This window comes from Mytilus trossulus, chromosome 7 (assembly GCF_036588685.1).
Source record: "Mytilus trossulus isolate FHL-02 chromosome 7, PNRI_Mtr1.1.1.hap1, whole genome shotgun sequence".
In the NCBI taxonomy this organism is placed as follows: domain Eukaryota; kingdom Metazoa; phylum Mollusca; class Bivalvia; order Mytilida; family Mytilidae; genus Mytilus; species Mytilus trossulus.
In genome coordinates, this window is record NC_086379.1 from 54,911,950 (window position 1) to 54,972,897 (window position 60,948).

General features: G+C 31.5%; 3 protein-coding genes across 3 annotated transcripts; 2 read left to right on the plus strand and 1 right to left on the minus strand.

Annotated features, from left to right (window-relative positions):
* Positions 1-11,896: 11,896 nt before the first annotated feature.
* Positions 11,897-21,065, plus strand: LOC134726530 (uncharacterized). Its single transcript, XM_063590936.1, has 7 exons — positions 11,897-14,459; positions 15,377-15,513; positions 15,897-16,056; positions 17,177-17,272; positions 17,753-17,884; positions 19,844-19,948; positions 20,623-21,065. Exons 1-7 carry the CDS (start codon positions 11,897-11,899, stop codon positions 20,808-20,810), a joined length of 3,381 nt encoding a protein of 1,126 aa, XP_063447006.1. The 3' UTR covers positions 20,811-21,065.
* Positions 21,066-30,394: 9,329 nt separating this feature from the next.
* On the minus strand, positions 30,395-35,119 carry LOC134727141 (ragulator complex protein LAMTOR2-like). The gene is made up of 4 exons (XM_063591524.1): positions 34,986-35,119; positions 32,704-32,866; positions 31,173-31,262; positions 30,395-30,602 (listed from the first exon to the last, which is right to left on the minus strand). Exons 1-4 carry the CDS (start codon positions 35,051-35,053, stop codon positions 30,546-30,548), a joined length of 378 nt encoding a protein of 125 aa, XP_063447594.1. The 5' UTR covers positions 35,054-35,119; the 3' UTR covers positions 30,395-30,545.
* A 125-nt stretch (positions 35,120-35,244) lies between these two features.
* LOC134725327 (protein ecdysoneless homolog) lies at positions 35,245-59,345 on the plus strand. Its single transcript, XM_063589047.1, has 14 exons — positions 35,245-35,450; positions 36,518-36,635; positions 37,007-37,094; positions 37,449-37,627; positions 38,216-38,357; positions 38,943-38,993; positions 39,615-39,743; positions 40,788-40,922; positions 47,803-47,888; positions 48,221-48,330; positions 55,584-55,761; positions 57,487-57,548; positions 57,888-58,126; positions 58,515-59,345. The coding sequence occupies exons 1-14, from the start codon at positions 35,249-35,251 to the stop codon at positions 58,890-58,892; spliced, it is 2,097 nt and encodes a 698-aa protein (XP_063445117.1). The 5' UTR covers positions 35,245-35,248; the 3' UTR covers positions 58,893-59,345.
* Positions 59,346-60,948: the final 1,603 nt, after the last annotated feature.

The window sequence follows — 60,948 nt, forward strand, 5'->3', positions numbered from 1 at the left end:
GTGGTATACAGCAATACTAGAGATTAATTTTGCCTTGCACATGGATTCCATCCCAGTTTTATATTAAAATGCAACTTTTTGAATTATTCATGATAAATATTTTGCTATATATTTTTTTTTTCATATAACAATATATTTTATTAACATATATTTTTTGCATTAAAGATTCAGGCTATTATTAAATATTTTTCATTCGACAACTTTATTATGTCATTCTACTAGGGCATTATGGTTTATATTTAATGTGAAGTTTAATTACTGACAATGATATATGCCATCAAGATAATCACTTAATTTTTTTATAGAGTATTTAAAAACTAGACTATTATTACCTATATATGACCTCTGACCTCCATACATGTATTTTTGTTAAGATTTCATTATTTCATATTTTTTCACTGAATGTCAAACTTTGTGTACACTTTCAGAATTCAATTGAAACTCACAACTTACATTACAAATGTTTCTCTTTGTCAGTAAAGCACTCACATTTCAAATCTACAAATAATATTACTTTAAAAGTAAAATTAATATACTGCACTATTTGAGCACTAGTAATGATGGGTTATTTCATTAATAATATTTTTCTACTTGACATTGCATTTTAATAATAAACTATAGATCAGATGTGTTCATGCATGACCATCAATAGTTTTTGATTCTCACATTCCAATATTTTTGTATTCCATATTTGTTTTTTTTGTTATTTTCATCATTTTAAGATCCTTGCCACAATGTGCATTCCAGTATTTTGTACAATTATACACCTTATATATAGAACAGATTTTGCCATTTACTCTAGAACTCATGGTCAAAGATTTTGAAATCTGCTTTCATTTATTAATCACAAATGCTAAAAAATGGAGAAAAAACAAACAATAGTTTTATAGTATTAGCGATGGTGATACTGTAGAAGATACAATTATTTTTGAGAGAGTAAATTAATTATTTTAATGACGAGAATCATAAGAGAACAAAGTGATAATATTTACACAAATTAAAGATTTGCTGGTCATTTTAAGATTATAGTACATTTTTTGCAACGAATATCAATGATATTAGAATACTGTAAATTCAGAAATTATTGCTAGCTTTTATTATTCTGATATTTTAAAGAATTACCCAAAATGTGAAATGATTATTGTGATTTCGAGGAAACCTGCAAAATGGTATATGTATCAGATATATGAATAAATGTTCTTATTAAATGCAGAAATAATAGAAACCTTTTAATAATTTCTGAATTTTTAGTAATCATTTGTGCAGAGAATTTATGGGTAAATGTAAGATATTGTCAATAACTAAGCTAAATAACACATTCCAATAAGTTTTTTTTATCAGTTTTCTGTACTTTGTGCTATAAGTCAATCAAAGTTGAGTTTCTAGTTAGATTTGTATATAAAATATTTATTGTAATTTTGAAAGAATTTGTTGTATCCAATATGGTTGTGATATAAGGGCTGGAGTTGTGTGGTTGTTTTAATTTATCACTCTATGGGACTTGTTCGTCCACATTATTTGGATGATGTTTGGTGGTTGTTTCATTGGCAATCATACCACATCACCTTATTGTATGTTGTAGAAATATTGCTGCAAAATGTTTGGTAAATGAAGAGTGCATTTCATTTGAATTTTTCACAATTTTCAATATTTTACTATGGTATGAAATTGTAACAGGAGAAAATTTGGTATGGTAAAAATAGAGTATGATAAAGGTTGTATTTTTGTTTTTGACAAATTTCAAACTCAATCTGATTAAATTAGAGATCACGTGGCTCATGATAATCTGAAAACGTTCTGTTCAGCTTTCTATTTATAACCTTTTTGACCAATTTTGTTGTAATGTTACACATCTTCAAAATTATGTAGACAGGAATTTCATTGGCTGTTGTAATACTTACCAGAACAGACAATATACAGGAGTTATGTCAGATCCTTTTAAGGAAAGCATAAACACACAATCTGTATTTTGATTAGATTGTTTCAAACCCTGAAGTAAAGTTACGGTTAACGATACTCAGCATTAGAAATGTGATTCTTCTTTGCATAAAAAAACACATTTAAAGATATAATTGTTGTTAACATTACTGCCATATTTATTGAGTATGTGAACAAGACATCTTGTTGCAGTGATTGATACATATGTAATGACTATGTGTTGTGAAAGGTTGTTGTTCATCAATTATTGGAAATTTATATTTCAAATGACATTTGAATGCTTGAGAAACTAAAATGTACACTCAAATATTTACCTTCCAAATTCATTTAAAAAAAATAGTTAGAAAAAGAGATATATATTTCGTTTATAAGGGAAATATATTGCAAGTAGGTAGTTACTATTTTTTTTAGAAACATTATACTTTTAATGAAGTGTATCTTATTTTCAAAAATAATGAAATAGAAATTTTGAAAGAATAAAATGCATGCATTTATATATTTGATATAAATACAAATCATGAAAGATTGATGAATCTCAGTTTAATTTCAACAAATGGAATACATAATTGAAATAATAGTTTGATACATGATAATGAAAACTTAATTCATTCACATTTTGTTGCATTTATTTCAAAATTACATTTAAATCTTTTCTACATATTAGATTAAATGTGAATAGTATCTTTTTATCTGCACTGACTCAGTCAGCTGTTAATCCCAAAAATATTAATCCCAAAAAATATATTTAAATATTGTTCTGCATCACACTTTAAATAGATATCAATTATGATATGATATTATATTATTACAATTATGAATAATGTAAATAGTATGCATTTGATATGTACTATTCTATTATCTGTCTATCACAACTCTGGCCTTGTGTTGTTTGATTGGAACAATACTGTTATGCTTTTAACAAGCTAGTACAGTTTTACAATTAAAGTTGTGCCATTCAATTTGTTTTTAACCATTTTTTGGCCAAATTGAACTGAAGGTGAGACATGGATACATAATTGATTGTCAACCCCTGTGACAATAGCATTGGAAAGCTATAGAGATTTATATTTCAAAATCCAGAAGAATCAAGATGTTTTGAAACTGTATATAAATATACATAAATCTCGGAAGCTTTATAAAAAAGAAGATGTGATATGATTGCCAATGAGACAAGAGACAAAATTATACAGAAATTAACAACTATAGGTCACAAGACGATCTTCAACAATTAGCAAAGCCTATACCACATAGTCAGCTATAAAAGGCCATTAAATGACAAAGTGAAACAATTCAAATGAAAAAACTGCCTAATTTATGTACAAAAAAAAAAAAGGAAAAACAAATATGAAATACATAAAAAAAACGACAACCACTGAATTACAGGCTCCTGACTTGGGACAGGCACATACATACATTATTTTGGGACTTTTTTACTACAGTTTGGTAGCTGCTTGAATCTGATATACAGATCATAGGGTTTGAAAAATAAAGGATAACAGTCTTTTATCAATATCAGTTCTGGATTCGTCAGTGGCAACTCTTCAAATAAAGTACTGTTCTATTCTTAGAACAAGACATATTTTCTATAATATAAGAAAGATATCTAACTGTGCAACTAAGGTTGCAACTGTCCACCTTTTTTGGAAGGGAAGATTGAAAATGCATAGTTGATTCTGGCTGTTCTGTTAAGTTTTACTTGTTTTTGTAATTGTGACTTTAAAAAAATATTTTACTTAAGATCCCTATGATTGCCAGCATACATGATGAAGATTATTCCAGATACCTTTTTTGGGCCCTTTATAGCTTGCTGCTCGATGTGAGCCAAGGCTCCGTGTTAAAAATCGTACTTTGACTTATTATGGTTTACCTTTGAAATTATGACTTGAATTGAGAGTTGTCTCATTGGCATTCGTACCACATCTTTTTATATGACCGCAAATTTTAAAAAAAATTTCGTCGTATATTGCTATCACTTTGGCGTCGTCATCTGCGTCGTCGTCGTCGTCGTCCGAATACTTTTAGTTTTCGCACTCTAACTTTAGTAAAAGTGAATATAAATCTATAAAATTTTATCACAAGGTTTATGACCACAAAGGAAGGTTGGTATTGATTTTGGGAGTTTTGGTCCCAACATTTTAGGAATTAGGGGCCAAAAAGGGCCCAAATAAGCATTTTCTTGGTTTTTTCGCACTATAACTTTAGTTTAAGTTAATAGAAATCTATGAAATTTTGACACAAGGTTTATGACCACAAAAGAAAGGTTGGGATTGATTTTGGGAGTTTTGGTTTCAACAATGTAGGAATTAGGGGCCAAAAAAGGGCCCAAATAAGCATTATTCTTGGTTTTCGCACAATAACTTTAGTTTAAGTAAATAGAAAATAATGAAATTAAAACACAATGTTTATGACCACAAAAGGAAGGTTGGTATTGATTTTGGGAGTTTAGGTCCCAACAGTTTAGGAATTAGGGGCCAAAAAGGGACCCAAATAAACATTTTCTTGGTTTTCGCACCATAACTTTAGTATAAGTAAATAGAAATCTATGAAATTTAAACACAAGGGTTATGACCATAAAAGGAAGGTTGGTAATGATTTTGGGAGTTTTGGTCCCAACAGTTTATGAATAAGGGGCCCAAAAGGTCCAAAATTAAACTTTGTTTGATTTCATCAAAATTGAATAATTGGGGTTCTTTGATATGCCGAATCTAACTGTGTATGTAGATTTTTAACTTTTGGTCCCGTTTTCAAATTGGTCTACATTTAGGTCCAAAGGGTCCAAAATTAAACTTCGTTTGATTTTGACAAAAAATTAATCGGTTGGGTTCTTTGATATGCTGAATCTAAAAATGAACTTAGATTCTTGATTATCGGCCCAGTTTTCAAGTTGGTCCAAATCAGGGTCCAAAATTAAACTTTGTTTGATTTCATCAAAAATTGAATAAATGGGGTTCTTTGATATGCCAATTCTAACTGTGTATGTAGATTCCTCATTTTTGGTCTTGTTTTCAAATTGGTCTACATTAAAGTCCAAAGGGTCCAAAATTAAACTTAGTTTGATTTTAACAAAAATTGAAATCTTGGGGTTCTTTGATATACTGAATCCAAACATATACTTAGATTTTTGATTATGGGCCCAGTTTTCAAGTTGGTCCAAATCAGGATCTAAAATTATTATATTAAGTTTTGTGCAATAGCAAGTCTTTTCAATTGCACAGTATTGTGCAATGGCAAGAAATATCTTATTGCAAAATATTGTGAAATAGCAATTTTGTTTTTAATTAGAGTTATCTTTCTTTGTCCAGAATAGTAAGCAAGAAATATCTAATTGTAAGAATTTTTTTTATTTGGAGTTATCTTTCTTTGTCCAGAATCAACTTAAATCTTTGTTATATATACATTTTTTTTCTGTGACGTATTAAATTTATATTAAGATCCAGTTTGTTACAACTTGTGATCAATTTTATTTGGCAGTCGCCAATGGCAGTCAGCAGGGTTAAAGAACATCAGTTGTTTCGACCTGTTAGTCAAATGCGTTTTGTTTAAATATACTTTTTCACTTTGTTGGTCTTTTGGAAAATGTTGTTTGTGCTGTTTTTAGACCCTTCTACAACGAAATTTGTTTGACATGCACACGTATAAAAATTGCGGTTTTTATCCAACGCAATCATAGGTTTGAACGTAGTTTTCAATTTAGACTCGTTTACAATATACAATGTATATTCACTTTTTACTACCAACTGATAAATTAAAATAATCTTTACCATTCAGTGATAACAAGCAGTTTTTTTACATCTTAATATTTTATGATGTATTTAAATGAGTAGTAATTGTTGCAAACTCCATTAGAAATTTTAATTGAGATTAGTTTTGGAATAAGGGAAAGGGGGATGTGATTAAAAAAAATGGGTTCAATTTTCTCATTTGAAATTTCATAAATAAAAAGAAAATTTCTTCAAACATTTTTTTGAGAGGAATAATATTCAACAGCATAGTGAATTGCTCTAAGAGAAAACAAAAATTTTAATTTCATTAGAACACATTCATTCTGTGTCAGAAACCTATGCTGTGTCAACTATTTAATCACAATCCAAATTTAGAGCTGAATCCAGCTTGAATGTTATGTCCATACTTGCCCCAACCGTTCAGGGTTCAACCTCTGCGGTCGTATAAAGCTACGCCCTGCGGAGCATTTGGTTATATCTATATGCACAAAGTAATTCATCTTCGCTAGCCAGGAGGGGACTGGATCTTAACCCTTGGCTATGGAAGATGATTTGTGATAGACACATGCTCTAGGCTTTGGAATCTCAGCATCACTTTTGTTATCAACAGAATATTAAAGATGCTTAAACGAATGTACAATAAAACCAGTACATGTTATAGATACACACATCTCCATGACAGTATACTATAGTAATAGTTCACACAAAAAAGATTAATTGAAAGGTGTACATGTCTAGCTGGCAGGTGTCATCTGACCTTGACCTCCACTGTAATATTGGTGACTGTACACAAGATTGAGTTTCATACAAACAAAAACAGAAACTTTGACAGGATTACATGATAATAAAAGTTGTAAAGAAGTTCAATGCAGAACTATAATATATTATCAATCAATCTTTGAAGACTTGGTGATGTTATGACGTATTGTATAATCATTACCAGGTAAGCAAGCAAGACATACCAGCGAACCAATCTTAAAAAAAATGCAATTTTCATACTTGTTGCGGAAGTAAAAGGTTCTCGTTTTCCTCTACTGTAGTATTGTAATCGAAATCTTTGTATTAAAATTCACGGTACCCTGTAAGCAACCTACTATAAATATTCTATTTATGGTAAAAATTACCCTGATATAATACATGTTAACTGATCTTCCTATATCTATTAACTGATCAAACATGTTTAAACATTAAAACCTTTGGTAATCTTATCAGAAAAGTAAGACACAAAGCAGCTGTCCAACTTTATAGAATAGGATGCCAACAGCTTTGATGAGTTTTTCCGTTAACTTTTAAAAACATCGTCTCTAAAACTATGGAACCTCAAACGATTATCAATAGAGAAAATTTTACGGGAACAGAACTGTCCAGATTGTTGATATAAAATATGTACACTGTTCATTTTAAAACATCAAAACGATCAGACGATTTGCTTACGGCATGTTTAAAATGAAATTTTAACATTTATTCTTTCATTTGAAAAAAATCCTTGTGTGTGTTCTTTGGATGACGAATTTTCACCAATTTGTTTGTCCGTGTTTGCCTTCTAGCTTGCAATTGATAAAACATAAAAAAAATCGACATGACAAGATCTTAAACCAAGTTAACGTTACATGGCACAATTTTTGAATCGGCTTCATATTGATGTTACATTGTATTACCCCTTAATGACTATTTCAACACTTTTTGGGGGTTTTGTCTAACATTGCATTAACAAAACCCCCAAAAAGTGTTGAAATAGTCCATTCCTTAATTGAGTGTTTAAAAAAAACGAAATGTGGCCAGTATGATTACCAATGAGACAATTTCCTTTTCACCAAAGTTCAAATGAAGTGAATGTAAGCAAGTAAAAAATCTTCTTTAAACAATGACAAAACCCCGTATCGTATTGCCGGTATTGACGATTTTAACCACTTATTTTTCGTTTTTTGCCAATTTTCTTGAAAACTCTTTCACTTGACGTCGGCGTTTATTGTCTGTCCATCTTCTAAAACTTTAAAAAAAAATGTATCCTCATCTGAAACTACGGAGCCAAATGTTCTAATAAAATTAAAAATGGAAAAGTAAAAAAAAAACCGTCCAATTAAAGATCAGAAAATAGCACAAGGCCACCAATGGGTCTACAACACAGCGCAAAAATCCCACACCCGGAGGCGTGCTTCAGCTGGCCCCTAAACAAAATTGTGTATTTCAGTGAAAATGTATGTCACACTCCAAAACATATAAATGAACTAAACTTAAAAAACATACAACTTTGACTAACAAAGGTCAGAGCCGCTCCTGACTTAAAAACAGAATAGGTTAAACATGTTTTGTGGGATCTTAAAGCAATCTAATACAAATATTTAACTCTGATGCTCCACATATGGAATATAACGAAATCAAAGTTTTATATTGTAATTAGATTGTTTTCAACCCTCCACAATATCTGTAGCCAATTGATATACTAATAGAATAAACAAGCATGCTGCACTCTAAAATACGCGCAGTGAAATTCAGTTTTAAAGAAGTCCGATGTTAGATGACATTAACAAAAGATACGTGTGTTTATTTCAGATGCAAAGACCCTATAAGTGAATCAATATCAATGACATGCATGAGAGTGCATCTTTAATAAATTGACAACAGTATCACAACTATACCCCTTCTTCAGTAAAACGTCTGTTTAAAAGGTCCGTTTGGTTTTGATTGAAATGACGACATTTTGGTGCTTTGTATAGATTATTACCTTAAAACAATTCCAGAGTTTAACATGAGTATTCCGGCTTGGGGTATCTAGGCGGAGATATGAAGGGACAGTTAATCCGCCACAAACGGCCTTACAATGCCATGGCAAAAAAACAAACACAAAAAGTCAACTTGACAACAGTTTACAAAACACAACATAGCTTGAATACTACATACTGAGCAACACGAACCGGACCCACTAAAACCGGGGTTGATCTCATGTGTGCCGTTCGTGAACTCCAGACTGGAAGCTTATTCTGATTTACACCCAGTTTTGACTATTAACTTCAAACCTATGATGTCACAGTATATATGTAAGACTCAAATCTATGGTTGGTTCCAAATCTATGGCAGATTCCTAATCTATGGCAAATTTGACGTCATGCCATCCCAAATCTATGGCAGATTTTTTACAATCCTAATCTATGGCAAGTTTTGTAATTTCCTAATCTTTGGCGGATTTTTATTGTGTCAAAGTCTATGGAAAATGAATTGCAAATGGAAAATAATGCAGTACACATACGACCATTAACTTGCATTATTTAAACAAGTGAACATGTACGACAACGGAAGCATGTCTATTAACATTTGTGAAATAAACAGTCAATACTGGTCAACAAAATCATGGCGGCAAAAAAAACCCGTAAATGATGAATTTCTAACATAAATACAAACTTCAAGATTGAAATTATGTGCTCCGTAAAAATAAACATTTTCTAATCTATGCATTTATTTAACCAAATAGTAATTAACGTTAAGTCCCTTAACAAACAAGAAGGTTGATTTTTAATTAAAAAAAAAGGGGGATAAATAAAAATGAACAGTTTGAATGTTAATAAAATATGTTATTCATTGTTATGGCATCTTTTTTATTTTATGACGGTCTAAATAAAATTGATATCCGTTAATTTCATGTTTCACTTTTTAAGCTTTGCCAACTGTAGACAGTAAAATGTTTACTATAATAACTCCTTTTCTGAAATATACGTTACTGAAAAAAGCGTTGTCCTTGTTCATCGCTAACTTCGACCGGTACAGCACATTGTGTCCCTTTTCCGGATAATGGGTCACATTTTTATGTAAACCATCGTCAAATTGTTGTCATCTAGAATGGTGTTCAAATCTATGGGTTCTGCCATCGTTTGCGGCGGCGACGATGTAATATGGCGTTATTGAATTGTGACGTTATATGTTAGATCTGCCATAGATTTGGAGAAAACAAAAATCTGCCATAGATTTGGCGTTTGTAACGTCACATTTGCCATGGATTAGGAATCTGCCATAGATTTGGAACCCGCCATAGATTTGAGTCCTACATATATAACATCATTTGGTCCCATATAAGAGTTATTACCCTTAAAAGAAGATTTTTCGCTTTTTGTTGCTGCAGATACCGTATACATGATAGACCAAATAAGCAGTAAAAAATTGTCAATTGAACCGTAAAAGGAGTTACAGTTGGAGAATGTTTTGGTTCAGTTTTGTGCTTATCATATATTTTTGTATGTCATTTCAAAGCTCTAAAGAGCTTATGTTGTATTGTTATATGTATACCCGACTTTAAATAACTTGATCTGTTATGCATGCTTTCAATCATACTTTACATATATGATTATCTATTTTTCTTTTTCGGCTGCTTGTTTGTTATCTATATCAACCCGGCACACCGGCTTGCATTAAAATGCATTAGTATTAAAAAATAAATAAAAAATCATAGATTCTTTATCTACACATTCTTTAAGAGCTTAAATTGTTCTCATTAATATTTTTTTTAAATATATATACATATATATATATCATCGTTTGTATTGTTTTATGAAAATTATTGATGTTGTATTGTTTATATATTAAAATGCCGTTTTGGGGCCCATAATAAAAAAAAATATCTTCTAATTTTATCTTCATACTGAAAATTCGACATTTTTAGAAAATGACCCATATATATTATATGTCTTTGCTTAAACCAGAGGATGATAATTGAAATCAATAAAGCTAAACGGCAAATAATTTTAAAATGATGACAAAAAATCTTATTCATGTACATTAGGGGGCCTCTTGTTTCGAAAAAAATAGACAAAAAAGAGTTATCTCTCTTGAAATAGACCTCTTCATTGTGAAAATCTGACAGAAACCGCGGGTTAGCATTTTTCTTTTTTTCGATCACTGGTTTTATTGATGAGACACTTGTCTCCATATCTGATACAAAGATTGTATGTCCTTAATATGAAATTCTTTTACTGAGATAAAAAAAAATGTAAATAATTTTAGATGTTTTCAAAACTGACGGATTTTGAGATTTTTTCTTTTTGAGTTTTTCATCGCTGCAGAAGATGGAAAAAAACATAATCTTTTTTAAAACTATCCATTCAGTTTCACTGATTTAATGTTGTAAAAACATCTGTTGTCAATGCCAATCATTATAAAACTATACTATGCAATTAGTAACTAAAAAAAAAGGGGGGGGGCATCTCAAAGACTCAACTTACTTTGTTTTAACACCTTCAGCAAAACAATGATCACCAATAAAGATGCTAGTAGGCTTGTCTTAAATTAGAATACATGTTGGGTATAAGTACAGCCTTGATAAACACTTCTAAAAGGAATTTTTTTAGAAAAAATAGGAAGCAATATCATACTATCATGCCATCAAACATGAATAGCCGAAAGGAATCTGTGACGTACCCATCCTAATTTCACAAGTGGGAAATACAGATACAGACAGATACAGATACTGGTTTCTAATTAATTAGGCAGTGTCTGCACTAGTCCAAATAATTATGACTCTTGAATTGCTTACATTGTCACTGTTATGTGTCATAGCAAAAATAATATAATAGCCTTTCAAGACTTTATAATTATTTTGACTATGTCTGTACAATGTCTTCTGTGGGGACAAAAGCCAAGATGGGTATATGTGCTCCTGCTCCCTGGTTTATAATTGCAATGTCATCAGATTGGGAATAAAACATGAAATAAACAGAAATACTCGGAGATGAATCAATAAAAAAATAAAAATAAAAAGGTTTTCCTGTATGCCAGGCTGTAAATATTTTCACTTTTATGGGGAAACCAACATTAATTACCATGGCCTAACGTCGATAAAGAAGGTTGTTTTGGGTGTTTCAGCAGCAGTTGATTACTAATAATTGTGAAAAGACCAAGGAAGTGCCTAGAATCAATTTTCCCAACAACAAAAAATGGTAAAAAAAAAAAGAAAAGATTTTGCCTGCAATACTAGGGATATATACAGACAGATAGTGTAATTTGTGTTGTTTAGCTCAGTGGGTAATGAAAAGTTCAACGTTTTCCATTTATTAAAAGACACTGAAATTGCATGTTTCTTACAGTATAGATATATGTATTTTGAGAAGCATATTTTACTCAAAAGAATATCCTCTGAAGAGCATGTATACATTGAGAACATATGGAAAAGCTTGAAATGTGCACAAGTGATGTAGTTTAGGAAGTGGTATTCTGAATTTTTCAACATTTATTCTTTCAGATCATTAAACATGAAGACAAAATTAAAAAGTGTTGAGCAAGAAGAAATTTCAGATGAAAAAATTGTCATTAAGAAGCCAAAGCTGTCTTCTCTTGGAAGAAGAAAGAAGCGTGGAGATAAATTAGGTACAGTTGAATTGAGTAATGAAGATGGCTTCACTACAGATGAAGAGAATGGCGAGGAAGAAGGCCAGTATGAGGGATGTAAACACTTTGAAGTTGAATCAAAACATATGAAAGGAATTCAATTTCAAACCAAAAGAATGCAGGTACACATAGAAGACAGAGTAAAAACACCAGTTTCAAGTAAAAAGAGAAAGACCCTTAAAAAGAGAACAATGAAAATCAAAGTAGAGGTCAAAGTAAAAAATAAGCGTAATTCAGTAAAAGTAAGATTAGAAGATACCGCAAAATTGGCAAAAAAGAAAAAGATATTAAAACTGAAAAAAGAAAAGAAACAGTTGCTAGAAACAAAAGGCAGTATTGCAGAGAACTCAAAACTGCAAAGCTCAAAGTTAGAAGATAAAGTGCAAAATGATGCGTCTAATGTTGCATTCAAAACAGATAATGTATCAAACAATAAGGAGCAAGGAAAACTGGAGGAAAAAGAAATTGAAAATGTGAGAAAAAGAGGGAGGCCTTGCAAGATCAAAGTTGAAAAAGTAGAACAAAATGAAAACTTATCAAACCGAGAAACAGAAACTAAAGGAAAGGAAAGGAAAAGAAAAAGTCAAGAAGCAAATCCTCTAATAGACACAAGAAAAAAGAAAGAAAAAACTAATGTGGAAGATGATAAAATTGATCATCATCTCTCAAGCTCAGAAGAAAAGACAGAAAAATGTAATGTTGAAGTTGACAAGAAGGGTATAAATAAATTCCTCGAAGGAAATAAGAAGAAAGCAGAAGGAAGAATAAAAAAAGTTTCATCAGATGAAGTTATTCAAACAGAAAATACATCTGATGATGTAAAGCAACCAGAATCGTGTGAAACAGAAATTGTAAATATGAGAAAAAGGGGGAGGCCAAGCAAGATCAAAGTTGAAAAAGTAGAACAAAATGAAAATGTATCGAGTTCAGGAACAGAAACAAAAGTTAGAGAAAGGAAAGAAAAAGGAAAGAAAACAAACCAAGAAGCTGACCCTATCATGGACCCCCTTCAAAAGGTGGAAAACAAAAATACTGATGATGATCAGATTGATCCCTCTCTTTCAATTTTAGTAGGAAAGACGGTGCAATTAGGTGTTGATGTTGAAGAAAAGGAATCAAATAAAAGCTTTCAAGAAAACAAAAAGATGGCTGAAGAAAGAAAGAAAAAAGTTGCATCAGATGAAGTTATTCAAACAGAAAATATATCTGATGATGTGAAGCAACCAGAATCACATGAAACAGAAATCGTAAATATGAGAAAAAGGGGGAGGCCAAGCAAGATCAAAGTTGAAAAAGTAGAACAGAATGAAACTGTATCAAGTTCAGGAACAGAGAGTAAAGTTAAAGAAAGGAAAAGAAAAGGAGAGAAAACAAACCAAGAAGCTGATCCTATTATAGAAACCAGAAAAGAGGAAGAAAACATAAATGTTGATGATGAAATCAATCTCCCTATCTCAATGTCAGTAGAAAAGACAGAAAAATTAAATGTTGAAGTTGACAAAAAGGAAGCAAATAAAAGCAAAGATGCAGCTGATGATTTCATTAAAACAGAAAATATATCAAATGATGTACAGCAACTAAAATCCCTTGCTAAAGAAATTGTAAATGCAAGAAAAAGGGGGAGGCCAAGCAAGATCAAAGTTGAAAAAGTGGAAGAAAATGAAAATGCAGTATGTTTAGGAACAGAAACTAAAGTTAAAGAAATGAAAGGAAAAGGAGATAAAACAAACCAAGAAGCTGATTCTATCATAGACCTTCCCAAAAATGATGAAAACAAAAATATTAATGATGCTGAAAAGATCTCAATTTCAAATGGAAAGACAGAAAAAATAGATGGTGATGTCCAAGGAAAGGGATCAAATAAAAGCTTTGAAGAAAAGAAGGAAAAAGCTGAAGAAAGAAAGAAAAAAGTTGTAACTGGTGATGTTATTAATACAGCAAATATTTCAGACATTGAGAAGCAAGGAAAATTGGAGGAAATGGAAATTTTAAATGTGAGAAAAAGGGGGAGGCCAATCAAGATCAAAGTTGAAAAAGTAGAAGAAAATGTATCAAGTCTAGGAACAGAAACAAAGGTTAAAGAAAGGAAAAGAAAAGGAGAAAAAACAAACAAAGAAACAGATACTGACACCAGAAAAAAGGAGAAAAACACAAATGTTGATGATAAAATTGATCTCCATCACTCAATGTCAGAAGGAAAGGCAGAAACATTAGATGTAGATGTTGTAGAAAAGGAATCAATTGAAAGCTTTGAAGGAAAAAAGAACACTGATTATACAGATAATAGAGAAAATGACGAAAGTGCAAACTTAAAAGAAAAGGAGAAGAAAACTGAAGAATTCTGTGAGCATGCTGAGGTGGTATTTGATAAGAGAAAAGTAAACCCAAATCAAGAAAAGTTTGTTGGAGCTCATGTATCTATTGCAGGTAAGTAATTGTTTATAAATGCATACATGCATTTACAACTTTACATCATATTTCACTTTTATCTATGTAATCTATCAAAAATATGTGAACAGCAAACCTGATATTTTTAATTATTTCAAAATATATCTGCCAAATGTATTTTTGACATCTTTGACTTGAATTATGTTTTCATACAGATGATTTTTTTTCTCAATCATTGAAATTATACATGTATCATAATATAAAGTGATTCTCATGTCCATTTGTATTCACTGCATATGTTGATAATTCTTAAAATCTGGTTCTAAGTGACAATAACCATACACTGCTTTATGAATTTATTTGAAGGTTAACTCAAAGACTGGAAAGTAAATTCAATATCAAATAAAAAACATACAATGAAGATATTTTTTTATGTTTTTTGTTTGTGTTTTACAATTTTTTCTTGCTGATGCATACCCATAGCCAGGGGGGGGGGGGTTGGATGACCCCCCTCCCCCTTGAAAACAAATAAGCACTGTTAAAGTCAATGTTCTGTTCGAATTGTGACTGTTAAAGTCGAGTTTGTGAGTCCAACGAACCCCCCCATGGAAGTTCCTGGCTACGGGCCTGTGATTCACATAATTAATATATAGCTTTCACTAACAAAAGTTCCATTTGGAGCTTCTGTACTTAGTGACGTCTTATATCAGTTTACCATTAGGCATTACTCTATACTTATAAATTCAATACATCAAACTTGATTTTGGTAGATTTCATTGTCAATAGAAATTTTGTCTTTGCTTAGAAAAAAAGAAGTACCATTATGTGTGCTTGAAACATATCTGTTATCACACATTTATCGCACTTTATAATTTATGTATTGGTGAGATTTGTAGCAACCAAACATTTTATACATGTATAAATATGTTTCATTAATCAGTTATACTTGACTGTAGGTGGAATACACAAGTCTGTATTGGAAGCAGTAGCCATGAAGTCCTTTGCATTTGGTTTGTTTTTGAAGTCACAAAGACAGTGGGCTTGTAAACCATTAGAAGAGGAAGCAGCTGAAAAATTCAGGAAAACCTGTCAGGTTGGATATTTTAACTAATGAGAAAAAAAAATGTTTGTATTCTCCTTAAAATAATAAAATACCTATTACTGAGAAGGTCAAAAGTTGTTTAGTCCTGGTAACCTGTTCATATGACTTGGAACAGACAAGGTGTTCATGTGTTGTTAATTCACAACAACATGCTGAATATTCAGTTTAACAGAAACACGCCAAAATGGGAAAACAGAGTTGCATGGAAAGAAAAAAACAACCTTATAACAAAATGACTTAAAAAGTTTCAGCAAGTTGAAAATGTTGACAAAAAGATTCCAATCATGTCAATCCAGACTGTTATATTAAATTTGTATGACATTTTTTTGCATTTATATTTTTATGTCTAATTTGTTTGATTTCTATTATAACAGGAGTATGGGTTCCTTCCTCAGTACATAGTACCTCATGGTTCATACCTGATGAACCTAGGCTCACCCGATGAGAACACATTACATAAAAGTAGAGACTTACTGATAGATGACTTACAGAGATGTCAAAAGTTAGGATTAACTATATTTAATTTCCATCCAGGTAAAAATAGCAAATGGACAATTTATAAAATAAGAAAATGACCTATTATAGAACTTTTAAGTTGTCATACACATTGATTTCTCATTGAAGTATATATAAAGAAAAGAGCTCAAAACAATTAGTTTAGAATTATGAACTATTTTCCTTTTGTTGAAATATTGTTGACAATACTTTTGAATTTCCTTTTTAGCTCACCTGACCCGCAGGGCCAAGTGAGCTTTTCCCATCACTTTGCGTCCGTCGTCGTTGTCGTTGTCCTTCGTTCGTCGTCGTTAACTTTTACAAAAATCTTCTCCTCTGAAACTACTGGGCCAAATTAAACTAAAGTTGGCCTCAATCATCATTTGGGTATCTAGTTTAAAAAATGTGTGGCGTGACCTGGCCAACCAACCAAGATGGTCGCCATGGCTAAAAATAGAACATGGGGTAAAATGCAGTTTTTGGCTTATAACTCAAAAACCAAAGCATTTAGAGCAATCTGACATGGGTAAAATTGTAAATCAGGTCAAGATCTATCTGCCCTAAAATTTTCAGATGAAAAGGACAACCTGTTGTTGGGTTGCTGCCCCTGAATTGTTAATTTTAAGGAAATTTTGCTGTTTTTGGTTATTATCTTGAAATTATTATAGATAGAGATAAACTGTAAACAGGAATAATGTTCAGCAAAGTAAGATCTACAAATAAGTCAACTAGACCGAAATGGTCAGTTGACCCCTTTAGGAGTTATTGCCCTTTATAGTCAATTTTTAACAATTTTCATAAAATTTGTAAATTTTTACTAACATTTTCCACTAAAACTACTGGGCCAAGTTCATTATAGATAGAGATAATTGTAAGCAGCAAGAATGTTTAGTTAAGTAAAATGTAAAAACACATCACTATCACCAAAACACAATTTTGTCATGAATCCATCTGCTTCCTTTGTTTAATTTTCACATACATGACATAGACCAGAAGGTGAGCGACACAGGCTCTTTAGAGCCTCTAGTTTGTTTGACCATACGTCAACAGAATCTAATTGATGAAGTTAGCCTTTGAATTATGATGTTGCTTAACATTTTTCATGAAATATGAATATTAATTGTTTACATTTATAAAATATCTGTCTTGTTTGTTCCAGGTTCAACATGTGGAAAAATAAGTGTAGAAAAATGTCTGGATAATATTGCTGCAAGCATAGATATTGCCCATTCTAAAACCAGTGGTGTTATTACAGGTGAGATTATTTAGATTAGAAAAGTTTTCCTTCACCATTTGTTCACATAGGATAAAGTCAGGTAGGTTTATCTAAATAAATAATTATAGATTATGGATTGTTTTTCAAATGAGAAGGTGTTTTTCTCTAATTTTTGTGCTAGTATTACATTTCTTGATCGGTTTGAGAAAATTATTTCTCCCCACTAGTGAAATATATGTCAATTATATCTCACTTTACCAGAAGATTGTTTTAAGTTATTTAACTTATTATAATTATTGCACACTAAGGCTCATTATACCCAAGTTATTTGTCTGATGATGGCTGGATGGGAACTTTTGATATCATTCTAACATTTTGAAGGTTTCCTTCACCCATGTTTCTGAGGCATATAGAATTAAGTTTACCTATATGGCGAGTACATCATATAATCATCGAAAGAAATAATACATGTAGTTGTTAAAGCTAGTTTTAAAAAAATGATTAAATTGTTTATTACAGTTCTGGAGAACATGAGCTGTCAAGGCCATACAATCGGAGGAAAGTTTGAGGAATTGAGAGGAATTATAGACAGGGTGAAGGACAAATCAAGGATGGGTGTCTGTCTTGACACATGTCATGCTTTTGCTGCTGGTAAGACATTTTAATCAACTGTTTATAGTTATACACTCCTTTTACATTGATAATTATGCTGGGACAGCAACAAATATTATGTTATTTTATTATGAGTTACTAAACCTTATTTATTTTTAACTAGGAGCATTATGCTTTTGGTCAGTGCAGCTGTTCATGCATTCTACTGTCTGTTTGTCCTGCTTCAGGTTAAAGTATTAGACCAAGGTTCAGGTTAAAGTTTATGGTCAAGGTAGTTTTTGATGAAGTCCAATCAACTTGAAACTAAGTACACATTTTCCATATAATATGATCTTTCTGATTTTAATGCCAAATTGGATTTTTGACTCCAATTTCATGGAATGCTGACCAGTAGTCCATGTGAGGCATCCATATACTATGGACACTCTCTTGTTCAGTAATAAACTCAGGCACATATGTGTGCAACATGAACAACATGATATAGTATCAGGGGTCGAATTTAAGCTTTTTAGTGTACTGGCCAGCCGGACCAGTGGACTTAAAATCTACTGGTCCGACTCAAAATTCACTGGTCCTGCAAAAATGACATTCATTTGATAACCACTTACAGATATGATAGATTTTTAACCGGATTTTTGTGACAAAAATGTCGGTTATTAAATTGGGGATGCTCGGCGGGCGGCAGGGCGTGCGGTCGGGCGGCAATCAAATGTTGTCCATGCATCAACTCAAGAACCGTTCAACCAAAGCTTTTAAAATTTTAATATGTTGTTACTGACAACTAAATGAAGGTCAAGTTCAATAATGACGATTTTTACTTTTACCGTTCAGGAGTTATGGTTCTTGAAAGATTGAAAAATGGCGTTTCCAGTTGTGTCCGTGCATTTACGCATGAACTGTTCTACCAAAGCTTCCCAAATTTTAATATGTTGTTACTGGTGACAAAATGGATGTCAAGTTCAATAAGGACGATTTTGACTTTTACCGTTCAGGAGTTATGGTTCTTGAAAGATTGAAAAATGGTGTTTCCAGTCGTGTCCGTGCATTTTCTCATGAACCATTCAACCAAAGCTGTTCAAATTTTAATATGTTGTTACTGATGACAAAATAGAGGTCAAGTTCAATAATGACGATTTTGTCTTTTACCGTTCAGGAGTTATGGTTCTTGAAAGATCGTAAAATGGTGTTTCCATTCACGTTGTTGCATTTACTCACAAACCATTCAATCTAAGCTTTTCAAATTTTAATATGTTGATACTGATGACAAAATAGAAGTCAAATTTGATATTGACAATTTTCACTTTCACCAATCATCAGTAATGGTTCTTGTGATATTGCCAGGACACAAATAAATACTAATAAATCCGGTTTGCTGTCGTTGTGACAGCCTCTTGTTAATTTTATTTTCCTCAGCTGCTTTCCTCTTAACTCCATCCAAAAATTGTCACATTTTGTGTTGGTGTGTAGTACGCTCATCTGAGATATTAATTAAATACTTTTAAGATAGTACCCCCAGTTACCCCTTAAAATAATTTCTCAGTTTTTTTCTTTGGTAAACAAACCGAGATAGAGATGCAATCAGTGATTTAAACGAAAAATTACGACTGGTCCCCAGGACCTGACCAGCTGACAAAATCTAATGGTCCTACACAAATTCTACTAGTCTCGAACCACCAGACCAGGGCCAATTTCGACCTCTGTATAGTATACAAAATAATTGATTGTGAAAGGCTGCCATTCATGATATATATTCTCAAAGGTCAACGCAATGACATCAAAGGTAAAGACTTTAAGTGGTCAACATACTGTATTCAACAATAGGTTTAAGTGTTTACATATACAAAATAAGTCCAGAATACAGAAAGGCTTGTACAGCTAGATTTGAAATAACTAAATAGCATTATACTGTTAATTGGTCTCTGACAGCTCTTTCCATTTTTTTTACCAAACAACACCTTTACTCACTTTCATGTTTAATAGTTTAACTTTTTTTTTCAGGATTTGATCTCTCTACAGAAGAAGGGTTCAATCAGATGTTATCAGATTTTGAATCAATAGTTGGATTCCAGTATTTGAAAGCTTTGCATATAAATGATTCAAAAGGTAAAATAAATGTATTTAAAGTAAAATTAAAAATCATCTTTTTAGAATACCTAGTCTAGAATGGCAGTGTAATGTTATCTCATCTTTGTAGTTTCCATCATTCAATCAGTCAACTTTATATTGATGATTTTTGGAAATCATTTATGGGTATTATGCTTTCTGGTCCGCCTGTCCATTCATTCTTCTGTCTGTCCCACTTCAGGTAAAAGTTTTTGATGAAGTTGAAGTCCAATCAACTTGACACTTAGAACACATGTTCCTTATGATATGATTTTTCTGATTTTAATGCCAAATTAGAGTTTTTAACCCATTTTCACAGTCAACTGAACAAAGAAAATGATAATGCGGGTTGGGCATCTGTGAGGGACACATTCTTGTTAATTTTCTATTTTCCATAAACAACTGTGGCTGCTGTTAAGACTAAGCTTCATTGTACATTATTGGTTGTGGGGTATGGAAAGTGTTGTCTAAAACCCTTTATATTTCTTTGAAAAACATTTAATTAATTTTCTGAATTCACAAAATTCTTATAGTGATGAAAAAAATCAAGAAACATTTGTTAACTCTGTTATGAGGTAAAAAACATCCTTTCCTATTATAATTATAAAATTATCTTAACCATCAATTCTCTGGAAAAATGTACATGAGGAGTTATTTTATATATATATTTTCAGGTAAACTTGGCTGCCATCTTGATCGTCATGAAAATATTGGGAAAGGTCACATTGGAAAGGCTGGATTTGATCGAATTATGAACTGTCCAAAGTTTAACCACATTCCAATGATCTTAGAAACTCCATGTGCTGACAATGATTCATATGCCAAGGAAGTGGAAATGTTGTATACCATGTGCAATACCTGATAAATTGAAGCCAACATTGAAATCCAATCCTTAAAATGTGCCGTATGTTTTCTTTACAGTATTAGACAATGCCAGATTTATATCAGTGCTACACTTAAGTGTTAAAATGCATGTTTATTGTATATGTGTTCAATGTTATATTCTGAAATATCAGATTTAGCAAAAGTAAATTTAATTTTTACACAATTAAGTAATTCAATTATTGGATGACTGAGTATGAAATCATGCATGAGATTATTCATTTTTAACTTTTGATGATGTCCTTTGTATATATATACGTTTTTTTATGAAATGAGTCGTAATGTTTTGATTAAGTGAGTGGAAATGTTTTGATAAAGTGAGATAAAATGTTTTGATGAAGTGAGATAAAATGTTTTGATGAAGTGAGCTGTATTGTTTTGATGAAGTGAGTCTTAATTTCTTGATGAAATTAGTTGTAATGTTTGCATAAAGTGAAACAATATGTTTTGATGAAATGATTGGTAATGTTTTGATGAAATGATTGGTAATGTTTTGATGAAATGATTGGTAATGTTTTGATGAAATGATTGGTAATGTTTTGATGAAATGAGTGGTAATGTGTTGATGAAGTGAGTCGGAATGTTTTGATGAATTGAGTCATATTGTTTTGATGAAATGAGTGGTAATGTGAAATGAGTCAATATGTTTTGATAAAGTGAGTGGTAATGTGAAATGAGTTAATATGTTTTGATGAAATGAGTCAATATGTTTTGATGAAGTGAGTCAATTTGTTTGGATGCAGAGTTGTAATGTTTTGATGAAGTGAGTCGTAATGTTTTTGACTAAAATGATTTGTAATGTTTTGATGAAGAAATCTCATGTTTTGATGTAGTGAAATATAATGTTTTGATGAAGAAACTTGTAATGTTTTGATAAAGTGAGTCTTATTTTCATTTTTAACTCACCTGACCTAAAAGGTCAAGTGAGCTTTTCTCATCACTTGGCGTCCGTCGTCTGTAAACTTTTACAAAAATCTTCTCCTCTGAAACTACTGGGCCAAATTTAACCAAACTTGGCCACATTTTGGCTTATATCTTTGAAACCAAAACATTAAGGGCAAATCTAACATGGGGGTGAAATTGTTGATCAGGTCAAGATCTATCTGCCCTTAAATTTTCAGACAAATTGGACAACCTGTTGTTGGGTGCTGCCCCTGAATTGGTTATTTTAAGGAAATTTTGTAGTTTTTATACGACCGCAAATTTTGAAAAAATTTTCGTCGTATATTGCTATCACGTTGGCGTCGTCGTCTGCATTGTCGTCGTCGTCGTTGTCGTTGTCGTCGTCCGAATACTTTTAGTTTTCGCACTCTAACTTTAGTAAAAGTGAATATAAATCTATAAAATTTTATCACAAGGTTTATGACCACAAAAGGAAGGTTGGTATTGATTTTGGGAGTTTTGGTCCCAACATTTTAGGAATTAGGGGCTAAAAAGGACCGAAATAAGCATTTTCTTGGTTTTCGCACTATAACTTTAGTTTAAGTGAATAGAAATCTATGAAATTTTGACAGAAGGTTTATGACCACAAAAGAAAGGTTGGGATTGATTTTGGGAGTTTTGGTTTTTAAATAGTGTAGGAATTAGGGGCCAAAAAAGGGCCCAAATAAGCATTATTCTTGGTTTTCGCACAATAACTTTAGTTTAAGTAAATAGAAAATAATGAAATTTAAACACAATGTTTATGACCACAAAAGGAAGGTTGGTATTGATTTTGGGAGTTTAGGTCCCAACAGTTTAGGAATTAAGGGCCAAAAAGGGACCCAAATAAGCATTTTTCTTGGTTTCCGCACCATAACTTGAGTATAAGTAAATGGAAATCTATGAAATTTAAACACAAGGTTTATGACCATAAAAGGAAGGTTGGTAATGATTTTGGGAGTTTTGGTCCCAACAGTTTAGGAATAAGGGGCCCAAAGGGTCCAAAATTAAACTTTGTTTGATTTCATCAAAATTGAATAATTGGGGTTCTTTGATATGCCGAATCTAACTGTGTATGTAGATTTTTAACTTTTGGTCCCGTTTTCAAATTGGTCTACATTAAGGTCCAAAGGGTCCAAAATTAAACTTCGTTTGATTTTGACAAAAAAATTAATCGGTTGGGTTCTTTGATATGCTGAATCTAAAAATGTACTTAGATTCTTGATTATCGGCCCAGTTTTCAAGTTGGTCCAAATCGGGGTCCAAAATTAAACTTAGTTTGATTTCATCAAAAATTGAATAAATGGGGTTCTTTGATATGCCAAATCTAACTGTGTATGTAGATTCCTCATTTTTGGTCTTGTTTGCAAATTGGTCTACATTAAAGTCCAAAGGGTCCAAAATTAAACTTAGTTTGATTTTAACAAAAATTGAAATCTTGGGGTTCTTTGATATGCTGAATCCAAACATGTACTTAGATTTTTGATTCTGGGCCCAGTTTTCAAGTTGGTCCAAATCAGGATCTAAAATTATTATATTAAGTTTTGTGCAATAGCAAGTCTTTTCAATTGCACAGTATTGCGCAATGGCAAGAAATATCTTATTGCAAAATATTGTGAAATAGCAATTTTGTTTTTAATTAGAGTTATCTTTCTTTGTCCAGAATAGTAAGCAAGAAATATCTAATTGTAATATTTTTTTTTATTTGGAGTTATCTTTCTTTGTCCAGAATCAACTTAAATCTTTGTTATATATACAATTTATACAATGTATATTCACTTTTTACAACCAACTGATAAATTAAAATAATCTTTACCATTCAGTGATAACAAGCAGTTTTTTTACATCTTAATATTTTATGATGTATTTAAATTAGTAGTAATTGTTGCAAACCCCATTAGAAATTTTAATTGAGATTAGTTTTGGAATAAGGGAAAGGGGGATGTGATTTAAAAAATTGGGTTCAATTTTCTCATTTGAAATTTCATAAATAAAAAGAAAATTTCTTCAAACATTTTTTTGAGAGGAATAATATTCAACAGCATAGTGAATTGCTCTAAGAGAAAACAAAAATTTTAATTTCATTAGAACACATTCATTCTGTGTCAGAAACCTATGCTGTGTCAACTATTTAATCACAATCCAAATTTAGAGCTGAATCCAGCTTGAATGTTGTGTCCATACTTGCCCCAACCGTTCAGGGTTCAACCTCTGCGGTCGTATAAAGCTACGCCCTGCGGAGCATCTGGTTGTTTATTATCTTGAATACTATATATCGAGATAAATTGTAAACAGCAATAATGTTCAGCAAGGTAAGACCTACAAGTAAGTCACCATGACCAAAATTGTCAGTCAACCCCTTAAGGAGTTATTGCCCTTTATAGTCAATTTTTAACAACTTTTCGTCATTTTTATACGACCGCAAATTTTGAAAAAATTTTCGTCGTATATTGCTATCACGTTGGCGTCGTCGTCGTCGTCCGAATACTTTTAGTTTTTCGCACTCTAACTTTAGTAAAAGTGAATAGAAATCTATGAAATTTTAACACAAGGTTTATGACCATAAAAGGAAGGCTGGTATTGATTTTGGGAGTTTTGGTCCCAACATTTTAGGAATTAGGGGCCAAAAAGGGCCCAAATAAGCATTTTCTTGGTTTTCGCACTATAACTTTAATTTAAGTTAATAGAAATCTATGAAATTTTGACACAAAGTTTATGACCACAAAAGAAAGGTTGGGATTGATTTTGGGAGTTTTGGTTTCAACAGTTTAGGAATTAGGGGCCAAAAAAGGGCCAAAATAAGCATTATTCTTGGTTTTCGCACAATAACTTTAGGTAAAGTAAATAGAAATCAATGAAATTTAAACACAATGTTTATGACCACAAAAGGAAGGTTGGTATTGATTTTGGGAGTTTCGGTCCCAACAGTTTAGGAATTAGGGGCCAAAAAGGGACCCAAATAAGCATTTTTCTTGGTTTTCGCACCATAGCGTTAGTATATGTAAATAGAAATCTATGAAATTTAAACACAAGGCTTTTGACTATGAAAGGAAGGTTGGTATTAATTTTGGGAGTTTTGGTCCCAACAGTTAAGGAAAAAGGGGCCCAAAGGGTCCAAAATTAAACTTTGTTTGATTTCATCAAAATTGAATAATTGGGGTTCTTTAATATGCTGAATCTAACTGTGTAAGTAGATTCTTAATTTTTGGTCTCGTTTTCAAATTGGTCTACATTAAGGTCCAAAGGGTCCAAAATTAAACTTAGTTTGATTTTAACAAAAATTGAAACCTTGGGGGTTCTTTGATATGCTGAATCTAAAAATGTACTTAGATTTTTGATTATTGGCCCAGTTTTCAAGTTGGCCCAAATCGAGGTCCAAAATTAAACATTGTTTGATTTCATCAAAAATTGAATAATTGGGGTTCTTTGATATGCCAAATCTAACTGTGTATGTAGATTCTTAATTTTTGGTCCAGTTTTAAAATTGGTCTAAATTAAAGTGCAAAGGGTCCAAAATTAAACTAAGTTTGATTTTAACAAAAATTAAATTTTTGGGCCTCTTTGATATGCTGAATCTAAACATGTACTTAAATTTTTGATTATGGGCCCAGTTTTCAAGTTGGTCCAAATCAGGATCTAAAATTATTATATTAAGTATTGTGCAATACCAAGTCTTTTCAATTGCACAGTATTGTGCAATGGCAAGAAATATCTAATTTCACAATATTGTGAAATAGCATTTTTTTTTTTAATTAAGAGTTATCTTTCTTTGTCCAGTATAGTAAGCAAGAAATATTTGCAAGAATTTTTTTTAATTGGAGTTATCTTTCTTTGTCCAGAATCAACTTAAATCTTTGTTATATACAATATACAATGTATATTCACTTTTTACTACCAACTGATAAATTTAAATAATCTTTACCATTCAGTGATAACAAGCAGTTTTTTTACATCTTAATATTTTATGATGTATTTAAATGAGTAGTAATTGTTGCAAACTCCATTAGAATATTTTAATTGAAATTAGTTTTGGAATATGGGAAAGGGGGATGTGATTAAAAAATTGGGTTCAATTTTTCTCATTTGAAATTTCATAAATAAAAAGAAAATTTCTTCAAACATTTTTTTGAGAGGATTAATATTCAACAGCATAGTGAATTGCTCTTAGAGAAAACAAAAATTTTAAGTTCATTTGAATACATTCATTCTGTGTCAGAAACCTATGCTGTGTCAACTATTTAATCACAATCCAAATTTAGAGCGGAATCCAGCTTGAATGTTGTGTCCATACTTGCCCCAACCGTTCAGGGTTCAACCTCTGCGGTCGTATAAAGCTACGACTGCGGAGCATCTGGTTTTAGCTTGTACAAAAATCTTCTTCTCTGAAACTACATGGCCAAATTTAACTAAACTTGGCCACAATTATCATTGTGGTATATAGTTTAAAAAATGTGTCAGATGACCCAGCATACCAAACAAAATGGCCAACATGGCTAAAATTAGAACATAGTGGTAAAATGCAATTTTTGATTAATATCTTTAAAACTAAGACATTTAGGGCAAATCTTTCAAGATTTAAATGTCCATCAGATTAAAATATATCCCCTCACAAATTTTCAGATGAATCCGACAACTCGTTGTTGGGTTGCTGTCCTAAAATTAGTAATTTTAAGGAAATTTTGCAGTGTTTGGTTATTATCTTGAATACTATTATAAATAGAGATAAACTGTAGAGCAATAATGTTCAGCAAAGTAAGATCTACAAATAAGTCAACATGATCAAAATTTTTAGAGGACCCCTTCAGGAGTTATTGCCCTTTATAGTCAATTTTGAACGACTTTTCGTCATTTTTGTAACTTGTACAAAAATCTTCTTTTCTAAAACTATGAGCCAAATTTAATTAAACTTGGCCACACTCATTACTAGGGTATCTATTTAAAAAAAGTGTCTAATGACCCCACCTACCAACCAAGATGACCGACATCAGTAAATACAGTAACAGGTGAGCGACACAGGCTCTTGAGAGCCTCTAGTTTTTCTCTTTTGGTTCTCATACAATTTGAGACTTCCAAGTCTGAACACTGTTATCTTTCAACATTGACTACTAATATTTGGTATGAAGATGAATAGCTCTAGACTATGAATCACATATCACGACCATCATGAAACCTTGACTTGAAACCTCTGAGTGAAAAAAGTTGATTTGTTTGGACATTTTCATGTTATCATCATAACTTTTCAATCCTTTGATAGACAGTTATGATATGGGTGTACAACCTCAAGTGACTGTGTCCTGAACCATGGAAGATGACTTGTGACCTTGAACAGTGATATCAATGTAAACTAAATGATTTTAGGAAAAATATCACGACCACCAATTTCTTCTATATTGCCTTGATCTGACCTTTCTAGTCTAAGCTTTGTCCCTGGGAACATGCCCAACCCCTTTCATATCATTAATTGTTAAATATCATGATAACTATTCAGATCACCAAACTGTGACACATTGAAAACTGTTATATTCTTAATTGTCATGGCAAGATTAACCTTTTAAAGGTTGTAAATTTAAAATAAGAACAAATAAAATCATCTGACATGAACGTATATTGTTCAACTATTTATTGCCTATAAATTTATCAAAATGATTACTCTTCAGAGTGCCTTATTTTTCCTTTTCTTTCATGGAGATGCAGCATTGATTCATTGCAGTGTGACAACAAGAAAACTGTCAAAGAAGTAAGCTTTGATAAATGATACTTAAAATTTAGAATGGAAACAGGGAATGTGTCAAAGAGACAGCAAACCAACCACAGAGCACATAACAGCCCAAGGCCACCAATGGATCTTCAAAAAAACAGAGAAAATCCTGCATCCAGAGATGGGCTTCAATTTGCTCCTTGAAAAACAAGAGGCTCTCAAGAGCCTGAATCGCTCACATTAATTCTTTTGGTTTAATCTCTCATCAATGATTATTTTGGCTTTTCAATCTATTTAAATGTTCTTTGGATCGTCCTACTTTCTTCAAAAGCCAAAAAAATAATAATTTTCTCCTATGTTCAATTTTAGCCATAGGAGCTATGTTTCTTGACATACAAGGAAATAAAATATAAAATTTATACTAGATACTCTGAAACTCATTTAGCCTATGTTTGGCTGAAATTGATACAGCAGTTTCAAAGGACAATAACTCCTTAAGGGGTCAATTGACAATTTTGGTCAAATTGACTTATTTGTAGATCTTACTTTGCTGAACAATATTGCTGTTTACAGTTTATCTCTATCTATAATAATATTCAAGATAATAAACAATTAAAACAGCAAAATTTCCTTAAAATTATCAATTCAGGGTTAGCAACCCACAACAGGTTGTCTGATTTATCTAACAATTTCAGGGCAGATAGATCTTGACCTGATAAACAATTTTTCCCCAAGTCAGACTTGCTCTAAATGCTTTGGTTTTTGAGTTATAAGCCAAAAACTGCATTTGACCCCTATGTTCTATTTTTAGCAATGGCGACCATGTTTGTTGATAGACCAAAACTTCGGATACAATTTACAAACTAGATACCCGAAGGAACATTCAGTTAAAGTTTAGAAGTATTTGGCCCAGTAGTTTCAGAGGAGAAGATTTTTGTAAAAGATAAGTAAGATTTACGAAAAATGGTTAAAAATTGACTATAATGGGCAATAACTCCTAAAGGGGTCAACTGACCATTTCCGTCATTTTGACTTATTTGTAAATCTTACTTTGCTGAACATTATTGCTGTTTACAGTTTATCTCTATCTATAACAATATTCAAGATAATAACCAAAAACAGCAAAATTTCCTTAAAATTACCAATTCCAGGGCAGCAACCCAACAACAGGTTGTCTGATTCATCTGAAAATTTCAGGGCAGATAGATCTTGACCTGATAAACAATATTACCCACGTCAGATTTGCTCTAAATGCTTTGGATTTTGAGTTATAAGCCAAAAACTGCATTTGACCCCTATGTTCTATTTTTAGCAATGGCGACCATGTTTGTTGATAGATCAAAACTTCGGATACAATTTACAAACAAAATACCCTAAGGAACATTCAGTTAAAGTTTGGAAGTATTTGGCCCAGTAGTTTCAGAGGAGAAGATTTTTGTAAAAGATTACTTAGATTTACGAAAAATGGTTAAAATTTGACTATAAAGGGCAATAACTCCTAAAGGGGTCAACTGACCATTTCCGACATGTTAACTTATTAATAAATCTTACTTTGCTGAACATTATTGCTGTTTACAGTTTATCTCTATCTATAATAATATTCAAGATAATAACCAAAAACAGCAAAATTTCCTTAAAATTACCAATTCAGGGGCAGCAACCCAACAACGGGTTGTCTGATTAATCTGAAAATTTCGGGGCAGATAGATCTTAACCTGCTTATCAATTTTACCTCTGTCAGATTTGCTCTAAATGCTTTGGTTTTTGAGTTATAACCCAAAAACTGCATTTGACCCCTATGTTCTATTTTTAGCAATGGCGACCATGTTTGTTGATAGACCAAAACTTCGGATACAATTTACAAACTAGATACCCGAAGGAACATTCAGTTAAAGTTTAGAAGTATTTGGCCCAGTAGTTTCAGAGGAGAAGATTTTTGTAAAAGATAAGTAAGATTTACGAAAAAATGGTTAAAAATTGACTATAATGGGCAATAACTCCTAAAGGGGTCAACTGACCATTTCCGTCATTTTGACTTATTTGTAAATCTTACTTTGCTGAACATTATTGCTGTTTACAGTTTATCCCTTCGGGCCAGGTGAGCTAAAAAGGTATACTAGTTCTGCAAAAATGAATGTCACACTCAAATTAGTCTAATACAGTACAACTTTAGCCATTGTTGTATCTCTCTCCATAATGCTGCAAGAAATATTGTCAGTATGCATTTTTATCTAGTCTAGATTCCAGGATACCTGTTCAGAAATAGCATTTGGTGGAACACAAGCATTTTTGCATAAGGTTTACAGGTCATAAACTTTGTGGAATCATGGAATAGCATATTTTTTGGGGTTTGTGATATCAACTGTCTGTAATGGAGTAGCCCTACTGCAATAATGTCTGAGCTATATATATTTAAGTTGTAGGAATCCAGTTTGGGCATTAGTTTATAGGGTGGCAAATTACAAATAACAGAATAAATCAAGTCTACAGAAGGCCATGCTGAGCTTCTTCGATATGGTCAGTGAACCTTGATATTTGGGTCATAGTTTTAAAAGTTCATAACATATACCGTAATTTACATTTGTACCAAGTTTCATACTATATTGAAAACATCCTGGACTAAAAACCTTGACTAAAAACTTTATTCTGATATCACATTATCTGTCTATGTTCAAGGAACCTTAAATCCATGTTAAAACCCTAATTTGGCACACAATATAAAAATTCACATTATAATGAACATGTTAGTCAAATCTCAAGTTGATGGGACCACAATTTCATGGTAAACTACCTTGACCAAAAACGTTAACATGAAACAAGTAGATGGAAGAACAAACTGACATACAGATCAGAAGAAAAAAAAATGCCTTCATCCTTTCATAGGCTGGACATTAAAAGGTAAACACTCAGTCAACAAGTAAATGGGAATAAAAAAGAAAACCTGATTATTATTTACACAAGTTTACTTAACAATAAGCAATATAACAAGTATTTGACTGTAGTCATCTAGTATGACAGTTTATATGAAGTTCATGGAGAGACTGGTGACATTATGGTGATCAATAGCTAAGGGTGGAGGACCACATCTTGTTACTGTCAGGATGCTGCCACTTGTGATAAAGGTTCTTCTAGATACAGGGCTAATGCTTCTGCCTGAAATATAGTATACAGGTATGTTAAATACAATGCTAAACACAATTAAATAAACACACTATTACAGATTCATAAAAAAAAATCAGAATAATTTCAGCTGTACAACCCTCTAAAACAAATTTAAAATTACTAGGTTGGGCATAGAAAATCTACCTTAGGAAGTCTTAATTTTGACAAATTTCACATTTCAAAATTGCTTTGCCAAACCATTACTAGTACAATGATTTAGAATTGAGATAGTCATTTTTATTTGAACATCCCTTAAAAAGACGGAATAAGTTGATAAGTACTCTACAATTGCAGAATTTTTAATGAGAGGGGTTAACACCTTGTTATGGTTAAGGCCACTGCAGACCAAAAAGCTGTCATCAAAATAGAGGTAATATTTCACTAGCAGTACAAAGCTGAAGACTTGGATAAAATGAAGTTTTTCTTTTATAACTAAGTCTATATTTGTAGTAAAACTATGACATTCGAGTCAATATACCATATTCTTTTTCAATTGGAAGGATCATTTTACTTTATTAAAGTACACATGTACAACATAAAGAAAGGTACACATTGCCTTACCTTTGCTTTTAACATTCCAAATCCAACATTTTCTTTTGAACTCATGCACAGGATTAAATTTGCAACTTTTGTTATGGCTACTTTCCCTGTCTGAAATATAGAAAGTTTATAATGTAATCAAATTGAAAAGTTCTAAACATACCGGTAATAATTATAAAATCAATGCAAAACTATTTGATATACATTCATGTACCAAATGACCTCTGCACCAAAACAGATAAAAAGTCTGTTAACAGAATTCAAGACTAAAAAGTTTTTAAACCGAAATGTTGTTAATAATCAGAATTTACTGCTGAGTAACTAAAGCAAAATTAAGTTTTTTTTATACTTTTGTGTTCTTTCACTTTTGTTCACACTGATTTTGTTAATTCTTAAAAAATAATAAAATACACCCATCTCATCGACATTAATACTACTTTCCGAGACACTTTTTCAATTCAATTCAATAGTCAATTCATGAACATGAAAAACGTGAAAACTGATGTGTCAGCAAGGGCTTGCAAATTTAAGTGTGAGACATTGACACTGATGCATTTAAAGCAATAGCCTAAGATTGCATGTGACACGAGTGTCAAATTTCAGAAAATTTGATGCCAGCGATTAATTCAGGATGTGTTTCTGATAATATTAAGTTTAATCTAAATCCAAATAAAATGTATTAATGGAGGGCATTCCATATAAAATGGTAAGCAACCGAAAGTTTTTGACACAGGAAATTATTTTGGAATAGCAAATTGTACCTGCATGTACATATTAATATTCATTGAAATCCTATTACAAACATGGTTTCTCAAAATTGTATAAGTAAGTAATTTTTATTATAGTGACATGTGTAATCACATTTCAGTAAAGTACAATATATTATATACACAATAAAATACACCCGACCCATTGGGTCTATAAGTCACTTTCAAAAATTAAACGTAATTCTTTATCACGGATTTCAAACAAAATAATGAAAATTAAAATTAAGCTTAATTCAAAATAATTAATTAATAGTGAAAAAAAGTGAAAAATTCAAACTTATATAAAAGAAAAGAAAAATAAGTTGTCAGAAGATCGATTTACTAAATTTCCAGTTGAATGCATAATAAATTAATATTTATAATAAAGAAACTGAAAATATTCAGATTGACCATAAAGTAACCTTTTTATAATCATCAATAAATTAAAGTTTTTGATAAATAACTAAACTTGTCCGAATACAACTTGACGTCGTTTCCTAATTGCGTCCACCAGATACTTAGCAGTTTTTCGTGGAAAGTTGATCAAGATATGATAAAGTTTTTCGTCATTGTTCATTTGCAAGAAGTTGACATCTGAAATAATGTCTTTGTATATGTTAAACAAAAATGTATACCACAATAAGACAAATAATTGATCAGATAGATGTTCCTAGAGTTAGATTTTAAAAATCTTCTTTTCTTAAAAAAATTACAAACCTTAGGCTGGGACCTCCTTTAACCATCCCTTTAAAATCAATTCTGAAATTGTTTCCCATAAATAATTGAATCTTTTGTTCTTTTCTTACCTCACATTCCAACAGAACTAATTTTAATTTATCATCATTAAAAGCTGCAGATCCACTCTTCTGATAGGCTGTCCAAATGTTACCAGCTATAGCAGCAGAAACTGCAGCATCTTTGTCACCATAACCAGAATAGGCTAATAATGCTCCTTCATTATTCAACAACCTAAAAAAAAGATTAATAAATTATAATAATAAAATTTATCTTGTTATAAATTTATATTACATTACAAGTATCAGCATCATGCCATATGGGCTTTGCTCATTGTTGAAGGCCGTACGGTTACCTATAGTTGACTTGTTAATGTTTGTGTCATTTTGGTCTTTTGTGGATAGTTGTCTCATTGGCAATCATACCACATCTTCTTTTTTATATCAACATAATAGTGTATGTGCATGATATATATGTACAAAATGTATGTATATGCAGTCCTTTTAATATAAATTTGTACAGATATATGTGGTATTATGACCCTGGTGTCAATTAACCCCATGTTCACTTTACAGGAGGTTCAAAATACCATATGACACCAGGTCAATTGACCCCGTAAAGTGAGTCAAATTACCAAGATTTTCAAAAATTAAAAATCTTATTCATTCTTTAATATGGAATATATATACATGTATATGATTATCCAACTTTGAGATTCCTTGTAGTATAGTTTTTATTGTAATATCATTCTGGTTTCATGGTGAATATAATAATATTGTAATTGATTTAAAAGGTGATCAACAACCATGATATTGACATCAACAACAAAAGATTTGACAGCTTTCTTTAATCATGCACTTACCTTTTAACTTTTATTCACATTCCATAAAATGGAGAATGGAAATGGTGAGTGTGTCGAAGAGACAACAACCCGATCATAGAGCAGACAAGAGCCAAAGGCCACCAATGGGTCTTGTCAACAAGTTTCCCTCAAGGGGTTCAATTTTTCTTTTAAAATATTGTTCCTAGCTATAGCCAAATGCGCATAAATAACTCTTACATACATTTTCAATCAAAACCATAAATCTGAAAAGTTGGCCCGAGTCCTGAAATGATCAAAGGGAATTGGGGTTAAAATACCCAGTTTGCTGTATGGGTTTTCTTTCAGTATTTAGCTCAATTCTGTCACCAAACAACCTTTTGATGTCATGGGAACAATACTAATTATCATATATATATGTTCATGTGTCAAGTAACAATCACTTTTTTTAATTAAATATGATGTCTTTCAATCCATCTCCGATTCAAATGTTGCGTAAATTGTGTGATTATAGTAATGGTGGACAAATTAAACTAGCAAACAAGTGTAAATCTCATTTTATAATTATAATTTATAAGAGGGGCATTAAGGGGGAGGTATCTGCATGGAAGAACGAGAAATAAGATTGATATACCCCGATGGCAATGAACAAACAATTAAAAATATCTTGCACATTGATCTTTTTAAAAATTTCAAGAAACATAGTGAATAACAAATCGTTTTCAAGGCTGCACATGAAATACAAATGGTTAAACATGTTGCACAAAAATAGCCAGTTACCACCTCCTTACATTGTCTTAAGGTTCATCATAACCTTTTGGCTAAAATGGCCGTATTTACACCCCAAATTTTACTCTGAGTACAGACTTACCTATACACCTGCAACAGTTTTAAGGAATGGCAGGAACTAGATATATAAATTTTAAATGCATTTTATGTTTCAGAAAATTATAAACTTTTCTAGATTTTGCTATCCTTTTTTTTTCGTTCCTGCAGAATGTGCAAAAATTAACTAAGTAGTGAAAACGATTGAGAAGCTCCCCTCATATAATCAATGTTGTGAGTAGTAATGATTTAAATGGACAATAGATGGACAATATACACCTGTAAACAATAGATGATTTAACAGGTTTAAACTGTGTAACTGAGTGGACCGTATCAAATGAAACTCGGGTGTTAGTTTATTTTTCTATCTTCTGCAGACTGGAAAAAAATACACATCAAAATGCAGGTAAGTTTTTAATTTTCTGAAACGTAGACTTCATATAACTTTTATATATCTAGTTCCTGCCATGCCTTAAAACTTTCCTGGATGTACCAGTTTGTCTGTACTCATAGTAATTTTTGAGGTGTAAACACGGCCATATTTTTCAATTCCTTATGATGAACCTTATAAACAAATATTTTTATTTGTATGATCTAGACTGCTGGAATGTTCATTTTTTTTTAACCTGTTTAGGAGGCTTTGGTATATTTTAGCATACTTTGCATATTAATGAATTCATAATATTTTATATTAGCGAATATTCTTACAGTGTGCTTTGTACACCACCAGTATTTGCCTGACTCAAAACTTGAGTTAATGCTTTTGGCTTCAACATCTTTCACAAAAATAGATCACATGATTCGGACCCAAAGCACTTTGTAACGATCTAAATGATTGGCCAATTTCTTGAGGTTACGACCTTTGTGGAACTTCCGCAAATTTTGACTGGTACTCTTTGTAAAAATGTGTACAATTGAATATAAGCTATCGTAGTTAATTATTACAAACCAGTGATCACTCTTGAATTAGCATGGCAGAAAAGAAAGATCGTCTACCCGACGATGCTTCTGAATATTGGCTTTTCCCCTTGGTTGACACATCTTTATGTCAAGAGACAAAGCGAAAAATTCTACTTGAATATATTGACACTTATCTTGCTTTTGTTAGTTCAACAATTGTCGACCACATTTGGCAAAAAGAGCAGTTTAATTTGACTGCTGTGACTGAAAAAGGTTACTTTGTTTACTTTTATAATGCATTCCTGTCTGACCTTCAATCACCAAACAAATTGTAACCCTTCTTTAAAATTTGCTCAAGATGTAAGGTATTTTCATTATTGTTCAGTCAAGTACTTAGACTCAGGCATGTCTGAGTTAAATTGTCCTGAACATGCATTATAAACATGTCTAATATTTGCCACTGGACACCAAAGCCTATATCATTAGTCCAAATAGTTATAATAGCCTTTCAAGACGTCATAATTATTTGGACTACTTTATCATAAGTACAGTAAATAACTTTTATTGTTTAGCTAGCCGAGACAACAAAAAGATCCCTAAAATGGTTGACACTATAGTCGCCGTCACGTAAAATTGGCACAATGATTTTTGTCCAAATTTTCTTAAATATCAACCACGTTTACTCGAGATCATGTTTTTTGATTGGCGGAATAAAAATCCAATCCAAATATATACTACTGTCCTACCTTTTATTGTGTTTGCATTGTATAATCCTGACCTTCACAAAATCCAAGATTATTTTGTATGGTGGAATCCGACATTGTTATTACCAGAAGTGTTACCGTGGAGTCCACATGCTCTCAATTTTCTTGTGTCTCTCGGAGCTGTTCGTCATCTTTATGTAAAAAGCGCTGGAAATCGTATCATCAATGACAATGATATTACCGGAGAGTAACGAATGTTATGTAGTAAGGGATCCTCATAGAAACCAAGATGGCGTTTTTACAATGAAAACAATCTCGAAAAATGTGAAGGTCAGGATTATACAGTGCAAACACAATAAAAGGTAGGACAGTAGTATATATTTGGATTGGATTTTTATTCCGCTAATTGAAAAACATGATCTCAAGTAAACGCGGTCGATATTTAAGAAAATTTTGACAAAAATCATGGTGCCAATTTTACGTGACGGCGACTATATGGTTGAAGAAAGAAAGAAAAGAAATTTTCTAAAATTTTAAAGCATGAATTTTTTGTTACAAGACATTCTGACGATGAAGTTTAAATTTATATTATAATATTTAAACAAAATATTTGTAAAATCATTTCTTTATTTTTAGATAATTTACCACCTCACCTGTATGGAAAAACCTGTTACGGTGATAATGTTGAGGATGAATGGCTTATTGTTTACCTATTATTCACATTAACCAAACAATTTGATGGCTTAGTTGCAAAGTAAGTTTTTTTAAGCTGGTATATATTTTAGATAGCAAAAATTTATAAAGATTTAGTATGCACATATTCATTTAAAACCTGAATGATCAATGCTGTAATATGTGTTCCTGCTGGATCAAATATTCTGTTTAAAAATTTGTTAGGAAGAAATAATGGCTGACTGTAGTTTTATTTTTGTTCAGTGGAAAAATATCCAGTATTCCTGTTTTTTTTTCCATTTGGAACTTAAAAGATGAAGGAACTTATATTAATTGAAATATTTTATCAGTATCATTGCACAAGTTTTAACACTTTAATAATTTCCATCTTTTTGTTTTGTGATTATTATATTATAAACAAGATGTTACTCAGTGTTATGTTTTCTTATTCAGAATTAAGGATAGTGATGAAGAGTTTATGCTGATAGAGGCTGCTGACAATCTCCCAAAATGGCTGGAACCTGATACTGCTGAAAATAGAGTATATATTTCTTGATTTATAGCATATTTTGTTGATATAAACATATTTCATAGGAAGAACTGCTTCTACATATAGTAGAGATTATAAAACACTGCTAAAAAAACTTAAGATGCTAAAAAAAACCAACACCACAAAAACATCTTTTCAGTTTGCAATTTGTCACTGGAAATATTCATTCAGTTACAAATCTGACATATTTAGAAACAGTATTTATCAAGTGTATAATTTCGGTTTAAAAAAATTAAAATTGTTTAATATATTGAACAACAAATAATTATACCCTGTTTAACATATAAACTCATTTATGAAGAATACATAAAAAATGCAAATTTAACCAATTGTTTATATTTTCAGGTTTATATTTTTCAAGGAAACCTGCACATTATTCCTTTTCCTCAATCACCTGCACAGATAACCACCCTCCCTAGTGGTGTACCTGAAATACAGTATGCAGTGAAATGTGTCAGAAACTATAACACTGCCACACTGGCTAGCACAGAGATAAATAATGCTGTCAAACAAAGGTTTGATGGGTAAGTTTTAACTGTCCATTCCCATAATTCCATGCACAGATAAAACACAATCCCAAAGGAAATGTGTCAGAAACTATTTCACTGCCACACTGGCTAGCACTGAGATAAATAATGCTGTCAGACAATGCAAAGATTTGATAGGTAGGTTTTAACCGTCCATCCTACAAAACATGACAACCATGGCTATTTAAATGGTCAGGAAGACAATTATTGTTGTCTTTTTCTTTTCAAAATAGTACAGATACGAGATAAGATATGATTAACATGCCAGCTTACCTAGAAAATGTTTCAATTAAAAAATAAATCATATATCATGTATTTATATGCATAGACTGTGACAACGCTTGAATTAAAAAAAAATATAATCCTGGTTTGAATACTGTTTATTACATTCAAAACATAACTTCAAAAATACAAAGGTAAAACAATATGAGTAGTAAAGCTTACTTAGTTAGATGAACATAAAAAAAGTGAAGTAGCAACATTTCACTTTGATCCATGAATGTACATTTAGAACATGTATGATTTGCCACCATTTGATGTCATGATTTACGGTAAAATATGATTTGATTGTACATGTATATGTAGATTATCTGATAGAGTGAAGAAAGAAGTCCATTATGCCCACTGTTACATCCCAGCCAATCTTGCTGTTGTTTTAGATACAAAACCATCATTGATAGCTGCAGGGGTTAATGCATTCTACTACAGAGATCCAATAGACTTGAAGGTAAATATATTAAAAACTACAAAGTTTATGAAATTGCATTCAGTCAAGGCTGTATAAATAGTTCAACCATAGGACATGATAGAAACAAAACTTATTAAAATGCATATTACAAGAAAAGGAAGACATGCTAAGATACATTACTTTTAATAGTGGTCACTGTGGTTTGACTGTATCGTGTGTATAGAGTTAAACAAATCTTTTTTATGGCCCAATATTTTAGTTTTTTGAATGATATTTCTGAAAGATGCGTTTTAACTGCACTTTGCATTTATATGTGGTGTAACTGTTATTCATTTTGGAAAATTTAATAAAATTGGAACAGCCTAATGCATGTATTCTAAGTGAATATTTATTTTGAAGTTTAGATGTATATCTTTATTCCATTTTCAACTCTAATTACATGATAGAAATATTGGTGGCATCAAATGGCGTAATATGAATTGTGTATGCGTGAATGTACTTTGCTAATTTTTCAACTTTTGACGTCAACATGCTGTGTTTGCTTCGGTCTAGTTATGTATACATGTTCCCACATTGTTTAACACAAATAACTTTAAAAGAAATGTAATTTGTGAATATTTTCAGGCATGTAGAACAATGAGATATTTTAGACCAGGAACCAGAGTGGTATCTAGGGTAAGTTTGATACAATTGAGTTTTTGTCGTTTTAAAATTTTTATGGACGTCAGACTTTTTTGATTGCAATGCACAATTTTGCAAAATTATGAGATTTTAAGTGATGTCAGGAAAACTTGCAAACATGTATAAGAATGTCAGTCATCAGTATCAATCAAACCAATAAATTTCACATAGAATTTCGACAAGACTCTTGGCAATCATATTTGGTCCCGTTCCCATAGCATGGTGACAATATAAAAAGATAAACTACCCTCTAAACTTAATTGACTCTCTGTTAAATTAAATTAAGTTAGATTGATGGGAACTACTTAAGATAAATAACAAAATTTTTCTATAAAGTTGCATTGCTGTACATATCAGTTTATTAATTATTTTAAGGCCCTTCCACTAAATTGCGTTCCAGTGACTATGACCAAATAAGCAATGTGCTTGCTGTCCATGGGATAGTCTTTTTCTTTATAAGCCAAAAGGCAAGACATATTACTATATCAACGATTATTTAGTCAAATATCTGTGTTTACAGCTTTGTTGCAAAGATTTTGAACTGTAGGAAATTAAATAAAGATTTTTTTTTGAAATCATCTATGACATATTAGTCTAACCACAATATCTTTACAGGTAAAATTCACAAGATGTTTGTATGCTCAGCTGGTACAACAAGAATTTCAACCTGACAAGCGCAGTGGATTTCAGATGCCCAGCACATCCAACCCTAAATATTTGTCACATGATCTAGGAATGAAATTGGTGAGTTTCAGATTATGTATATTTTTACATTAGGATTAAGGCAGTTTGCATCTGGTAAATCAAATAGACAAAGATGTAATCAAGTATTTTTATGCCCCATCTACGATAGTAGAGGGGCATTATGTTTTATGGTTTATGCATCTGTCCGTCCGTCCTGCTTCAGGTTAAAGTTTTTGGTCAAGGTAGTTTTTGATGAAGTTGAAGTCCAATAAACTTGAAACTTAGTTCACATGTTCCTTATGCTATGATCTTTCTAATTTCAAAGCTAAATTAGACTTTTGACCCCAATTTCATGGTCCGCTGAACATAGCAAATGAAAGTGCGAGTTTCAGGTTAAATTTTTTGGTCAAGGTAGATTTTGATGAAGTTAAAGTCCAATCAACTTGAAACTTAGTACACATGTTCACTATGGTATGATCTTTCTAATGTTAATGCCAAATTATATTTTTTACCCAATTTCACGGTCCATTGAATATAGAAAATGATAATGTGAGTGGGACATCTGTGTACTTTGGACACATTCTTGTTTTTATACTGTAATGGTTTAACAAATGTGCAAAATCGATACTTTAAGGAAAGCTGTAAGTCTCAGAAGTGAAAAAATCAAACAAGAAAACCAGTGAACTTTTTATGCCCATTTGAGTCTGTTTTACCAAATTTCGGAAGAAAACATTTTGTTACATGTACTTTTAAAATCTTGAAAGATGGAACAGCTGGTTCAGTGATATTTTGGTCCATAAGACCAATTTTGTTATAGTTTGGGTGACATTTGTTAGGTCTTTTTTTGTTCAGTATTCAGAAACTTTATTGTGGAATATCAGAGATGTGTGTTGTAATGATTATGTTGTAAAGTACAAACAATTCCACTTAGTCACAATGACACACATCAGACAGTTAATATTCCATATCTAGCTCCAATAAAGGTAAGAATAAAGTTTTTATTAACTCCTTACCTAATTATTAAAATTTTGCATTTAGTTTGCCTATCCTACATACAAATCAAACCTACTAGAAATTAAATTATATATTGTTATATTTTGGCAGGCTCATGGCTTCGAGATTTTATGTGCAAAGTGTTCTGAGAGACCAGATCAAAATTCCAATGGTCACAACTCATCAGTAGATGATGTTAGATGGGAACGATACCTCAAATCTCTGATCAAACATGGCTACTTCAAGGTAAGGAGATTATTTATTTAATACACTGCTTTTATTTTCTGATTTTCTGATTTTTATATGTTGGACAAATAATTGAAAAATTGATATTTATACTGATGAGTAGTATGTATTATAAATAGGGTTGGGAGAATTTATATAAAATGATAAGCAAGTAACATTTTTTAATAGTATGGTTACAGTATTACTGCTTCATAGTGAAATATAATTTTTAGGCTTTGACCAGGAATTTAAACATTTTAACGTAGAACTATTATTTTTTATTCCCCCAATGCAGCAGAGTGGACATTAAGTGTTTCCCTTTTCTGTCTGTACATCTGTCCTTATGTTCATTCGTCTGTAATGTCCATTTATATAGTTATATGCAAGCACAGGCATCATCTGTGTACTGTGGACATATTCTCCATGTTTGTATGACTGCAAAAAATTTTGCAGTCATGTATTGGTATCAGGTCAGCAGCTGGGGTCCGTGTCTTCAAAGACATTTGGTTTCTGGACAATAACTTTAGCATAAGTAATTAGAAATCTATGAAATTTAAACTCAAGGTTTATAACCACAAAAGGAAGGTTGAGATTGATTTTGGGGGTTATGGTCCTAACAGTTAAGGAATAAGGGGCCAAAGAGGGGCACAAAGAAGCATTTTTCAGTTTCCACACAATAAATTATGGAACTGTGTATAGATCTCTCTGAAATTATACCACAAGTTTCCATACCACAAAGGGATGGTTATGATTGGCTTTGGGGGTTATGGTTCAAACTGTTTAGAATTAGGATAAAAAGGGGGGTAAAAACAAATTATAGGGGAGGGGTCAATTTTCAATTTGCAACAGCATTGTGTATTTCTCAAAAGCAGAAAAAAAGGGTGAGGGTTATTTTTTCTTTTTCTTTATGGTGTTGTGATCTGGGTTTTGTTTCACAGCAGCATAGTAAAGTACACAAAAGCAAAAAAATGAATATAAATTCAAATCATAAAAACAATTCTAAGTTCTTTTAATAGTAACTGCAGTTATTCTGTGTCTGAAATTTATTATGTATCAAATATTTAAATTACAATCAAAATTCATACCTGTATCGAGCAGGAATAATGTGTCAATTTTTGCCCTAACTGTTCAGGGTTGGACCTCTGTGGTTGTATCCAACTGTACTCAGAAAAGCAATTTATTTAGAAAAGTAATATCTGATGTGATACAAAGGAGAAGAACCGGTATGGACTGATTTTGGCCTTAAACTTCAGGTTGAAATATTTTGGACACTTTTTAAACACTTAGTGTCTACTTCAGTCAATTCAATTAGTTTGTGAAAGATTTTAAATGGTTTAGTCATAAAAGATGCTCAAATTCAAGCTTAAAAATGGAAAATCTATCAAATATGCCATAATATGTCACTTTTCAGATGATTTTTGTCACAATTGAAAGAGGCCACATCCGTGTTCCCTCTCAACCTTTATATATGTTATGAATTATCATCAAATACAATTTACATTTTTAAAGTACAATAGGGGTGATTGCAGTGCTAAAAAGTTACTGTCAATTTTCTGATATGTGTTTTTTATGCCCCACCTACAATAGTAGAGGCCTAGAGGGGCATTATGTTTTCTGGTCTCTGCGTCAGTTTGTCCATCCGTCCTTCTGTTCGTTCAGGTTAAAGTTTTTGGTCAGGGTAGTTTTGGATGAAGTAGAAGTCCAATCAACTTCAAACTTATTACATATGTTCCCTATGATATGATCTTTCTAATACCTCAATTTCACCGTCCACTGAACATAGAAAATGATAGTGCAAATTTCAGGTTAAAGTTTTTGGTGAAGGTAGTTTTTGATTTAGTTGAAGTCCAATCAACTTGAAATTTTTTTCAGGTGTTATTTAGGTTATGATCTTTCTAATTTGAATGCCAAATTATATTTTTTAACCCAATTTCACGGTCCACTGAACATAAAAAATGGGAGTGGGGCATCCATGTACTATGGACACATTCTTGTTTTATAGGGTGATAGGTAAGAGGCATTTAAATAGAAATGCTCTTCTAAACCACATTTTAACAAGTCGAAAATTGGTAATAAGTAGAAATTCTGGTTTTACAATGACAAATAGTAAGCACAAAAATGATTGAAAAAAACAGTAAGCTCAAGAAAATGCTGAAATGGCACTAATTCCAGGCAAATATTACACACACTTTTTGAAGAAAAAACAGCCCATTCTGCCGCGTCCACCAATATAAACTGAGTGTCATAAAATACCCAAAGGTGTTTGAAGTGGCATTAAACACCAAAAGTTAAATCAATCTATGTGTCACAGGTGAGAAATGTACCTGTAGCATAGTTATCCTGTTACTTAATTTGATTAATAACAATGTTATTGGTTTATTGATTGCAGCCTTCAAAGTTTTAGATAACAAATTATACAGAAAACTAAACACTTAATCAAATGAATTAAGAAATTAATTTTAACCTTGAAATTGACATTTCATCAGTTGATTGTCTATTTAATCAATACTAAATATGTAATAAATTGGTAATTTTTTCTCATCAAGCTATTATTGACCAATAATGTTGGTAGTTATAGTTAATAAATCTATCATTATCTGACAGTGCTAAATTAGATTTTATAAAGACGGGTAAAATATGTTTATTTGGGGGTCATGAAGAGATACCTGTTTCTGTAGATATTGTTGTGATATTTGAAGAAAAAATTTACCCAAAATCGGAAAAAATATTTGATTTAAAGAAAAACTTATGACTTTAAATTGTTCAATATGTTAAAATTGAGAATGGAAATGGGGAATGTGTCAAAGAGACAACAACCCGACCATAAAAAAAACAACAGCAGAAGGTCACCAACAGGTCTTCAATGTAGCGAGAAATTCCCACACCCGGAGGTGTCCTTCAGCTGGCCCCTGCATTAACTTGACATTTTTGTCACATATTTTTCCCAGTCATTTGCCAGTATACTACTGAACAAAATGAATTTCTATCTGGTCAGCAGCTTGACTAATAACTTCTAATATCTAATGTGCCTCTCAGATCTGCCAGACACATGCTTCCTGTTTTCTGAAACATATCTGTTTACTTTTCACTTAGTTAACTAGAAAAATGTAAAAATCAATTTAAATCAATGTATCATAGTAATGATGAAATCTTGTGAGATTGTTTTGGTAGTAGTTTGAGAGCTTTAAATGTGGTCTTTGATTTGAAGTATCTTTGAATTTTGGTGTCATCTGAGCATAAGACAAGATAATTTTATATTGGGTCTTCCCACATCAGCATGAAGTTCACATTTATGCTGATATTGTTTAGTTTAAACATATTTATTTACTATAGTATTTATTTACTATAGTGGATTGGGAAACAAGTTTTGCAACTTATATTAATCCCTTTCCACTTTGACATTGTTTGAGATTTCACATGGTCTTCCTTACAAGACTTAGGTATCACTCCACAGTTAGAAAATAAAATTAAAAATGAGCCACAAAATGTTTTATCATCTCCTTATCCTGGATTTCTAATACATTAACCTAACTGTTTGTGTTGTACATGTGCATATGTATGTAATCAGTATATTTCATAGATTTAATTTTCAAAAGTTAAAAGAATGAAAATTTATTCCTTTAATGTGTATCCATGGCAACATTCTGCATTTATTTACAATATTGCAAAAAGGGTGTGAACATGTCACATATCCCCCAAAAATTTGGATCAAACTAGAATTTCAATGCCTTTGAGTGATACCTTTTTTAGAAACTGTATTCATAAATCCTTCTAATGATATAATAAAAAATGGGTGTGTTTCGCCTCATTTCTTAATAAAATCCAATCACAAAGTTCGTGCGATAAAAAGTTGGAAAAAAAACATTACAATTTGCCGGACCAATGTATGTAGGGACATGCAAATACGGACTGTCCTATAGAAAACAGCATATATTACATACATAACATAATCTTGATGTTCATATAAACCCAATACAAAGGCTATTTTAACACTCAGCTATCCAAAAATGAATTTTATTGCACATGAGCTCTCATATTTGAAAAATCCACAGGGGCCAAAATTTGAAACTACACATCTAACTGTGGAGTGCTACCTTATATATTTTTATACGACCGCAAATTTTGAAAAAAAATTCGTCGTATATTGCTATCACGTTGGCGTCGTCGTCTGAGTCGTCGTTGTCATCGTTGTCGTCGTCGTCCGAATACTTTTAGTTTTCGCACTCTAACTTTAGTAAAAGTGAATAGAAATCTATGAAATTTTAACACAAGGTTTATGACCACAAAAGGAAGGTTGGGATTGATTTTGGTAGTTTTGGTCCCAACATTTTAGGAATTAGGGGCCATAAAGGGCCCAAATAAGCATTTTCTTGGTTTTCGCGCTATAACTTTAGTTTAAACTAAAAGAAATCTATGAAATTTTGACACAAGGTTTCTGACCACAAAAGAAAGGTTGGGATTGATTTTGGGAGTTTTGGTTTCAACAGTTTAGGAATTAGGGGCCAAAAAAAGGCCCAAATAAGCATTATTCTTGGTTTTCGCACAATAACTTTAGTTTAAGTGAATAGAAATCAATGAAATTTATACACAATGTTTATGACCACAAAAGGAAGGTGGGTATTGATTTTGGGAGTTTAGGTCCCAACAGTTTAGGGATAAGGGGCCAAAAAGGGACCCAAATAAGCATATTTCTTGGTTTTCGCACCATAACTTTAGTACAAGTAAATAGAAATCTATGAAATTTAAACACAAGGTTTATGACTATAAAAGGAAGGTTGGTATTGATTTTGGGAGTTTTGGTCCTAACAGTTTAGGAAAAAGGGGCCCAAAGGGTCCAAAATTAAACTTCGTTTGATTTCATCAAGAATTGAATAATTGGGGTTCTTCGATATGCAGAATCTAACTGTGTATGTAGATTCTTAATTTTTGGTCCATTTTCAAATTGGTCTACATTAAGGTCCAAAGGGTCAAAAATTAAACTTAGTTTGATTTTGACAAAAAAATTATCGGTTGGGTTCTTTGATATGCTGAATCTAAAAATGTATTTAGATTCTTGATTATTGGCCCAGTTTTCAAGTTGGTCCAAATCGGGGTCCAAAATTAAACTTTGTTTGATTTCATAAAAAAATGAATAAATGGGGTTCTTTGATATGCCAAATCTAACTGTGTATGTAGATTCTTCAGTTTTGGTCCTGTTTTCAAATTGGTCTACATTAAAGTCCAAAGGGTCCAAAATTAAACTTAGTTCGATTTTAACAAAAATTGAAATCTTGGGGTTCTTTGATATGCTGAATCCAAACATGTACTTAGATTTTTGATTATGGGCCCAGTTTTCAAGTTGGTCCAAATCAGGATCTAAAATATTATATTAAGTATTGTGCAATAGCAAGTCTTTTCAATTGCACAGTATTGCACAATGGCAAGAAACATCTAATTGCACAATATTGTGAAATAGCAATATTTTTTTTTAATTGGAGTTATCTTTCTTTGTCCAGAATCAACTCAAATCTTTGTTATATACAATGTATATTCACTTTTTACTACCAACTGATAAATTAAAATAATCTTTACCATTCAGTGATAACAAGCAGTTTTTTTACATCTTAATATTTTATGATGTATTTAAATGAGTAGTTATTGTTGCAAACTCCATTAGAAATTTAATTGAGATTAATTTGGAATAAGGGAAAGGGGGATGTAATTAAAAAAAATGGGTTCAATTTTCTCACTTGAAATGAAATTTCATAAATAAAATGAAAATTTCTTCAAACATTTTTTTGAGAGGATTAATATTCAACAGCATAGTGAATTGCTCTAAGAGAAAACAAAAATTTTAAGTTCATTAGAACACATTCATTCTCTGTCAGAAACCTATGCTGTGTCAACTATTTAATCACAATCCAAATTTAGAGCTGAATCCAGCTTGAATGTTGTGTCCATACTTGCCCCAACAGTTCAGGGTTCAACCTCTGCGGTCGTATAAAGCTACGCCCTGCGGAGCATCTGGTTTAACCTCAAATGGGATAAGTAAGGGATATATACATCAGTTTTTTCATCAGTCATACTTTTAGTCTACTGATGATAATTAAAGTATTGTTTTGAAATTTTGATAAGATTTTTTTTTCTTCTGATTTTTATTTAAAATTTAACAAAGAGTTATGTCCCATTAGTTACCTCAACAAATAAAATTGTTTCTGGATGTACCAATTAAACACATCCTTTTAAGTATTCAGATATTTTGAAAAGCAAAGATGGAGGTATTTTTTTTATTGCTAGATCAACCAAATCCTTTGTTTATCTCTATTAATTGTTATCATAACTATGGTTACTGTGCTAAGTCAAGGATTTGTATAGTTAGTACTATACAAATCCTTGGCTAAGTATAGTGTTTGAAGAATGAAATGTTTTCGTTTTTGTTTTTAAAATGTTGGGCATGATAACTTTGATTGATAAGAAATGGAAATCACTGTATCTGAAGAATGTAGAGATAGAGAGAGTTAAATTAAAACTGGAAAGAAATAATTTCAATCTACCATAAACATCCTCCTGTTGCATGCACTGATGGCAAAAACTAATTGTATTTTATCAGAACGGATGTTTTTGTAACATGATTATGTGGTATTCTTGAGGTTCAATTTCAGAGATTTAAACAATGTAATAAAACGATCATCTTCTAATTTGAACATGTATATTTTAGTTCTGCAATGATATTATTATGTAATTTTCAGAAAAATTTAAGTGGATGCCGATTGTTAAAATAACCTTTCATTTGATAATGATATATTGGACTTTGTACAACATGTTAGTAACACTGTATTGTTACAGTAATTTCTGATCAATCATTATTTAAACCAAAATATATTGTCAATCACCTTATGATGTTATGAATTGTACTTTTTAGAATGAGTTAGAGGGATCTATATTATATAAACAGTTGTTAGAAAAGGCCAGACAATTCTTCTTGGAACAGATAGAGTCGACAAATAGGTAATTTATTTTCATTTTTGGATAATAATTTTTTTGAATAATTTTGAAGTATATGTATTATTTTTCCAGCAAAATTCTGTTAGTCTATGCTTTTTTGTATCATTTCAGAAAAAAATACAGCTGTAGTTTTCAGGATTTGTAAAAACATGTAATTTTATTGAAAATATTTATGATGACTAGAATGCCATTTATAAATACAGAAAAATGTGAAATCCTATTCAGTTAAGATAAGAGTCATAGATAAAGAGTCAAAGCATCTTGACATGAGCTGTGCTTGAACTCACAACCTCTTGTTATATTAGTTCATCAATTTCCTGTCTTTATATCAACAGAAGTGACGATACCAGCTGCCAAGGAGAAGAAGTATTAGATATCTTAGATAGGATAACAGTAGATATAGAACAACTGAGAGATGCTGAGACAGATCTCAAACCTCCTGATGGTTGGTATTTTTCAGTTTGACGTCCAACAATCAATTATGTTACACATTTTTCTGGTATTTCTGAACAGAATGATTTCAAATTTGGTCAGTAGCTTGACAGTTATGAGTTGTATGTGTGTACACTGTCAGGTATACTCTTTCCTGTTAGCCAATACCTTGAACAGAGTTTATCTGGCGTTTTACATTTGCACTGATCTGCGTTTCCTTTGCGTCAATCTTTTTACAGGTAAGTGACAGGTAAATGTTATTTTTCATTTATCATCATAGACCTCTTCCGATAGCCAATTTTACAAACATTAAATTTTTCGCAAATTATTTACCAACACTTCGTGAGACTGTTCATCTTCCTCTGGTAAAACAGCGTAAATTAAAGATACGTAGTTTCCATTTTTACATCAGTGTACAGTATATAACTGATAAAAGTATGTCGGACAGCACTTAAAAGTTCCATCTATAAATATTGTAGACTTACCATTGCAAAGACATTCAAGATCAAGGTGTGTAGAAAAAATAAGCATACCTTATCGCGATCATTATTACTAACCTTACGATATGTATGGTCAGTATTAACTCACCTATGTTAACTGTAAATGCAATTAGGAGCAAATACAAAATTTGTGCAAATGAAAAAATGAAATCACCGCAAATAACATACGCCCATTTTATCCTTTTTAAATGTAATTAGTATTAACAATTTGGTTGTAAGCACTGTCACATTAACATTTCCTGTCTATTTTTTTTGTGAAAATATCAAAAGCTTACCAGCAGCTAGGTTTGGGAAGAGAAGCAACCTTTTTTTTCATGAGTTACGCCTCTTGGAAATAGACATTATCTGGAAAATAACATTGTTAGCAATTTCATGCATAATATCTTATAAGATATTTACTATAAAGCTTAAAAAGAACCAACAAACTTAAATTCATTTTGAGTTATTGTTCTTAGACAGATAAGATATGTATATATATACCAGTTTTGTTGAATTTAGTATAATGAAAGATCTTTGGTTATCTCTTGTGATTATCTCACAAAGGTTTTGACTGATGATATGCATAGAGATAGACTTGGTTATTTTGACCTTGACTATTATTGGGTTGCTGTCTCATTGATAACCCAAACCTCCTTTTAATCAACTAAATATTTCAATGATAAAAAAGTAGGAGAAAGTAATTTAAGGGATAATATATAATTTATGAGAAAAGTATTCAGTCTATTTTTTCTAATTGAAAAATTATATTTTAAAGAATTCTAGGTCCTCTGTCTATACTGTGTAATCATTTGATTAGATCAATTTACATGGATTAATTGCTGTGGTCAAGAGAATCAGATATACCCTTGAATAATTATCATGATTATATACTTCAGTTTCTTTAACATTTCTTTATGTTACTTAATTTGAACATTATTAATGTGGCAGTTCAAGTAATGATTGGTTACATAATATAATGTTATTAAATTAGATAGTGTCATTAAAAATATCTCAAGAAAAGGAATGTTAGGACACAAATTAAGGAAAACGTCTTGATATTAAAATGAAAATGACATATTAATTGAAACAGATAATCTAAACAGATAGCATAACAATCAAATTTCATATGACCCACAATTGCTAATGTTCCAAATATAGAACAATGAAAGTGAAGAGTCAATTTACAAAGAAGATGTAATGAAGTGAACAGAAACTTTATTAGTCTGTTATTAATTCAAGGTATAAAATCGATACATATCCTTAGGCTGTTACTGATTATTACGTTTTAAGGACAAACTTCATTTTATAGAATTACATGTTCAAAGGAAAATGTTATTATTAAAAACTAGGTTAAGTTTCCAGCAGGTTTTTGTAATGGAGTTTTGTTTGCAGTTTTCTGATGAAAGGTAAATGACTAAATACAAGGTAACCGCAGTTGATTCATATTTAATGGAAATTTGACGATAGTTTCTCTTCATGTTTTGCATCTGTTGGCTCTCGATATATGTACAATTCACGGTACGTTAATTTCATTGATTCTTACAAAAAATATTTATAGTCATATTATTCTGATGTAAGTGGATGATTTTGTATAGTTCTATAAAGAGGTTGGTAAATAATGTTTATATATTATTAAGTAGGTGTCGATAAAACAGTATAAAAACTATAGAAAACTGAAGAGGAGTAATGAATTAGAAATTACTAATTCATGATATACACATTTTCTGTTATAACATTAAAATTAAATTCTGTTATATTGTACTTAGTGACATACCATTGATATTATTCAACAGCAGAAGGTGTGTTGTTAGTACATGCTTTTTATACGACCGCAAATTTTGAAAAAAATTTCGTCGTATATTGCTATCACGTTGGCGTCGACGTCGTCGTCGTCGTCGTCGTCGTCCGAATACTTTCACTTTTCGCACTCTAACTTTAGTAAAAGTGAATATAAATCTATAAAATTTTATCACAAGGTTTATGACCACAAAAGGAAGGTTGGTATTGATTTTGGGAGTTTTGGTCCCAACATTTTAGGAATTAGGGGCCAAAAAGGGCCCAAATAAGCATTTTCTTGGTTTTCGCACTATAACTTTAGTTTAAGTTAATAGAAATCTATGAAATTTTGACACAAGGTTTATGACCACAAAAGAAAGGTTGGAATTGATTTTGGGAGTTTTGGTTTCAATAGTGAAGGAATTAGGGGCCAAAAAAGGGCCCAAATAAGCATTATTCTTGGTTTTCGCACAATAACTTTAGTTTAAGTAAATAGAAAATAATGAAATTTATACACAATGTTTATGACCACAAAAGGAAGGTTGATATTGATTTTGGGAGTTTAGGTCCCAACAGTTTAGGAATAAGGGGCCAAAAAGGGACCCAAATAAGCATTTTTCTTGGTTTTCGCACCATAACTTTAGTATAAGTAAATAGAAATCTATGAAATTTAAACACAAGGTTTATGACCATAAAAGGAAGGTTGGTAATGATTTTGGGAGTTTTGGTCCAAACAGTTTAGGAATAAGGGGCCCAAAGGGTCCAAAATTAAACTTTGTTTGATTTCATCAAAATTGAATAATTGGGGTTCTTTGATATGCTGAATCTAACTGTGTATGTAGATTTTTAACTTTTGGTCCCGTTTTCAAATTGGTCTACATTAAGGTCCAAAGGGTCCAAAATTAAACTTCGTTTGATTTTGACAAAAAATTAATCGGTTGGGTTCTTTGATATGCTGAATCTAAAAATGTACTTAGATTCTTGATTATCGGCCCAGTTTTCAAGTTGGTCCAAATCGGGGTCCAAAATTAAACTTTGTTTGATTTCATCAAAAATTGAATAAATGGGGTTCTTTGATATGCCAAATCTAACTGTGTATGTAGATTCCTAATTTTTGGTCTTGTTTTCAAATTGGTCTACATTAAAGTCCAAAGGGTCCAAAATTAAACTTAGTTTGATTTTAACAAAAATTGAAATCTTGGGGTTCTTTGATATGCTGAATCCAAACATGTACTTAGATTTTTGATTCTGGGCCCAGTTTTCAAGTTGGTCCAAATCAGGATCTAAAATTATTATATTAAGTTTTGTGCAATAGCAAGTCTTTTCAATTGCACAGTATTGCGCAATGGCAAGAAATATCTTATTGCAAAATATTGTGAAATAGCAATTTTGTTTTTAATTAGAGTTATCTTTCTTTGTCCAGAATAGTAAGCAAGAAATATCTAATTGTAAGAATTTTTTTTATTTGGAGTTATCTTTCTTTGTCCTGAATCAACTTAAATCTTTGTTATATATACAATATACAATGTATATTCACTTTTTACTACCAACTGATAAATTAAAATAATCTTTACCATTCAGTGATAACAAGCATTTTTTTTACATCTTAATATTTTATGATGTATTTAAATGAGTAGTAATTGTTGCAAACTCCATTAGAAATTTTAATTGAGATTAGTTTTGGAATAAGGGAAAGGGGGATGTGATTAAAAAAATTGGGTTCAATTTTTCTCATTTTAAATTTCATAAATAAAAAGAAAATTTCTTCAAACATTTTTTTGAGAGGAATAATATTCAACAGCAAAGTGAATTGCTCTAAGAGAAAACAAAAATTTTAATTTCATTAGAACGCATTCATTCTGTGTCAGAAACCTATGCTGTGTCAACTATCTAATCACAATCCAAATTTAGAGCTGAATCCAGCTTGAATGTTGTGTCCATACTTGCCCCAACCGTTCAGGGTTCAACCTCTGCGGTCGTATAAAGCTACGCCCTGCGGAGCATCTGGTTTGTTTGATGAAAAGATCCATACATTTTTCTTTTTTTGTTTAAACGTTGCATGGGAGTTATTAACAATTATAATGTCAATATTTACTTTGTGAACATCATAAAATAGATATGTACATTTTGTTAACTTAAGATAAGAAATTTGCATATAAATGATTATAGGCAAAACTGTTTTCTTTTTAATGATTGGATTAATCTTAATATGCAGGTTTAGTTTTACCTAATGCAAGAATTTATAGTTAAAATATAAACTACCAAATCATATTTTAAAGAGAGAGGGGTATTAGAGTACTCTACAGGATCGGACCAAGCTATTTAAAAAAAGGGGGGAGGGGCCAATCCAGGATAAAGAGGGGTTCCAACTATAAGTACCCATTAAAATGCATTTATCTGCTCCAACAAAAGGAGGGTTCCAACCCCCAGAACCCTCCCCCTGGATCTGCCACTGCTCTATTCGCCCATTTCTGAATGTCTATTTTCTTTCCAAGCAAAGAAGTAGTCAACAGTCTTTTTCTCTACAGCAAGTTCTTTTCTCAAGATGTTTATTTTCACTTATTTCTTACAAATCAACCGATATAGTCAAACTAAATTCTACCAATTTTGATACATATGTTAGTACTTTTAAATAGCTGAAGTGTATTTAGACAGTTTAATATGACAAGGTTATCAGTTCTATAAGGTTCATTTTCAAATTAATATTTTAAAATTATGTCATGAGATAAAATGGGATTTTCTCTTACTGGGCTTTTTATATAGAGTGCAGGATTGGATCCAGCTATTTAAAAAAAGGGAGGACACAGGATTAAGAGGGGGTTCCAATTATAAGTATTATCTAGTATCTCAGGCTTTACTGTAGAGGATCTTGGAGTAGCAAGGACCCCAAAGACGCAGTGTGTAGGCCCACCGGTGTGTGGATATGCCCTAGCACTCGTCAACCTTGCCCCAGCTATGGGTAAATAGTCAGCCAGTTAGGGGCTGTAAGCCAGGTAAGGCAACCTGTCTAGGAGAGAGAACTCTAAACAAACTGGGTAGATCACCACTCACCAACCCAGCAATGCAATTGATCTAGAGGACAGGAACCTCAATGACAAAACCCCTGGTCCTCCAAGTTGGGGGTTAAGCATTAGGCTAATAACCTCATCTTATAAAACAAACAACTTATTACAGAAATCAACACAAGGCTTTTCATAAGTTTTCAATCATTAGTTGAAGAAACTTTTAGAAAGTTGAAAGTTATTAGAAATAATCACTTCATATGTACAACAGTCCCAACATACATGTATTTGTAATTAATAAACCATAAAAAAAATATGTGCAAATTGTCTGCTGTTCATGTGTTTTTTTTAAACCAGTGACAAATACCCAGATAATACTATTGATGAGCTATATACACACAATGACATCATTAATCTATCAAAGGTTATATTGGGATTCTTAAATCACAAATTATATTATTAGATATATGACAATTGAAATGTGTGCTGACTCACATTTATGATTATTCATTCAATTTATGTTTTTTTTTTTATTGCAAATAAAACTGGTGTTTTTGTTTTTGATTTTTTTTAAATATAACTTGATCTTTAATTTTAGAGGTATGTTGTAGTGTTATTTGACAATCCATTTTACATGTCGACCTGTAGGGTATGAGATTGGTACTTAAAATTCAGAAACGATTGCAATGTTTTTATTAATGCACAAATTGTGACTATATCAGATGTGCAATATAAATAAAAACTGGCAATGACATTTTTTGTAGTGGTTTTACCTAAAAAAATTAATGCTTGCATTAATTTGATTTGAAACTTTTGCCAGTGGTCAAAGATTTACAATAAAGGTGCGCTCATTAAATTTAGGAGATTATTGTATTGTATTTTAAGCTTGGCCTTCGTAAAACGTAGATTTTACTGTCGCAAATTGAGTTTACCGAGCGACGCGGAGCGGAGATAGGTAAACGGATATTTGCGACAGTAAAATCAAGTTTACGAAGGCCAAGCTTAAAATACAATACAGTTATCTCCATTCTAATGCCACATATTAAAATAAATATCATTTGATAAATATTTTGGCTTAAAAATGGCATAAATGAAAAAGTCCGCGAAACTGTTGCATTGTCTTTAGCATCTAAACAATGTGACGTCATGTGTTTACTCTGGATGTCAAACATAAATACTAAACATATTTTTACTTTTCGTACGCTTCAGAATGGTTTCAATATAGACTAAAAGAAGATTTTTGAGGCTCAAAATGTGAATATCTTGTTCATTTTTTGAGAAATTACATATCCCAGAATTCAAAATGGTGGCTTTCTTAGTTACGGACTGGTAGAACGAGGAATCTAACCCCTTAAAATATTTATCAACGTCCAATGAAAATTATCGTTACAAACTAATTGCATTAGAATCTGAATTTACAGTACATGTATTATTATGCTTGTTTTTTACAGTGCTTATGTCGTTTTATATTTTATTGGATGGGTAATTTTCACATTCATCAACTCTTTACACCAAAAAAACCTACCTAGAAAAAACATTCATAATTCATGAAAAATTCAGTACAAGTTACAATCAATTTTTAAGATTTTTTGTGAAAATGGTCACAGATGAAATTGTAGAAAATTCCACATAAAATTTTTCTTACAAAATTTTGTGATTTAAAGTGGGTATCTCTTGTATTCACCACTTTTCTTAAACCACATTAGAATTGTTTAAAGCTTGAGAATATAAAGTCATTGTTTACACTTTTCTTAATATCTATCAAAATAAGATTTCTCAAAGCTGCAAACATGGACCTATATAGCTTGCTGTTCAGTGTGAGCCAAGTCTCCATGTTGCAGGCCCTACCTGGACCTTTAATGGTTTACTTTAATAAATTTTTACTTGAATGGAAAGTTGTCTCATTGGCACTTATACCTCATTTACTTATATCTATATATATTACCAGATGTAAACAGAGTTGTTTAAGTCTTTTTAGCATAATTATATTATTTTGCTTAATTTTTCAGATGATAACTGGTTACAGATAAGTCCAGAAGAGCTTGATAAGTTAATGTTCAAATCATCTGGTCTAGATCCAACTAACATGGCTAAAACAGGAGATATTTCAGATTTAAACAAAATGGGTGATGGAATGAAATCTTTTGTCAACAAAGTATCTGGTGTAGAGGGAGCTGAATTCCCAGGGTAAATATAGATCCTTTTCTCATATGTAATTATAGTTTAGACTAATCACTGGTTTAATCAACCATTGTGGTATGTATGTTGATCAAATCATCAAACATTTTTTACCAACAAATTTTGATGTTCATTGAAAAAAGATATTATATGCACTACAACACATTTAAATAATCTGAAAGGCCTCAGTGGCCAAGTGGTCTAAATATTCCAACTACTGCAACACTTACCTGTCAACATTGTGGTTGTGAGTTCGATTCTTTTATGTGGCAGGTGTGATTGACTCCAATCTTAATTGACTAGGATTGTTAGTTTTCCTGCTGAAGGTCAATGGTTCTCTGTAGGTCCTCTGACTTCCCTCATCAATAATGACTTACACAAAATAGCACAATAGTGCTGAAAGTTGCCTTAAACACCAATCAATCAATAATCTTTCATTTTATTTTTTTATGAGGGATATTGTTTTATACTTTTTCTCTGTTTGCAGAATTTTAACTTTCTGGATGGGTTAAATATTTTTGAATGAATGTGTGGTTCTCTTATCTAAGTTCTTTGCTAAAAATTAGAGTATGATGACCATATTTTTTTACTATCCCCTGGTTGTATTTTATTGATGTCAAATTGTACAGTTTTAAAAAAATTGATGTTAAGACTTGTACAGTTCAAAACAATCTTCCTAATAGATAGAATACATTTCTTAGTACAATTTATTGTTATTTATGTTGTCTTATTTTCATTTTTAACCGGATTTTTGTGACACAAATGTCGGTTATTGATTTGGGGATGCTCGGCGGGCGGGCTGCTGGTTGGGTGGGCAGAAGGCAATCAAATGTTGTCCATGCATTAACTCATGAACCGTTCAACCAAAGCTTTTAAAATTTTAATATGTTGTTACTGACAACTAAATTAAGGTCAAGTTCAATAATGGCCATTTTGACTTTTACCATTCAGGAGTTATGGTTCTTGAAAGATTGAAAAATGGAGTTTCCAGTCGTGTCTGTGCATTTACGCATGAACTGTTCTACCAAAGCTTCCCAAATTTTAATATGTTATTACTGGTGACAAAATGGAGGTCAAGTTCAATAATGACGATTTTGACTTATACCGTTCAGGAGTTATGGTTCTTGAAAGATTGTAAAATTGCGTTTCCAGTCGTGTCCGTGCATTTACGCATGAACTGTTCTAGCAAAGCTTCCCAAATTTTAATATGTTGTTACTGATGACTAAATGGAGGTCAAGTTCAATAATGACGATTTTGACTTTTACCGTTCAGGAGTTATGGTTCTTGAAAGATTGAAAAATGGTGTTTCTAGCCGTGTCTGTGCATTTTCTCATGAACCATTCAACCAAAGCTTTTCAAATTTTAATATGTTGTTACTGATGAAAAAATAGAGGTCAAGTTCAATAATGACAATTTTGACTTTTACCGTTCAGGAGTTATGGTTCTTGAAAGATCGTAAAATGGTGTTTCCATTCACGTTGTTGCATTTACTCACAAACCATTCAATCTAAGCTTTTCAAATTTTAATATGTTGATACTGATGACAAAATGGAGGTCAAATTTGATATGGACCATTTTCACTTCCACTAATCATCACTAATGGTTCTTGTGATATTGCCAGGACACAAATAAATGTTAATAAATCCGGTTTGCTGTCGGTGTGACAGCCTCTTGTTATGAAATAAATTGTAAAGCTTTCATGTTTTTAATAATAATTGTTTGATTTTTTCCAGAGAGGATGATGATATACAGTTTGATGGTACTGGGTTTATTACACAGATGCAGAAAATGTTTGGTAGGTTTTATATATAAATAATGATACACACACATTTATATTGACTGTTGACAACTTAGAATGCAAGACAAAAAGACTTTTAAATTCAAATACTGATAGACATAAGTTAATATTGACTGTTGGCAACTTTGAAGGAAAGAAAAAGACTTTTAAATTCAAAAGAAATATTAGTTATGTTATTATGTAAAATTGCAGTTGCATAAGAACATGCTTTGCTGAAGTATCTTTTTATAAAACAGGCCAGGTACATTTCATTTATTTAAGCTAATTAACTCATAAGACATAAAAGAACAGAATGTACCACGAGTACTAATCCATTGTATTGACTTATCTTACCAGAGTTTAATGACAATGATGATGCCTCAAGTTCTGACATGAGTGAGTATGGATGGGAGGAATCTGATGAAGATGTTGATGATCGGCCACCTGTGTCTAAATCAGGGAAGAAAGGAAAGGGACCAGTACAACCTACAGTTAAGGATTATATGAACATGATGGACAGGGAACTAGCCACAACAGATGTGGGTAAAAGTTTTGAAAGAGTAGGTGGAGAAGAAAACACGGCTTCAAAACCAAAGGTAATATATTGTAGGGAATGTATAAGCAGTCTTTAGAATAACCTGACAGAAACATCTAGAATGATTAATTTAGGCCATTGCTTAAAAAGTAAATTGAAACAACTAGAACACATGTGTGACAACTTTTTCTCTTTTAATTTTGAAATAGGTTACATATGTAGCTGGAATGTTCATTAAATTTTGAGAAAAAAAACAGAAATTAAATAATATTAAAAAAAAATTATTTCATGAAAATATGTGTATTTTTACCATGTTTACCTTATACACTCTGTAAAATTTGTCTCCCTGAAGTTATTTGATAAGTTTGTTTTTCTTTTTGAGTAAGTCGAGGAGTTTATATGTCTTTTGCAAGGTTTCATATGTTAGCATGTCAAAATTTGTTTTACAGGTAAATGGTAATGGTAAAAAAAGCAAGAAGAGTATTGAGGAGGAAGATGATGGCTTCAAACCTGTTGACATTGATATGACTGTTGTCAAAAATATGTTACAATCTCTAGAGTCCCAACAAGGACTGGCTGGTCCAGCCTCAAATATACTAGGGTCCATGGGAATCAAAGCTCCAGCACCAATGGCTGAGGAAGATGATGACTCAATTGTTCCTCCTAAAAGTTCAAAATCCAGAGAAAAGAAGAAATCTGGTCCTAAAATTCCTCCTCGGCCAAAACCTACTGATCTTCCCGTAGCACCCCCACGACATCATCGATCACCTAAAAAGTCAGCTGACTCTAAACCTCCTTTGCTTGTTAGACAAGAATCTAATGTTTAACTTTTTTACAATTACTACATTTGTACTATGGTTGTTATAATTCAGAGATTTTATTATGATTGCATAATACATATTATAGTTATACTCTGATTCAAATAATTTCTTTAAAATGCCATTTCATTTTAAATTTACCTCTACCTATAATCAAAAGTTTAGATTAAACTTTGTGTTGTAGTAATAATATTACCTCTAAATAAATTACCATCTAAACTCTTATACATTCTAATCTCTGTAATTTTATCACTTATAAAGAATAGCTTTGATATTTAACTTGTGTTACTGGCAAACATCGTGTTATTTAATTGGAGAAGTACCAAAGGTGGACTGTCGCCTCTAGTTGTTTCCTATGCAATGAGTTATGAACCATTCAACCAATCTTTTTAAATATAATATACTTAATGTTATGCTGCTGGCAAATATTATGTTCAATATTGACTTTTTTCACAATTACAACTAAGGAGTTATGTTCCTTGAATAATTGGGAAATGATACGTTATGTTGTTTCCTTGGTTTAACTTGAGAACCATTCTACACGTGCTATTAGAGTTGCATATATTGTTAATGTTTACAAAATGTAAAATTCAATATTGATGATTTTCAAATTTGGCATTCAGGAGTTATGTTCCTTCAATGATTGGAAAATGGCATTTTAATGTTGTTTTTGTGCAATATTTTGATAACTGTTAAAAATGCATTTAAAATTTTGATATGTTGTTACTTATGAACAAATGGAGGTTTCCTTGCAATTTTAACTTTTGCTGTTCAGAAGATAAGGTCATTGATTGATTGAAAAATAACTTTTTATAGGTTCCATACTGCAACCTTGAAAATTCTTTTTCTTATCCATTAGAAAATGAAATATGTTGTTTCTCAAAACAAAAAGTCCAGATTGGTTTTGATGTTTTGTTAAAATATTAACAGTTATTTGTTGTTTGACTAGATTGTCTTGATTTGTTAAATTCAATCAAAGTTCTGAAATGGCAGCTCTTGCAAAACAGTTTCTGATATTTCATTATTAAGTTTGATGTTTAAATTTTGAAAAAGTAGGTGTCATTTTTCATGGAGTGATTTCAATTAGAGTTTTGACTTACTGTTCATTGTATGGATACAAAATTGATTTGACCTCACAAGGCAAATATGGCATTTTAAAAGATTTTCATGCATTTTTTTTTTTTTTATAGATATTAAATGTGTTCAGTGTTGGTCTCATTGGGGTCTAAGGGTGACATGGGATTGCTGATTTTTTAAGCGTGAAACGTGAAAGTAAAAATATTGTGTCGTGAAAACAGGAAATGAGGTCTTGCGGGAACTGGGAAATGACAAAAATATGAGAATTGCTTATGAATATAGTGTTAGCAGGATACAGGAATCTGACAAAAGGCTAAATGGGATCTGGGATCGGAACCCCCCAATGAGACCCCCTTCAGTTATGAAATCCACTGATGTAATGCAGAACAAATTAGCATATACTGTTTCTTTTCTCTATCACAAGTAAATACAGCAAATGTCACAAAAAGATAACTGTTAGCTTTATCTAGAATGTAGCGTTTTAATTTTTTGAGTAATACAATCAGAATTTTTGAAATTTTTTAAGTAGTTATTTCATTTTCACATTTAAAAAGTGTGTTTTTGATATGGATTTATTTACATGTGTATGCATTTTCTCTTCTATAAATATGTTAATAAGTGCAATAAAGGAAGAGACTTGCAATATTTGATCCATTTTTCTTCACTGAGAGCAGCCATAAAGCTTATTTGAGTTTATTCATGCAACTTGCAATTCAAATTAGTACCTTGTGCAATTATATATTGAAAAAAAACTGTCTCTGTACAGATTGATCATGCATTTAAAAAAAAAACCTTCAAATGTTTGTAAATACATATTTCCTTATTGTTTTTGTTTTATTGTTATCATCTGTACTGAATTATCTGTACTGGATAGATAGTAATAGGTTTTGTGAACCAACACCCTGAAGTAGGCAATGTGTGGTGTGGTAAAGTTTGGGTGGATACTGAAGTGGTATTCCATAGTTTTTACTTGTAAATACAATTATAG

Bases quoted from the DNA above. Each gene is read 5' to 3' on its own strand.
- LOC134726530 (XM_063590936.1), top strand. From the start codon at position 11,897: ATGAAGACAAAATTAAAAAGTGTTGAGCAAGAAGAAATTTCAGATGAA. The intron at 15,514-15,896 runs GTTGGATATTTT...CTATTATAACAG, and splicing joins AATTCAGGAAAACCTGTCAG to GAGTATGGGTTCCTTCCTCA. The intron at 16,057-17,176 runs GTAAAAATAGCA...TGTTTGTTCCAG, and splicing joins TATATTTAATTTCCATCCAG to GTTCAACATGTGGAAAAATA.
- LOC134727141 (XM_063591524.1), bottom strand. From the start codon at position 35,053: ATGTTGAAGCCAAAAGCATTAACTCAAGTTTTGAGTCAGGCAAATACT. The intron at 31,263-32,703 runs GTAAGAAAAGAA...TCTATATTTCAG, and splicing joins TAGTTCTGTTGGAATGTGAG to ACAGGGAAAGTAGCCATAAC. The intron at 30,603-31,172 runs GTAAGGCAATGT...ACTATATTTCAG, and splicing joins TTGGAATGTTAAAAGCAAAG to GCAGAAGCATTAGCCCTGTA.
- LOC134725327 (XM_063589047.1), top strand. From the start codon at position 35,249: ATGGCAGAAAAGAAAGATCGTCTACCCGACGATGCTTCTGAATATTGG. The intron at 47,889-48,220 runs GTAATTTATTTT...TTATATCAACAG, and splicing joins CAGATAGAGTCGACAAATAG to AAGTGACGATACCAGCTGCC. The intron at 48,331-55,583 runs GTTGGTATTTTT...TTAATTTTTCAG, and splicing joins AGATCTCAAACCTCCTGATG to ATGATAACTGGTTACAGATA.